This window comes from Chenopodium album, chromosome 12, assembly GCF_948465745.1.
Source record: "Chenopodium album chromosome 12, dcCheAlbu1.1, whole genome shotgun sequence".
Lineage (NCBI taxonomy): Eukaryota > Viridiplantae > Streptophyta > Magnoliopsida > Caryophyllales > Amaranthaceae > Chenopodium > Chenopodium album.
This window is the reverse complement of record NC_137845.1, coordinates 25345761-25417849: the sequence shown is the minus strand read 5'-3', so window position 1 is coordinate 25417849 and position 72089 is coordinate 25345761. Positions and strand designations below refer to the sequence as shown.

Sequence of the window (72089 nt, the reverse complement as noted above, 5' to 3'; positions counted from 1 at the left end):
CGCGTCGCGATAGGCCTATCGCATTGCGACAGCAGTTTTACTCCGATTAGAATTCGATATTTCTCAATCGTTTTCGGATGTTTTTCTTTATAAATAGGGTCGTATTTCCCCGTTTTCAATCATCAACAATTATCTATCCTATTCTCTCTCTCAAAGCTAGAAGCTTGTTCTTCCTACCTCTTTCTAAGCCTTGCCTTTTCAAATACAATATTCCTCCATCACGAGACTTAGACACACCTAGCCAAGCTTGAAGTTGCCTTTACCCTAGATGTGAAAGGTTGATAATTTCTGAGGGTTTGGTCCTAAATCCCTATTTTAATTATTTATTTTTATTGTTTGATTTAATACTTTATTGAAGTTACTAACTTGTGTATTGTTTTGATTGAACGAGGCAACAAAGTGAGTAATTTCATTGGTATATATCTTTAGAAAGCATGCTTGGATTATATTAATCCCTGGTATCATGTTAGGATGTCTTTATTGCTTTCTAGTATCATGTTTAGGTTGCTTTCTATTTCTATTGTGTTGGTGACATGCTAGGGCTAAAGCTTTAGCCCTAGCATGTCACTAACACAATAGGGTCGTATTGCTAGGGCTAAAGCTTTAATCTCTATTGTGTTAGTGACATGTTAGGATTTGTTATTAATCATGTTAGTATCATGCCTAGGATCTTGCTAACATTATCATGCATTGATGAGAATATCATTGATGATGATGATTGTTGTGTTAATAATTTTATGTTGTTTGATATTATTGCTATTACTTGATCACGCCATCTCTTGCAGGTTTAAAGGAAATTTGTACTTGGAATCACGCTTAATAAGATAATTAATAATTTTATTTAGGCTAATACGATTTTAATTCAAGTGATCGCCAATAATAGATTTATTTGTGCATTACTAATTAACCAACATAGATTAAACAGGTTTAGGATTAATATATTGATTGAATGTTAGTTAGAAAGTGCACATGAATATTAGAAGAACAAAGTAGAGGCCTATTTAGGGCAGGTTCAATCTCTTTTAGTTTGGATTTGTACCTTCGTCCCCAAATATCCAGTCATGGTTCAGGATCAATATGGAGTTAGCTATCTCATGGATCGTGATAGGGTGTAACCTTCACCCTGTGAACGGTTTACAAGTTCCTAAAACTTGTTGGCGACTCTTTTGCTCTAGTTTCCTTCCCTTTGGATGCCACCATACTTAAGTGTATGATCACAGTGGGGCTCAAATGTGGGATGCTTGAAATATTCCCTATAGTTTTTGGCAACTCTGCTGGGGAGGATTTCTATTTTAATTCCTAAAATTTATTTTGGAAATAATTTAGAATGAGTGGATGAGACTTAAAATGTTCTAAATGTTCATGTGCGTAATTTTGATTGACATTAATAGCATAAGCATAAAAAGGTCCGCATTAGAAAGACCATCCGTAATGCGTAAAAAACAAAGGCTTTTTACACGTAGGAAATTTGGGAAATATCTTTCACAACTAGAATAAAAAAAACGCTGCGAAAATTGGAAAATTTTAAGAACACAGAAAGCTTGTAAGGCATGTAGGAACTGTCGCTGAGAGAATAGAGCCCATCGCAGTGCGATGGCTCTGTCGTGACGCGATAGCAATATCGCGGCGTGACAGGGTCATCTCCTCTCGCAATGGTCCCTGTTTTCTCGCGCCAAATTCTTCTAATACTGAGCCAAAAATCTACCTTCTTGCTTTGACCGGTTCTAGTACTATTTGGCTGATTCTACATCCTGATTGAGTTTTTCCTTCTTTTTTGAAACCCATATGTGTTCTACATAAGGCTATAACCCTCTGGGAATTCACATTCCATCTACCCAATCGAACGCTCATTGCAACGTAGGGTACATCCGAGTTTGTGAATTCACCAAATCGTGGAAGCAAGTTTAACTTGAGGGGTCCCATCCATATGCGCCAACCCTTCCAAAGGTAAGGCTTCCGCGCGATGCATCCGAACTCATAACCATGGACCCAATTTTGACTACCCTTATCCTTGAACTTTAGATAATAGAGCCATGGTTAGGTTGCAAACTCATTGCATCATATTGTGCTTATTTGACTACTTGTGCATCTCTTGCTTGTGCATAGCTTGTATGTGTTTACACTAACCGTTTGTTTGACTTGTGTTTTAGTCTAAATAAACCGATTAATGATTAAAGGACTTTCCTTAATTAATTAATGAGCAACTAAAGTTTAATAAAATTGACTAAACATGACTTAGCACGACCATAGGCTTTTCCCTTTTAAAGTAGAGCACTGGAAGCAGGTTTAGATTGACATTTCAGTAATGACGTGAAGGTCTGGCCTATGACGCGACATGCAAGTTTCCATCGCGATGCGATAGTAATATCGCGCCACGATGGCTCTGGCGCGACGCGACAGTGCCATTGTTTGCGCGATGGTCTAGTGTTCTACTCGAGTCTTCATGTTAAGTCTGATTGGTCGATTTATTAATAACCGAAGTTATATTTAGTCCTTAATTGAGTCTATTCACATAGTCTAATGGTCTTACACAAGTGTCAAGTATGCCACTTCCATTCACTTTTTAAAAGCACACACTTTATGTATGTTTCACTATGACCATGTATAGAAAGTCTCGTGCGCGCGTGTTTTCCGTCATTTTTTTAGGGGGGTAAGTCGGATATTAATCCTCCCAACATAACCATGTTTTTTGAACATTAAACTTGATTCCCAAAAATGCACCCCATATTTTTGCTTTTTGCTTTTTAAAACTAGTAAAAGTCAAAGTTAATTTGAGTCAAGTCATTAAAATCAATGGTTTAATATTACAGCGCTTGGTCAAGAAGATAAGGGCGATTAATCAAGGAAAACACCTTCATTCAAGTTCTAATCTTCGACAAACTCATGAGACACCGGAAAAATTCCGTACTTATGGCTACCCAACAGGAAGTTGATGAGCTAAGGCAATACATGAATAACCTGACCGAGATGTTGATGACTATCGCTCTTCAAGTCAATGATCCTGTCAAGCAACAACAACTTGAGCGTATGAACGAAAGCCTCAGCAAAATTTCCAACAACTACAAGTGTCAGGGAATTAGTTTACAAGGGGTCTTAGTGGATAAGGAACTTCTTCCACAGAAGTTCAATGCCAATGACATCCCTAAGCTTAAGCCTACCGACAACCCTTATTTTCATTAAAGAGCTTTCGAGACTATAATGAGTATTAAGGCAATTGATAGGAAGGTCTTCCCTTCATTATTCTCACTATCTCTTGAAACTGTTTGTCAACAATGGTTTTCTCCCTAGAAAAGGAGAAGACCTCCTCTTGGGACTCTATCACAAACGCTTTCCTTGATAAATACAAGTGCAACATCCAAGTTGAAACTGACCATAGGGAGCTTGAGATGTTGAAGCAAAAAGAAAACGAAGGATTTACTTCCTTCTTCAACAAGTGGAGGGAAACTTCTTCTAAGATGGTAGAAGTTCCTACTAAAAAGGAATTTGTGAGGATGTTCATCAAGAACCTCCAAGAAAAGTATTCAAAACATTTGAAGTACCAAAGCAATTTGAATACTTTCAAGGCCGTCTATGACATAGGTATTGACATTGAAGACGACCTTACAAAACAAAAAGTTGCTAACAACAGCAACAGTGGCTGGAAAGGTAAGAAGAACGACAATCCTTCTTCTTCCAAAACCACCCACTCAAACAATGTTAGCACCTTTAACTTGAATGAGGTCCTTTCTATGAAAAATCAAGGACAAAAGAAGCCATTTAGGAGAAATTTCACACTTATTGGTATGAGTTATGACACAGCATTCAATCAACTTCACGCTAAGGGACTCATAACTTCTATCGGACCGTTTGGAGATCCACTAGTCGAAAGGAGGATGGCTAGTTGGAACCCCAACGTACATTGCAAGTACCACCAAGGAAGGGGCCATCTCACTGAGAATTGCTGGAAGTTGAAAGAAGCCATTCAAGATTTAATTGATAGCAATAAACTTCCATTGCTTCCTGCTAGTAAGAAGCCAAGTAATAATAGTGCTCCACTTTTGGACGCCTTGGCAATTTCTAATGAGGAAAATCACGTTGACCCATCACTCCTCATCAAATCGGTTGAAGAAACTCATGCCAGGGAAGAAAAGGAGGAAACCTTTTTCGATGCCATGAGTGATTTTCCTCCAACTGAAGTACCTACCTCCAAAGAAGATGTATGGGTTCTCATAAACACAATGAGGGCGGCAATGACCCAACTTGATTATTCCATCCAGGAAGCAAGGATGATGGAAAAAAGATGCATCGCTGAAAAGATGATGCCCACTAAAGCTACTGAAAGAAAACCATTTTTCTCAAAGTAGTCGAACCACCTAAAAGGAGTAATAAAGCATATACATCTATTGGGACTTCCTATGCAAACATGTTCAAAATTCTCTTCGAGAATGGAAAGATCAAACCTCTCGATCCAAGACCATTTGAATCATTGAAAAGGACAGATAGGTTCTACTGTCTATACCATCAATCTAGAGGACGTACCATAGAACACTGTTTCAAATTCAACGATTGATTGACAGTAAAAAGTTGGTTCAAATTCGGCCAGAAAAGGATGTTAGTATCAATGGAGTTTGGGAAAGTGATGATGAGGATGTCCACCTCAAAGATGTAGAAGAAACCCTACTCTCCACGATCTATCCGGTTGACGACATTTGGGATGAAGAAGATTCCTCTATAGACGTCCTCACAAGATCAGGAAGAATGCAACCTCCCATCACAAATCAACCTATTCCTACCACTCAACAAATCCCAATTCCAATTATAGAAGACAAAGATGTTGTTAAACAATTGAATAAGACTAAGGTTGAGATGAACGTATGGAAACTACTAGCCACGTCTCACGAGCATAGACTCGCAGTAATGGATGCCTTGGCCAAAGTAGGGATAGATTCAGAAACCTCACCAGAAGGTTTAGCTAACTTCCTCACTAGTGATCTTCCCAGTCCCATCAACTTGATCAACTCTTCCGACAAGGATTTAGCTCCTGAAGGTAATAAGCACAACAAAGCCTTGAACCTCACGGTTGTTTGTAAAAGGATGAACGTTCTAATGACCCTCGTAGATAATGGGTTGGCAATTAATGTTTGTCCACTCCAAGTTGCAAGAATGTTTGGGTTAAAAGATGAGGATTTGTCTCCATCAACACAAGGCATAAGATCTTACGATAACACTCGTCGTCAAGCTCTTGGGACCATCACCATGAATGTCATGACATGAGTCATTGAGCATGCTACTACTTTTCAAGCAATGGATATTAAAGCCTCGTTCAACCTATTGTTGGGACGCACTTAGCTTGGCTTCATGACCTTAAGGCCGTCCCTTCATTCCTCCACCAACAAGTCAAGGCTATAGTTGGAGGAATTCCAATCACCATCGGCGCTTCCCCTATGAGAATCAAAGAGATTGATAAACCAATCATAAATGTGGAGCACGATGAAAACGATGAAGCCTTATGGGGCTTTGATGCCAAAGAGGTCTCTTTAATCGAGGAAGATGAAAAGACCCCTCTTCGTTACGACCTCCGTTCAAACATGATAGTCAACGCTATTCTTAGAAGACAAGGGCACTTTCCTAGAATGACTCTAGTAAAGAAAAAAGGAACAACAAAACAAATAGGACTGCCTGGCCTCCTTAAGTTAGATACTTTTGGACTTGGTTTCGAACCGACTCCAAAAGACTATAAGTGAGCCCGGGAAAATTTCAACGCACGGAGAAATGTGCGTACCTAGAAAAGAGCCATCCCGATGGATCGCTATCCCCTCACTCTAAATGGAAAATTTATAAAAGAGGGTGAGGATTACCCATGCCATGAATTCCCTAAAACTTTTGTCAAGGATGGGATAAGACAACTAGGGTTTGAAATATTCTTGCATTGTAATTTCTTGGATGAGATTCCAACTCCCATCTACAAGGAGCAAGCACCTCCATGCTTTGACTTCAATGTCATGGGTCTCCTCTTTGGGTACGAGAAAAATGAGCCTAAGCATGTCGATGACAATTCCGTGCTTATCCAAACGGTTTTGCAAAGTGAAAACTTTGATCCTACAAAGCTCATTACTCCGGTGGAAGGATTAGTTCAGGGATGGCGAAAGACTGTGAAGGTGACCACGCCAAGTGGAAGAAGAATCTCTATCACCATAGGACAAGGACCAATGTTCAATGAGTCTAAGTCTGAGTCTGAGTCTGAATTCAAGTCTTCTGTAGTCAAGTCCTCTAAATCTTCTATAGTTGTGTCTCCTTCTATCCCTTCTAGTTTAGAACTTACTCCTAGGATAGCCAGTAGTCAAGTCCCAATAGACGTATCACTTTTTGATGTAATGGTTTCGGAATTTAATAATATGTCTTCTTCCGCTTACTTCTTGTGTCATTCTCTCACCCAAGATGATGAGCATTGCTTTGCTAATAATGAAAATGATAAAGAAATAATTAAAGTAGTGGAAACACTTGAAATAGAACACCAGTTTTTGAAGATACCAAAACGGTTAATATCTCAAAAGATCCAACTATTAAAAGAGAAGTTAAAATTGGTTTAACCCTTAATCAAGAGGAAAGAACCGATTTAATAAATCTACTAAAAGAATTCATCAATGTTTTCGCTTGGTCATATGAAGATATACCAGGAATAAATAGAGAAATTGCTCAACACACTATACCCTTAATTCCAGGAATGAAACCTATAAAACAAAAGTTACGTTGAATGAAACCCAACATAGCTTTTAAGATAAAAGAAGAAGTTCAAAAACAAATAACTGCAGGTTTTATCAAGGTATCCAAATACGCCGAATGGGTCACAAATGTGGTACCAGTTCCTAAGAAAGATGGTAGGGTAAGAATGTATGTCGACTACAAAGATTTGAATAAGGCAAGTCCAAAGGACGACTTCCCTTTACCACACATCGATATTCTAGTAGATAAATACAGCGAATCACACACTTCTCTCGTTTATGGATGGATACGCAGGATATAACCAGAACATCATGGCTGAAGAAGACATGGAAAAGACTACCTTTATATCACCTTGGGGCACTTACTGTTACACGGTGATGCCATACGGGTTGAAAAACGCAGGTACCACTTACCAAAGTGCAACGACTGCTTTACTCCATGACATGATGCATAAAGAGGTTGAAGTATATGAGGACAATATGATTATAAAATCAAAGGACCGTCCAGGACACCAAATAGACTTAAGGAAATTCTTTTAGAGGTTAAGAAAATATAACATGAGGCTAAACCCAGCCAAGTGTGCATTTGGAGTCACTTTAGGAAAACTCTTAGGCTATGTCATTAGCTCTAGAGGAATAGAGATAGATCCAACCAAAATCAAAGCAATCATGTCAATGTCGTCGCCCAACACCGAGAAACAGATTCGAGGATTTATTGGCCAGTTGCAATACATAAGTAGGTTCATATTTAAACTCACTACGATATGTGAACCAATATTCAAGAAGCTCAAAAAGAATGTACCAGTGATATGGGACAACGAGTGTCAAAAAGTCTTTGATAAGATCAAAGATTATCTCGCTAATCCTCCTGTATTAGCACCTGTGCTTCCAAGAATCCCTTTTCGGTTATACCTAACGGTTACCAAAGAAACAATGGGAGCTATGCTTGCACAAGAAGTAGAAAATAAAGAAAACACCATCTACTAATTAAGTAAAAAGATGCTCGAGTATGAAGTACTCTACACATCGCTTGAAAAATTGTGCCTTACATTAGTGTGGGCCACAACCAAGCTAAGACACTACATGCTCTTCCATACAGTGTATGTAGTATCTCGAATGGATCCTCTTAAGTACCTCTTTGAGAAATCTACACTCAACGGGCGAATATCTAAATGGATAGTCAACTTAGCCCAATTTGATTTAAGATTTATGCCTCAAAAAGCAATCAAAGGATCAGCAGTTTCGGACTTCTTAGCGAATTTCCCAATCGAAGATTCGACACTAATGCATGAAAACGACTTTCCGGATGAAGACTTAATGGTCAAAGAAGATGATACTTGGACATTATACTTCGATGGAGCCTCAAACCAGAAAGGATGTGGTGTAGGAGTATAATAAATATCACCTAAAGAGGAACACGTCCCAATCTCAATAAAGTTAGATTTCGACGTTACTAACAATGCCGCGGAATACGAAGCATGCATGGTAGGCCTTGAAACTTCTTTGGCATTGGGAGTGAAGAAGCTTTTAATATTTGGAGACTCTTCCCTCATCATCAATAAGATCTCCAAAAGATGGAAAATAAGAAGTGAAAGCTTAACTCCTTACCAAACATACTTAGAAACCCTTATTGACCAACTCGAGAAGGTAGACTACACATATCTACCAAGATAAGAAAATCACTTTGCTGATGCCTTGGCAAGACTAGCCTCGATGGTTAGAATTCATGAGGAAATTAAGCAAATGCCTTTAACGATAGAAAAAAGGCATAAGCAGCTTATATCCAAGCCATAGAAGATGATGAAATAGTTCAAGAAGAAGAAGAGGAAGAGGAACTTTGGTGCACTGACATCCTTAATTATGTCACCAAAGGGGAATATCCACTTCATGCTGACAAGAGAGGAAAACGATCTCTAAGACTTTTGGTTGCCCAATTCGTGCTCATAAACAATGAGCTACATAAAAGGGTACCTAAAGGCAGAGCCCTCCTATGTGTAGGCAAAAAGGAAACCGATGAGTGCAATTTATGGCACTCGTTTGATGAGTATTTAGGTTATTTTTACCTTAGGCCCAATTCATAGTTTTTTTTTCTTAATAAATGCTTAGTTTTATGCATTTTCTCTTTATTTCCCTTTTCTCTCTTGTTTTGTGTTTTTATGGTTTTTCTTATGTTTCCTCCTTTATTTCTCCTTTTCTCATGGTCGTAGGTATTGTACGAGGTTTAAGTCTTGATATTGGTGGTTTTCTAAGTTGGAAGATGCTTTTGGAGTAAGCTCATAGCATTGGGAAAACTCAAGATGCAAGGAAGTGGATGCTCCAAGTTCTAGCTCTTGTGCTCAAAAGCCGTGCTCTCATGAAAGATGGTGTTGAACCCACCGTGGAGGCCCTTGGAAACTGCCACCCGCAACATGTATCAAGTGGAGCGCAAGAAGACCCATTTGCGAGCGCACGAGGCATTAAAGAAGTCAAAGAAACCTAGAAGAGCACGGGCGCCCAACCCTGCCTGCGCGGGCGCTCCTCCCTGTTTCTGGCTTCGCTCAATTTGGTTTTCGTGCCTTTTATAAATACCTTTCATAACCCGATTTTTGTAAGAAGTTTTAGACATAATTTTGATCATAATTTTAGCTTAGTTGAGAGTTTCTCTCTCTAGTTTTAGGGTTAATTTAGGAGTAGATTTACAAAGAGAAAGTGAGAGATTTCAATGGTGATTTGAGAGATTGATGATACAAGGGTGACAATTGTGTTGAAGATCTTCTCTATTATCAATGAGCATTTCTAACTCTATCTCATCTTATTGTTTTGTTTAATTTCATGTTTGTTTGATTTAATTTTGATGTTTGATCTTGATTAGTGTAATCGTTCTTCATATTTTGTTGATTCTTGATTTCATTAGTTACTTGTTGATTAGATGATGATCTTTGAGTAGTTGTTTTGCTAGGGATTGGGTGAAACTTGTATGATTGATTGATTGTGATTAATTTGGGAATTATGTTGATTGATTGTTGAGATTAAAGTGATTAATGTAAGTTTGCATGTGTGTAATTTGATTAAGCCTTGAGAATTATGCTAGATTGCATTGTGATTTCTATTGATACGACCCATTGATTTAGGAATTTCAATTATCGATTTCCTTGGATTGTGATTCTCCTAGTTTTTTATTCGTAGAGACCACTTGCTTAACGATTATGAGATAGCTATTTGATTCCAATTGATAGCTCTTATCATTAGTCTTCACAACCATTGATTAACATGTTCTTCCCAAGTTATTCCAATTGTCATGATTACTTGTTGATCACCATTCCCAAGTGTTTTATTTGTTTAGTTCTTTGCTTTAGTATTTGATTAGTGTTACCTTTTTTACCTTCGACTTCGACCTAGCTTAGGCGCACAATTGGGAGCTCTTGAACATAACCGTTTCTTTGGGTTCGACCCTTGACTTACCTCTATACTTGTATTTAGGTTTGTTAAGTGTTTATAATTTTTGTTTAGCTTAGGGAGGATTAGTCAACGACCTAGTTTTCCCTATGTCAAAATGGCGCCGTTGTCAGGGAACGGTGTCCAAGTTTGAGTGTTTTTTATTGCTTGAGTCTAGGTCTTTGTATATACTCTTCTTTTATTTGATTTTCGCTCGTTTTGAAAAAAAAATGACATGTCTCTCATTTCCTCAATATAAGAATGAGCTTTTTGTGAATATTTTAATAGACTTGAGGGATTTCTTGATTATTATTGTTGTAATCTTTGGGAAGCTTGTGAGATTTGTTATTTTGGTTTGAATGAGCAAACTGGGGATGAAGTTGAATGCGTGCATAATGGTGAATTTAGAGCATTGTCAATTGATGATGCTTGGGATTTTTATGTTTGGTTTTCTTGGGATGTCTATAATAGGGGTAATCATATTTCTAATATTGATATGCAATGTCTTGGTTCTTCTTATGTTAGCATGAATTCCCATGAATTGTCACATGATCCCATAACTGAACCTAGAACAAATGATTTCGACTCTATTTCCCCTTTTGTTCATGATGATGAGGTACATGCTCAAGTTGATGCTAATGGTGTATTTCAATTTTCTTCATTATTTACCATGCCTTCTTGTGACGTGCTTCGTTCCCTTAATAGCGAATCTAATGTGCTTGATTATGCCCCCACTCCCTAATGAGATGAATATGCTCGTGATTTTAATGTTGGTTCTTCCAATCTTTGTCGTACTTCTTCTTCTTTTGTTGAACCTCAACCTTCTACAGCTTTTGAATCTCTTATTGCTATTTTTGAAACTCAAATTAGGCATATTGAGCTTAGTAATGAGTTTGGGCCTAGTAAGGAGCCGATTCTTAGTTTTATGAGAAGTTAATTGGAGATGATTGACAAGAGGAAAATGTAGGTCGTTATCTACCTCTCCCTAGAGCCAAACTTAATTTGTAAACACTCGACCAACCCTAATACAAGTATATGGTAAGTCAAGGGTCGAACCCAAAGGAATGAGTAGGAACGATGCTATAGCCTATGTCAAGCTAATTCGAATAATATAAATGGTTGTGGTTGGTAACTAAGATGTCAAAAAGCTAAACAAATCGAAGAATTCAATATGCTAAACACTAGGGATATTGGTTCCACATGCAAGCTTAATGATTATGCTAATTTATAGATAACTCAATCGATTCAACATCACAAGGGACAAACAATAGTTGCAATCAAAGGAATCCAAAAGCTATCTCCTATAAGCTAAGCTAGGGTTCACTATGAATGGCTAACAAAGAAAATCACAATCAAATTCAATCAATTAAAGCAATTCTCAAATCAAGGATTCATGTCATTGAAATTTGCAATGCAATCTAGATTAATCTTATAGGTTGATCACTCCTAGTTTAATTAATCACATGCACAACTATGTCAACCAATTTAATTGCAACATTCAAATCAATTTAGCATCATCAACTAGAAAAAATCATCAATCAAGAATGCTTCCCCTTCTCCCTAGCAACTAATCTACTCACTAATCATGGTGAAATTAAGGAACAAAACAAATTCAATCAAATTCATATTCATTTAAAGCTTAATCAAAAGAAAATCAATCAATCAACAAATTCTAGAGCAAGGAAAGTAATCTCAATCAAAATTCAAGAAACAAGAAAGAATTGCATTAAAAGTAAATCAAAGGAAAGAAATCTTACAAACTTTCATTGAATTGAAGAAGGAATTTCAAGATCAAATTGAAATCTAAGATCAAATTCAAGTACAAACAAGTAAATCTTAAGCTTCTCTCTCTAGTTTCTCTCCCTAATATTTCTGGAAAATTATCTCTCTAGTACAAAAGTGAAGTCAAAAGCTATAAATAGAAAAATCGAGCGAAGGGAGCTGCACAGGGCCGTGCGCATGCACTGACTAGCCACGCGTGCGCATTGCTGGGTCTGCGCGCACATACCCCTATGCTACGAGTGCGCACCCGTGTGTGGTGCACGAGGCCTTGGCTCCATCACTTGCTTGATTAAACTCTACGCTCCCAAGCATCCCCATCATCAGTGCACTCGAGATGATGCCCGCGAGTAAGGAAGTCCCAAAATGAGCAAATTGACTTGATTATTCACCTACAAAACATAAATAAAACAAAGAGAGAAAGCATAACAAAATAAAACTAAAACTAAAACTATGAATTATTAACTAAAAATATGAAAAACTCGTAAAAACTAATCGAGAACTAAAGTGAATTATAAAAATGGAAAATCAAATAAAACTAAGAGAATTATATGAAAATGATGAAAGAAAATAAAGAAAATAAATCTAAATCTTATTCTTTTGAGCGCCATAAACGACGCTCATCAAATTCCCCCAAGCCCAACTTTTGCTCGTCCTCGAGCAAAAAAAAATCAAACCCAAGGGAAAATGATGACACTATTCAAGCAAAGAAAGAAACAAGAAAACTAGAGAAGATGAGAATATACACTAACTCACTTTCGTAGGAATCACGGTCAATTTTAGCTAAAGACAAGCCATTTAAACCCCTAGATCGCTCTAGCGGACGAGTGATGCTCTCGTAAAGGTTTCCAAAGAGTTTAAACTATAACTCTTTTTTATTAAAAAGGAGGCAAAGAAAAAATAAAAGTGAAAGTTTAAAACCTTGAAAAGAAAAGAAATGCTTATACAATGGACTTTTGCACATGATCAAGGCACGAAGGATATCAAACTTTCTAAAACAACAATGGTAAGCACGTTCTAAGATATCGAGGGTTGATTGAAACATAGGGCATGCTAAGCGTAGAGAACTAATGAGGCGCAATCCACTTTCATCCCAACCAATCTAACCGCGTTCTCCCTAATGGCTTCAAATCTTCCCTTAGTAAGCGTCTCTATGGTTCCTCGAAGGAACCGAAAAAGAATAGAATTTGAGGGTTCTCGACATCTTGACCTTGCATCCCTTTACCTTAGGCTTTAACTCATAATGAACTCCCTCGGTATATGACTCAACCACTAGGTCGAAAGGACTTTCCCAAAGGTTGTAACGTAAGGGCAAAAGGTTAGGGGTAGGCTTAAAATTTAGAATTTGGTGGTACACCTAGGTTATGAAGCAAAGATTGGCCACACCTCGACACCAAAACCAAGAAGTCACCAAACAAAAACAAACTAATACCCCCAAGCTTATTCAAAGCTATATCCACAAGCATATATACAAAAAGCGTAAACGCTTCTCCCCCAAACTAAAAGGAAGCATTGTCCTCAATGCTTGAAAAGGGAAAAGAATCACATCAAGCTGTATTTTGAAATTTCTCATTTTCACTCCCTTTTTTTTTTTTTTAATTTTCATTTTATCAAAACAATTGCCCTCGGGTCTTTTAACTTTGGACGGCTTTTTCGATTTTGCATTTATTATGTCCTTGCCTTTTTCCAACTTTGGACGGCTTTTTCAATTTATTCATTTGCCATTTTTCACAATATATACAAAAGACGAGCTTGCTTACAAATAAAACCAATATCTAACCTTTTAGACCACAAACTCCAAAAACTTGACCATTTGCTTCACAAAAACCAAGAATGAAACAAAAAGAAACAAAAGGCTAAAAGTTCTAAAGATGTGTCTTGAAAAGAAGGGGAAAGGCTCAAATGGTTAGCAAGATGGCAAATGTAAACCCAAAGAACTAAAAAGAAATAAGAAATTCCTAGAAATGAAAAATGGCCTTTGTTCTTCCTAGTTGGTTCGGTCTCGTGTTTGAGAATTATGAGTCAAGATTCAAGATTAGGAATACAAAGGTGAAGGATCCACGCCGCACAATCAAAAATGATGAAGGCTTGAAAAAGAAAAATCCTTACACGGTTGTAGCAAAAACTTACTAAAGTTGTCAAATCAACCAAAGGAAGCAACTCCGTCTTACCACAAACCCAAAAGAATCCGGCTTCAAGGACCCAAAAGGTCTAAACCTCTACCTTAGCATACCCTATCCTAGAGTCAACCAAAGATACTCTCAAACCGTGCAAACCATTGTATTTAGGAAGAAAAATAGCCAATGTGCAAGTTCAAGTGGTTCTAAGTCCAAAGTAAAAGCAAAAAGATGAAGAAAGAAAAGCAATGCCTCAAAAACATTTTATTTATATTTACAAAAACAAGTTTTTTTTTTTTTGAAGAAAAGAAAAGGACTAAAAACAAAATAAAGAGAACAAGGGATAAAAAGAAAACAAAAGAATAAAAAAAAGAGAAAAGGAAAACAAGAAGGAAGAAGAAAACCAAAAGAAAAAGGAAAAGAAGAAAAGGGAAATTAAATGAAAAATAGAAAAGTAAAGGAGAAGTAGAAAGCAATAAGGAAGTAATGCTAACACACATAAATCCCAATCAAAAAACAAGTGAACATTCGGCCATAGCGCCAATGTTCCCAATCACACTAGGGTGTTAAAAAACAAACAACCTTGAACCATTCAACTCTTCCTAGAACTAATCCTAGACTAAGCAACCAAGAAAAGAAAAAGAAGAGAAAAAGAAAGATCTCACCGGGCGCCAAAGCTATTGCACATTAAACAAGGCGAAAGAGCACCTTTATGAATCGTCGAAATCCAAAGCATAAGCAATAGAGCAAGGTGAGAAATAAAAAACTATATACAAAGAAAATTGTTAGTAACTTCAATACAAAAGAAAAGAAGAAAAGAGAAAATAAAATTCATGAAAATAAACAAAAAGCAAGTAATAATAGCAGCAAGAATCAGAATCATCAGATTAAAGCAGTATCAGGAGACAAGAAATCAGACAGTCATCATCAGGAATCATCATAACAGAGACACAAAGAAACTCAGCGGACAATGATCAACGAAACAAGCAACAATACCAATAACCGGGCAGAGAAATCAGCAGAAATACAACATCACCATCATAAAACCAAAAGACACAAATATCAACACCAGAAGCATAGGAGACCAGGAATGAACTACAAAAGCAAGGGGGGAAACGGTGAAGCATAGAAACAAATGACATAAAGCACCCCCAAAGCATAAACTGGACTACCCCCCTAACTCTAAACCTAAAGACATACCGGCAACAGAGAAACATCATATAAATCACATAAGAAGTAGGGTAGCCATGGTAGTATCACTCCGCACTATGGTAGGGGGTAGAATGAGAACTCCCCTCACCGGTCTCCATCATATGACTAGAGCTAGCCATCTCGCTCACGTCCATGGGAGCCTTACTCCTTAACCTACCTTCCCTCCTAGCTCTATCAACCTCAAAAAAATGGGACCAATCATCGAAGACCGACTCACCCGACCTACCCCACCTTCCAAAAGTCTCAGGGTCCGGAAAGGGCGAAGGATTAGCAGGATCATATGTATAATCACAACAACCGGGCCGCCGATAGTCGTAAGTGGCCAGGGTGGTGCTTATGATAGAACTAGGGTGAACATGAGGGCCCTCCCAATAAGGGTAGCAAGGCCGAGGACCAACGGTAGGATCAAAAGGCTCCCATTCAGGGATAGGTCCTTGTTGGACCGGGAGATACGAGTAATTCACATAGGGCTCGATCTCCCCCTCCGAACATGTAAATCGTACAATTGATTTGTATGATAGTCATAACCAAGATTAGGGGTTTGCATAGAATTCATAGAATATAACACATAAGAAATAGAATCAAGCCTAGCATGAATGGTTGACAAATCAAAAGTAGAAGGAGTAGGAGAGGGGGAAGGAATAGGCATACCCTCCGGTTGAGGAGTAGGAGTAGGAGTGTGAACATTCGATGAGAAGGCATTGGTTGAGCGGCCTATTGTATGGTTCGTCCTTCGTCGAATAGAAGGATCAATATCTCTCACCGGAGGCCTCCAAGACAAGGAATCTTTCTCTTTCGGTCGGGTAGTTGCCTCTTTGCATGGGATTAAGAACCATTCTTTAATCCGGGAAACTTTACAAATGAAAACATCATCCTTTTATGTATGATCGAGAAACTTTTGGTTCACAAGGGCAGAGATGTTGAGGAAATGAGAAGAAGATTTCTCTCGAGGATTGATAATTGGGGGAAGCTCATTTAGCAAAGTCTTATAGTCGTCATTGATGCAAAGAGCTAGATAGAAATCATCCCTCGTAATTGGATGCTCCCCGATAGGCTAACTCCATCACGAATATCCAAAAATCGATTGATCAAATGCTCCGTGAAATCCACTAGCTCAATCTCGAAGTCGTTTTGGTCGGCTATCCACAACAAACAAAGCTCCTCTCGGGAGATAGCTCCCAAAGAGTCCTTGGAGAAAAGAGTGTAAGTAAGGAGACGGTTGAAATACCGCATAGCCAGATGAATCATGGAAGCGGTCTTGGAATTTTGAGGCTCATACTTTCCTTCCTCCGAGATACTTTCCACCAACTTTGTTAATTATATCCAAGGTCATTTGCCATTCTACTATGCGCCGGATAGATACAATGATCCGCGTCCTCGACCCATGGAAACTTGAAGTATGAACATAGTTGAGAATCCGTCAATGAGTGATCATGATTGAAAAGTTGGAAAGTCAAAATCCATGAAGAATCGCCACTCGGTTCTCGGACTACTTCAAGAGAAGAAAGAAATTCATAGGTCACCCTAGCATAAGTAGGGGCGCTCAAATCCAAGAACTCTAAAAGATCAAGGCCCTTTGCAAGAAGACTAACGTCCTCATCTATGCCGAGAAACTAACGGAGTTGTGTCTTCGATAAGTGCAATTACTAGATATATCAAGGATAACTATTATGGAGATAATAAGTTCATTCTCTTGGGGCGTCATCATCTGTTGCTAGACTATGAGAGATGATCTTTGGGCTAGTAAAATATTCCAAAGCCCGGTAGAATGGATCCTACGAGGTCACACACAAAGGTATTGGGTTAAGCAAGTAAGAAGCCCATTAGTGGGCCTTATGAGCATTTAGTTAATCATGAATAGGATTGGGCTAGTGTAGTTTGATTGGGATTAGGAATTGGGCTTTTTCATGGACTCTTATTTAGAGATGTGATTTATAAATAAGATCCATGCCTAGGGTTGAAAACTTAAGTCACAATTAACTTTTAGTGAATTGTGAATCAAGGCAACCAAAATCCCAAAAACCCTAACCTCCATCTCTCTCTCTCACGGCACCCCTCTCCCCCCTCTTGGACTTGTAGCCGGCCACCCCTAGTGGCGTTCGTGGTGGTTCGTGACTAGTTCGTTGTTCATACTTTTTCCGTAGAAAGTCGATTGAAGGTTCGATCGCGACTTACTAGCATTAGTGGAGGTCTTAATCCGTGCCTGTGGACCAAGTAGAGGAATCACGCTTGGGGTTCTTTATCTCCCTTTGTTCTTGCTCGATCACTTGTGGAATCACGCTTCAAAGGTATTAATTCTAATTCTTTATGTGTTATGCTGGATCTTGGAATGAGGTGCTATATGAATATGATTCATGTTTTCCGCATTCGTACCTATAAACTCCTATAGTGGTATCAGTTAGCCTATGCCGGTACATATATTGAACATTAATTCTTTGATAATCCACAATTTTAATTCAATTAGGAGGGAGAATAATTTAATTATAGGTCAATTATTATATTAAATGTGATTTAACAATATAGAATCATTAAAAATTGTTTAATTTTCTCTAATATTGATCCAAAAATCGCCCTATATTATTCGAAAAAAATTCGAACCCCCCACCCTAATATTTCGAAAATTTCGAAATCATAAACCCTAATTTGTGAAATTTGTGTCTTTGGTTTTGATTTAATTTGAAAGTTTTATGTTTAGAGAATTTAATCTATTTGATTTCATGTTAAATTATGAATTTTTCATGATCAAATTATTTAATTCAAAAGTTAAATCAAATTGGGGTTAAATTTATGAAAAACTCTAATTTTGAAATTAAATATGATTTGATTTAAAATTAGAAGGACCACACTAATTTAATTTTAATGAAATTGTTTTTATTTAAATTAAAATAAAAAAAACACAAAAAAAGGGTTTTGGGTGCGGCAGCCGCGGCTGGGTGGCGCTGCCATGGCGATTGCTGCACCGGTGGTGGTCCAGGAGGGTGGGGGGGCTGGGCAGAAGCCGAACAAGAGCAGCACAGCAGTGCACCACCAGCTGCGTGTGCTGCTACTGCTGTTCTGTGTTGCTGTGCTTCGGCTGGCCACACCACGGTGGCTGGCGCAACTATTTAAATTTTTTTTTTTTTTAAATAAAAATTAGATTTCAAAAAAAAATAAAATTAAAAGATAATTTTTGATTTTGAAAAGATAATTAACAAAATTAAAGTTGTTATTTTTGTTAAGTTTGGATAATTGTGGAGCAAAAGATTCTATTTGGATAATGATTGATTTAATGAGATTATCCCATAATTAATTTTGGATAATAATTGATTTAAAATATGTGATTGGCTAGCAATTAGGATAGAATCTCCTAAATTAGTTAGGATAATTATGGAAAATAAATATGATTTATCTTCCATAATTAAAATATGATTTGATTATATCTCTTACCTAAAATAAAATATATGATATTTTATGATTGGTTAGAAATAATATATGATATTATCTAATTGCAGTAATTAATTAATTAAAAATATGAGATATTTTGTGCCATGTTTCCTTAATTATGATCATTCGATGTTGTAGTTTAGGAAAGCATGATGAGTGATTTATTATGTGGCACTTTATAATATATGATATTATTTATTGCTATATATAAACTAGTATGGCCCATAGATTCTAAATACGATCTGCGCATCGTTTTGTATTTTTGTAATCTAAATACGGTCTGCGTACCGTTATGTATTTTTGTAATTTTATTTTATTTTATTTAAGTAGCAGTTGATAGAATAGAGTAATATTACAGGTTGCAGTTGATCCAAGAAGCCAATGGAGTGGAGGCCCAAAGGAATAAGGTGGATGAGATCCATGAAGATTCAAGTGGGAACATCTTTCTGCTTTATTAGTTTTCTTAGGATTAAGGGGCCATACTATGTCATGTTTTATTTATGCATTAGTAGATTATGCATGTTAGATTTATTGTATGTTGATTGATGATGCGTTAGAGTTCACTAAATAATCACAAATAATTGAATCTAGGTCCCAGTAATATTGAGGTTGCTTTTCCAATTGAATACCCAACAATCTTTAAATCATGAGTGATGGGTCGGCCTCAGCAGAGTTTCACTTGTTATCGTAGGTAATTTGGGGTAGATCACGTTCTACACATTTAATTGGTTATACTCAACAAGGTTATCTAAAGCGTTTAGAACCTTGAAGCTAAGTGTAATAATTATACATGTGATGGTTAATTATTCAACCAAGAGTTACAAAGAGTTGTAATCAGTAAAGAGTTTACTCACCTTGAAAATGTAATGCTTGATGGTAGGGCCTCAGTCCGGTAAATTATTACACAAATAAAGGGTCTTGGAATCATTTAATTCAATAGGGATCATTTTAATATTGAATAAATGCTTTAAAGTTACCAATTTAAATCGTTTATGGTACTTTAAAATTATTAAACATAATTAATGAACTTTGCCTCGTTTTGTTTTGTTTGTAGATGAATAACTATAATGACAACACTATTTTGCCAACGAAACTAAATTTAAGGCTGAATCTCAGAAACTTCAGGGAATGGGAGAACGAGTTGAGAAATGTTCTCATAAGCCATAAGCTTGAATCTTGTTTATACATACTGACAAGGGAATAATCGCGTCGTCAAACGACTACACCTAGATCAAATACAATTTATACAACCTAAACAAACCTAATACGAGTATAAGGCAAGCATAGGGGTCGAACCACAGAGAACGGATAAACACCACCAAATGTTATCGACAATTAAGCTAGTCCGGAATAGGAGAAAAATAACTAAAGTCTAAATGTGCTAAAACAAGAAATAAAACATTAAGGGAAATGGTCTAGGAGTAGCATTCACTTGAACATAAACAAAGGCATAGGAGTTGAATTAATTATGAACTAAACATGCTCGAATATCGAAGTAAGGTCCAATCTAACCGCCTTCCGGGGCTAATCAGCTTCTCCTAACATAGCCTCTATGTTTCCACATTAGAACCATATACTAGGAGGTACTATCAAATAACAATCGAAATAAATGAACTTAGCTAAGTCAACTTCCGTTTCATGTTAGCAAAGATTCACTCCCAATCAACTAACAACATGCATTTTGCAAGTAGATTGAAGAACATCAAGCATATAAAGACTTTAATCACAATAAATCAATTCCAAACCCTTGAACATTCTCAAGATCCAACTACACCACAACCATCCCCTTAATGGGGAAATTACTCACTAATCATGATAACAACAAGATTAATCAACAAATAATCAAGAATCAACATGATTAACAAGCAATACCAACAACAAAAACAATAATCAAAATAAAACAATAAAAATAGAGGAGAGAGAGTTAGAGATTCCCATTGATTGAAGATGAAAGTCTACAAACAAGATGATCAATCTTCTTCTTCAAAATCCAAGCTCAACAATGGTGAAACCCTCACTTTCTCTCTCTAAACTACTCTAATCCTAAGCTAAACCTAGAGAGAGAAGCTCTCCTAAAACTAGGGAAAAAGATCTAAAAGAATGAAGTTCTCCTTTTACAAAACAAGCCCCGCAATATATAAAGAATCGCGCAAAAACGCTGAACAGGACCCGCTGTGCGCCCGCGCAAGGATCTGTGCGCCCGCGCGTGCGCCCTCGCAGCGGTCTGTGCGCCCTCGCAGCGGCCTGCGCTCCCTCGCAGCAGCCTGCGCGCCCGCGCAAAGTAGCTGCGCGCCCGCGCATTTGTGGGTTGCGCGGCTAGTGCTTAGGTGTGCGCGCCCGCACGGTGTGGGTGTGCGCCCGTGCACATGTCGCGCACAGGCCGCGCAAAACTTTCTGCCTCGATTCTGCAATTTCGCCAATTTTGCGCGGGTTCTCACAGGGCTGCGCGCCCGCTCATTATTTGCGCCCTTGCACCTTGCTTTCTTCGATTCTTCTCTCATGCTTCCTTGGCTTCTTCTTTGCAATCCAAGACTTCAAATACCTAAGCACAAACACCAAGGGAAGCAATAAGGTATAGGGAACGGTGCAAACAGACAATGAAGGCAAGCATACAACAATATACGCGATTTCATTAAAATCACATCGAGACATGTATGCACGCATTATTTGAACAAAACAACTACAAAACACCCTAAGACAAGCTAAAACAAGGCATAAACACTATCCTAGGAGTGACATAAATGTCACTCATCAAATTCCCCCAAGCTAAACCTTTGCTCGTCCTCGAGCAAAGCTAGAGCAAAAGAGAACAAGAGGAAATTATTGAAAGCAAAAGAAACAAAATAGAAACAAGGAGAAAGAATGTACACTAACTCACTGTCGTAGGAATCACGGTTGTTTTTAGCTACAACAAGCCCTTAAAACCCCAAAGTCGCCTATGAGGACGAGTGAGGTCTCGTGAGGGTTTCCCAAGAGCTTAACCCACAACTCTTGACAAAAACCAAGGCAAGGCAACAAAAACCAAAGGTAAAGAAAAAGAAACACGAAAAGAAAAAGCAAAACACAAGCTCATATACGGACAAGAGATAAGGACAAGTACTAATGAATGCAAACCTTTCTAAATGGACAAATGTATGCACGTTCCAAGATGTCAATGGTTGATTGAAACATAACACATGCTAAGCATAGAGAACTACTTAGGACTCAATCCACCCTAGCCCCAACCAATCGGGCCACGTTCTCTCTACTAGCTTCAAATCAACCCTTAAGCTAGCTTCTCAAGATTCCACGAAGGAACCGGAAAAAGATAAAGAAATGAAAAACTTTGAGAAGGTAATCCCGACGTCTCAACTATGCATACTCTTTCCATAGGTTTGAGGTCTATCTCCCTCCACCGTTCTTTTGACCTAACCCACTAGAGTCTAAGGGTCTTTTTATTGGTTGTAACGTAAGGCTAAGGGTTAAGGCGAGGTAAAAATTTAAAATTTGGTGAAATTTCCTAAGTGAAGCAAAAAGTGCGGCCGACACTGAAAAATAACTCAAGAATTCACTAAATATCAAGCAAAAATACCACTAATGCCATTCCCCAAAGCTTATTCAACACAAACACACAAAATTCCCCCCAAGCTTGAACAAAGCATTGTCCTCAATGCTTAAACTAAGGAAGAAAATGAAACCAACTAAAATATTTTTGTTGTTTTTGTTTTTTTTTCACTTTTTTTTCTTTTTTTTTTTAACTTTATTCAATGTCCTTGCCTTTTTAACTTTGGACGGCTTTTTCTTGAAACTTCATTTGATTTCCATAAATTTGCATATTACTTTACAAGCTCAACTCTAACCAAATCTCAAAATGCATCTTGTCTATGATCAACAACTCAAAACTCAAACCTCACATGCCAATGCTTCACTAACTAAAAGGTTGGTAAACATAGGCCATTAGGTTTGTAATGTGGTTTAAACAAGAGCGGGAAACATAAGGCTCAAATTGGTTAGCAAGTAGGTTTATGCAAAATAGAAAATCAAATTTGTAACAAAATAAAAAGAAGATAAAGAAAAATGAGAAAGAAATGCCCTTTTCCTCCCCTAGAGTGCTTCGGTCACGATCTTGGGAACTATAAGTCAAAACAAGGATCAAGACATGCATAGCTAAGGATCCAAATGCGCCACACAACAAAGTGATGAAGGCTAGAACAATGTTACCTCACACGGGATTATAACTAAGCAAATACCAACCAAGGGTGCCAAATCCACTATAGAGAGCAACACCATCTTACCACATACCCGCGAACTAGGGCTTCATGGCGCCCTAAAAGTTCTTAACCCGGCTACCTTAGCATGTAATATCCTAGAGTCAACCAATGACACTCTCAAACCGTGCACACATTAACCACTTAGGAATAAAGGCATTCAAGAGTAAACAAATCCAAAAGATATAATGTCCAAAATAAGTACAAACAAAACACATTTTGCTAAACTTGCCTTGAAGTAAACAAAAATCTTTTTGGATTTTCCAAAAGCATGAAAAACATGGAAATGCATATACTCAAGTGCATGACATGTATGAATCAACATCCCACCAAACATGATAGAATACCCTCCCCCAAGCTTGAATGAAACCAAGCTCTCAAATCATAAACGATGAAACCAAGGAGGGGAAAACAAGGAAAAATTAATCCAACATTACCAACACATGATCTTCAAGTCACAATAAGTAAGAGAGAGAGGGGGAAAAGAAGGATATTACCGGATATGGGATAAATGCAAAATCACACAAAAAACCCGAAATAACCTCATATGAGCCACAATCTCTACAAATAAGGCTTGAATTCCACATGATAGGTAAGTTGAGGCACATTTCCTTGATTCTTGATCATCACCAATGCGCAAGAGTATATCAAGTTGTGTACCTAGCAAGGAACACAAACACGTCCATGAGAGAAAATCTAATCTAAAAACAAAAGAAAATGAAAGCAATAAAACACGGGTTACTTCCCGCAAAGGCTTGTTTAACGTCTAAGCGAGACCGCTCTAGGAAATAATAATTCAACGCACGCAAGAGCTTGTCAAATGCACTACTACACATTTCATGGGGGTGTAAATAGGCAAATGACGGAATAAGGACGTGCAACAAAATTATTGCACGTAAGTGAAGAGGGAGATGCCAAAAGAAAGAAGAAGAAGGATCGAAAGGAAACTCAAGAAAGTAAGAAGTAGAAGAAGGAAAAGAAGAATGGAAAGAAAAGGAAAAAGGCAAATCCTCATCACAAAATTTTTTGTTGGCAAAATTCCTCTTATCCTCAACAATGATGGAAGGAGGGACATGAAAATCATCCATAGAGGGCGGCTCCTCAATAGGCTCTTTGAGATAGGAAGGGAGAGAAATAGGGTAAGAAAGGATGTGGTCAAACCTTAGAGAAAAAGGGGTATGAGAAACGGGAAAAGGGGTAGCTACTCCCTCACCACAAGGCCTCACATCGCCAATGAGGGCATGAAAATCAATCATAGAGTCCTCAAACGAAGGGCACTCACGATCTACACCTCCCTCAAGCTCAAAAACTCCAAGGGAATCAACCTTATCCTCCTTTTCACCACAATAGACAACTTTTCCTTCAACTATCTCAAAACCCAAGGTCCCAAAATCATGCATGAATGGAGGTAGATTCATCTCAAACTCATCTAAGTCCCAAGAAGCGTTCTCGATGAAATCATCCAATAATCTATAAGTCCTCATATGACTCTCGAAAAATATGTGGGACATTACCTCAAAAGAGTCTATATACTCGTAGATTGAAGGGTCACAAACATACACTTGAGACTTATCAAGATGGGAAAGAGAATTAGGATTTTCAAAATCAACACTCTCTTCATTCTCTACTCCTTCACCATCACTCGAATGCTCTCTAATGGGATCCTCACTCATATGGGGAAGAGAAGAAGAAGGAAGGGCATTTTCTTGAGAGTTGGCTAATTGGAGAATTTGGCTCTCAAGCATCTTCATTCTAGCTTCCACCTCCCTATTCTCAACTTCCCTCTCCTTATTCTCAACTTCCCTCATCTCGTTATACCTCTCCATCATCTCCATTATCTTCATTATCTTCTCTTCCTTCAAATTTTCCATAGAATTACCCTCATAAAAGGATTCATTAGGAGCATAAGGGAAATCATTTGGAGCCATGTAAGAACAAGAAGATGAGGAGGGAGGATCATTCACATTATAAACATGAGCATCATCATATTGGGGAAAGGGGGCATAATCAAGCAAATGAGATTCATCATCAACAATAGGAGAAAAAGAGTTGAAATCACTTGTACTAGGTTCACATATAGGATCACAAGACAAATCATGGGGTATCATGCCACCAATAAAACTATTATCACATTGAGAATCAAAATTAGCAACATTACATGCCCTATTGCGTACATCCTTAGCGAACCGTACAAAAAAGCTCCAAGCATTATGAACCGTTAATGCTTGAAATTCACCATTAAACCTACTTTCAACTTCATATCTCGTTTGTTCATTCATGCCACAATAACAAATCTCACAAGCTTCACAAGGATTACAACCATTATAGTTCAAAAACTCTACAAGTCTATGGAAATAGACATAAAAAGGCTCACCATCATATTGAGGAAAAGAAAAACGTGCCATTTTTCATCAACAAAAACAAAACAAAGAGAACAAAAATAAATCAAAGGAAAAATATATACAATGGACTAGTCTCAATAAGATAACACAACGGTAATGGAACCCATTCCCCGGCAACGGCGCCAATTTGACAAGGGAATAATCGCGTCGTCAAACGACTACACCTAGATCAAATACAATTTATACAACCTAAACAAACCTAATACGAGTATAAGGCAAGCATAGGGGTCGAACCACAGAGAACGGATAAACACCACCAAATGTTATCGACAATTAAGCTAGTCCGGAATAGGAGAAAAATAACTAAAGTCTAAATGTGCTAAAACAAGAAATAAAACATTAAGGGAAATGGTCTAGGAGTAGCATTCACTTGAACATAAACAAAGGCATAGGAGTTGAATTAATTATGAACTAAACATGCTCGAATATCGAAGTAAGGTCCAATCTAACCGCCTTCCGGGGCTAATCAGCTTCTCCTAACATAGCCTCTATGTTTCCACATTAGAACCATATACTAGGAGGTACTATCAAATAACAATCGAAATAAATGAACTTAGCTAAGTCAACTTCCGTTTCATGTTAGCAAAGATTCACTCCCAATCAACTAACAACATGCATTTTGCAAGTAGATTGAAGAACATCAAACATATAAAGACTTTAATCACAATAAATCAATTCCAAACCCTTGAACATTCTCAAGATCCAACTACACCACAACCATCCCCTTAATGGGGAAATTACTCACTAATCATGATAACAACAAGATTAATCAACAAATAATCAAGAATCAACATGATTAACAAGCAATACCAACAACAAAAACAATAATCAAAATAAAACAATAAAAATAGAGGAGAGAGAGTTAGAGATTCCCATTGATTGAAGATGAAAGTCTACAAACAAGATGATCAATCTTCTTCTTCAAAATCCAAGCTCAATAATGGTGAAACCCTCACTTTCTCTCTCTAAACTACTCTAATCCTAAGCTAAACCTAGAGAGAGAAGCTCTCCTAAAACTAGGGAAAAAGATCTAAAAGAATGAAGTTCTCCTTTTACAAAACAAGCCCCGCAATATATAAAGAATCGCGCAAAAACGCTGAACAAGACCCGCTGTGCGCCCGCGCGTGCGCCCTCGCAGCGGTCTGTGCGCCCTCGCAGCGGCCTGCGCTCCCTCGCAGCAGCCTGCGCGCCCGCGCAAAGTAGCTGCGCGCCCGCGCATTTGTGGGTTGCGCGGCTAGTGCTTAGGTGTGCGCGCCCGCACGGTGTGGGTGTGCGCCCGCGCACATGTCGCGCACAGGCCGCGCAAAACTTTCTGCCTCGATTATGTAATTTCGCCAATTTTGCGCGGGTTCTCACAGGGCTGCGCGCCCGCACATTATTTGCGCCCTTGCACCTTGCTTTCTTCGATTCTTCTCTCATGCTTCCTTGGCTTCTTCTTTGCAATCCAAGACTTCAAATACCTAAGCACAAACACCAAGGGAAGCAATAAGGTATAGGGAACGGTGCAAACAGACAATGAAGGCAAGCATACAACAATATACGCGATTTCATTAAAATCACATCGAGACATGTATGCACGCATTATTTGAACAAAAAAACTACAAAACACCCTAAGACAAGCTAAAACAAGGCATAAACACTATCCTAGGAGTGACATAAATGTCACTCATCACATACCTGTTGAGGGCAAGTATACTGAAGGTTATGATCCTAAAAGGCATGCGAAAATTGTTTCGGATGCAGAGAAAATCAGGAATCTCATTTTAGAATCTATTCCAAATTGTTGGAAAAGAAGGTTAAGGCAATATGAGTTAAGCAACTTGTGTGAATGTCTTCGTGCCATCTGTTGAGGTGGCATTGGGGCATTAGGAAGTGAAGGAGGAAACTTCAACGACTACAATGTAAGAGAGGTCGTTAATTCGATCCCTCAGATTTACTATTCCTGGACTGGCAGCATAAGGTATGAGGCTTACAATGTTCATTGTAAGATAATGGCTAAGAAACTCATGCCTGGTCAGTCAGTAAGGACCCATGTCAATGATTGATTTATTCAATCAGATGGACGTCCTTGGGAAACCGTTTGATGATGACTCCGCACATGATATAATCTTGTTCTCACTCCATGATGGTTTTGATATAGTCAGGCTTACTCATAATGATGAGGGCTCGACGATGACATTAGTCAACCTTTTACTTAACCATGCTGAGGAGTACTTGAAAAGGAGACAAAGCGAATGCTTCTATTGCGGTGATTGGCTTCGCCATACACCAGGGTTTTCCCATTATACACTAGTGAAAACAGAAGGTAAGGAGCTACTTGATGTTTTTGTTTTAGAAATTAATCTTCCCTCATCTTCAACTTAGGTATTCGACACCGGTTGTGGTGCTCACATTGTTAATAACATGCAGGGTCTAGAAGGGAGTAGGGCATTAGCAAAAGGGGAAGTCACACTCCGAGTAGGAAATGGAGCAACAGTTGCTGCACTTGCTATTGGTGATAATCATTTGAGACTTTCGTCTGGTTTAATTTTGGTTCTTAATAAATGTTATTATGTTCGAACTATTACCAAAAACATTATTTCAGTTCCTATTTTAGATACTGAAGGATTTTCTTTTGAAGACAAATGTTGTTTTATTTCCAAAGAAAATATTTTATATGCTGAAGAGAAATTATTTAATGGCTTGTATGTCTTAGATTATACAACTCATATCTACAACATAGATCATAAAAAGAAAAGAACAGATGGATCAACCTGACTTACCTATGGCATTGTAGGCTTGGACATATTAACCAAAAGCGAATCTAGAAATTACATAAGGATGGACTCCTTTCAAAATTTGATTGTGAATCATTTGAAAATTGTGAGTCATGCTTGCTTGGTAAAATGACTAAGTCACCCAATACGGGTGTAGGTGAAAGAGCTAGTGACCTTTTGGGACTCATACATACGGATGTGTGTGGACCAATGAGTTCAAAAGTCAGGGGTCGATATAGATACTTCATTACTTTTACTGAAGATTTAAGTAGATTTGGTTATGTTTACTTAATGTAGTAGAAGTTGGAAGCCTTTGAAAAGTTTAAAGAATTCCAGAATGAGGTACAAAACCAACTTGGGAAAATAATTAAAGCATTACGATCCGATCGTGGTGGTGAATATTTAACCCAAGAATTTGATGACCATCTGATTAACTGTGGAATACTTTCACAGTTAACCCCTCCAGGGACGCCACAGTTAAATGGGGTGTTAGAAAGGAGAAATAAGACCTTACTGGATATGGTTCGGTCCATGATGAGCTTTACTGATCTTCACATATCATTCTGGGGATATGCACTAGGAGCAACTGCCAGAGTACTGAACAGAAGCTCGTTCAAAGCAGTTGAAAAGACACCATATGAGATATGGAATGGAAGAGTTCTAAAATTTTCTTTTCTCAAGATTTAGGGATGTGAAGCCTATGTAAAACGTTTACAAGGCGACAAACTACACCCTAAATTAGACAAGTGTATCTTTGTGGGTTACCCCAAAGAGACAAGAGGGTATTACTTCTACAATCGCGAAGATGACAAAGTGTTTGTTGCTCGCGATGGTGTCTTTCTAGAAAAGGAATTCCTCTCTAGAAAGCCAAGTGGGAGTAAAGTAGTTCTCGAAGAAATTCGAGACGAGCAACAAATGGATGTGGATAACTCCACATCAGAGGCGAGGGCGCATAACCATGCGTCGGAGCAAGCTAATTCAACTAGCAAGACTCCTATCGTCCCACTTGAATCTAATTCTTGCGAAAATCTTCAAAGAGTTGAAGAGAACATTTCTATTGTTGCTCTTACCCCACGTAGGTCTGCCAGAATCAGAAACAAACAGTTTGTTGAAGTTCTATTAACTGAGGATTCTGAAATCTTCTTATTGGAGAATGAGGAACCTACAACCTACAAGAAAGCTTTGGCGAGCTCCAACTTAAATGAATGGCTTGAGGCCATGAAATCCGAAATGGAAACGATGTCTAAAAATGCTGTGTGGACCCTGGTGGACTTGCCTAATGGGGTAAAGCCTATTGGATGCAAGTGGGTTTACAAAATTAAAACAAACAAGGATGGAAATGCCTACATCTATAAAGCAAGACTGGTTGCGAAAGGGTATAGACAGATTCATGGTATTGACTATGATGAAAACTTTTCTCCAAAAGCAATGCTTAAGTCCATTCGGATTCTTCTAGCGATTGCTGCATTTTTCGATTACGAAATTTGGCAGATGGATGTCAAAACCGCCTTCTTGAATCGGTTCTTGATGGAGGAAGTGTATATGACACAACCTGAGGGTTTTGAAGATCCAAAAAATCCTGGAAAGGTATGCAAGCTTCAGAAATCCATTTATGGATTGAAGCAAGCATCAAGGAGTTGGAACCTTCGTTTTGATGAAGCAATCAAACAATTTGGTTTTGTCAAAAGCGAAGAGGAACCTTGTGTATACAAGAAGTCTAGTGGGAGCAGCATAGTTTTCCTAGTTGATGAGCGTCGTTTTTGGCGCTAAAAAGAATAAGATTTAGGTTCATTTTCTTTATCATTTTCATATAATTCTTTTAGTTTTATTTGATTTTCCATTTTTTATAATTCACTTTAATTCTCGATTGATTTTTACGAGTTTTTCATATTTTTAGTTGATAATTCATAATTTTAGTTTTAGTTTTACCTAGGTACGCTTCCTCTCTTTGTTTTATTTGGGTTTTGTAGGTGAAAAATCAAGTCAATTTGCTCATTTTGGGACTGCCGTGTTCGCGGGCATCATCTCGAGTGCACTGACGATGGGGATGCTCGGGGGTGCGGAGTTTGATCAAGCAAGCGAAGGAGCCAAAGCCTGTGCATCGTACAGGGGTGCGCGCGCGCGGCACAGGGGTGCGAGCGCGCAGACCCAGCTGTGCGCGCGCGCGGCTGGGCTGTGCGTGCGCATGGCCTGTGCGTCCCTCTTCGCTCGATTTTTCTTATTTATAGCTTTTGACTTTCTTTTTGAGGGACGACTTAACTTTTTACTAGAGAGAGAATTTTTCCAGAAATAGTAGAGAGAGAGAAAGTAGAGAGAGAAGTTTAAGATTTACTTGTTAGTACTTGAATTTGATCTTAGATTTCAATTTAATTTTGAAATTCCTTCTTTAATTCAATGAATATTTGTAAGATTTCTTTCCCTTGATTTACTTTTGATTCAATTCCTTCTAGTTTTTTTGGATTTTGATTGAGATTATATTCCTTGCTTTAGAAATTGTTGATTGATTGATTTTCTTTTGATTTAGCTTTAAATGAATATGAATTTGATTGAATTTGTTTTGTTTCTTAATTCCACCATGTTTAGTGAGTAGATTAGTTGCTAGGGAGAAGGGGAAGCATGCTTGATTGATGATTTTTGCTAGTTGATGATGCTAAATTGATTTGAATGGTGCAATTAAATTGGTTGACATAGTTGTGCATGTGATTGATTAGGTTAGGAGTGATCAACCTATAAGATTAATCTAGATTGCATTGCAAATTTCAATGACATGAACCCTTGATTTGAGAATTGCTTTAATTGATTGAATTTGATTTTGATTTTCCTAGCTAGCCATTCATAGTGATCCCTAGCTTGGCTAATAGGGGATAGCCCTTGAATTCCTTTGATTGCAACTATTGTTTGTCCTTTGCAATGTTTGAATTGATTGAGTGATTTTTCAATTGGCATAATCATTGAGCTTGCATGTGGAACCCATATCCCTAGTGTTTAGTATATTGAATTTCTCGATTCATCTAGATTTCTTGATACCTTAGTTACCAACCTCATCTTCCGCAACTTCGAAGTACCTTGACTTACCCTATACTCGTATTAGGTTGGTCGAGTGTTTATAAATTTTCTTGTACTCTAGGAAAGGGTAGAGGACGACCTACATTTTTCTCGTGTCAAAAATGACGCCGTTGCCGGGGAATGATATTGGTGCTTTGTTATTGTTGTTGAGTCTATTTCACTATTGATTGAAAATACAAAAAAAATTTCTTTTAGGCTACATTCGTAGTCGTGCTACTAACCATTTCTTTTGAGATTTTATGCATAGAGCACGAGGTCGTTCACTAGTTCCGTTTGATCCGAAAATTGAGAGAACTATTGCAAGGTTAAGGAGTGCTAGACGATCTTTGAGCCCTAGCATTGCTAGTGAAGAAGAGTCACAACAAGAAGAACAAGCAAGAATGGGAGAAAATCCGAGAGTGGCATTGAAAGAATTGGGGATTCCCGGTGCATATAGATTTGAGAGTGGGATTGCTCCACCTACAACACCGGCAAATGATTTTGAAATAAGACCGGCAATGATCACTTTGATAGAGAGGCGACAATTTAGTGGGGCCAAGCATGAAAGCCCACTAAACCATCTCAAGGAGTTCAAGAAGTATTGCAATACTATCAAGGTGAACGGAATTTCCCAAGAATTCATTCGCCTCAAGCTCTTTCCTTTTTCTCTCATAGGTCGTGCTTTTGAATGGCTAGACAAGGAGGTAAAGCCGAATTCACTAAGGACATGGGACGAGTTCACCAAGGAATTTCTATCCCATTTCTATCTTGAAAAGAAAACGGCGGAAGCTAGAGCTTTGATTCAAGGTTTCAAGAAAAAGCCAAATGAGAGCCTCTATGAAGCATGGGAGAGATACAAGGAGTATCAAAGAGAATTTCCTCATCATGGAATTCCAACCTATCAAATCATTCAAATTTTGTATGGAGGTCTTAGCCCTCAAGGAAAATCATGTTTAGATGGAGGAGCCGGAGGTCCTATCATGAACAAAACGGAAGAGGAAGTGGTGGACATAATTTAGGACGTAGTGAGGTATTATAGAGATTGGCAAGATGGAGAAAGAGAGTCAACTAGCAAGAGTAGCTATTTGGTATACTCGGTTGATCATCTAAATGCAATCAACAATCTATCCTCTCAAATAACAAACTTGGGGAAGGAGATGTCTGCTATCAAGGCAAAGTTGGAAAGTGCCACCTACCAAGTTTCAAGTCTTCACTCCCAAACTAAGGGGAGAGGTACGTCTTCTAATTCTCAACCCTTCTTTCTTCTAGTAACATGCCTAGTGGATGCTTGTTTTGTAATGATTGTGGGTCGTATAAGCATGATGTTTCTAGTTTCCCTCATGCATGTGTGGATGTTTGTGATGATCAAGATGGAAATGTGAATGAGCATGTGACTATGTGTCAAATAATCATTATTCTAGGTTTGAGAATCAAAGAGGTCAATGGAATAGGAATTACAACAATCATGGAAATTTTGACAATTATAACCAAGGTGGTGGTTATAGGAACCAAGGGAACCAAGGTCTCGAGGTAACTATAACAATCAAGGTTATAGTAGCCAAAATCAAAACCAAAATTATGGTAATCAAAACCAAGGTTATGGGAACCATAATCAAGGTAGTGGTAACCATAATCAAGGTTATGGTCAAAATCAAAGTAGGGGTAATTGGAACAATCAAGGTAGAGGCAATTTTCAAAATAGTGCTCAAAGAGGCCCTCCACCAGGATTTGCTCCAAAGGCCCAAAATGATAATTCCTATGTTCAATCCTCTTCTTCTTCACATAGAACAAATTTGGAAGAAATCAATGAAAACCAAACAAAGTTGTTGAACACTTATATGACCGTAAGTGATAAGAAATTTAATGAAATGATGGCTCATAATAAGATGCTTGAAAACCAAATTTCTCAACTTGCTAATGCTTTGAAAGACCATGCTAGTCCTTCTTCTTTACCTTCCCAAGGCCTAGATCCTAAGAGACCGGTTAATGCTATTGTCACAAGGAGTGGTAAGATCCTTGAGGAGAGTTTGCCTAGGATGAGTGAGACTAAAGAGGGCACAAAAGGGGCGTTGGTTGAAGATGAGAGAAATGGTGTATCTTTGAGTGAGGTTGAGATTGAGAAACCTAGTGAGGTGAGAGTGGAGAAAGAGATTGTGAAACCTAAGCTTCCTTATCCACAAAAATTCATGAGACACAAGTTAGATGAACAATTTGGAAGATTCATAGACATGCTTAAGCAACTTCATCTCTCTTTACCATTTACCGAAGTTGTCACCCAAATGCCCAACTACGCAAAATTCCTCAAAGACATTTTGAGTGGTAGGAGAACATGTGATGGTGTAGAGACGGTGAACTTGACCGAGAATTGTAGTGTTATCATAATGAACAAGATGCCACCTAAGCTAAAAGACCCCGAAAACTTTTCTATCCCTTGTGCCATTTATAAAATGCAAATTGAGAATGCCTTGTGTGACCTAGGAGCTAGTGTTAGCCTTATGCCATACTCGGTATACCAAAGACTTGAGCTAGGAAAACTCTTACTTACTAACATCACTTTGCAATTGGCCGATAGGTCAATTAAGTTTCCTAAGGGTAAGGTAGAGGATGTTCCTTTAAGGGTCGGGAAATTTGTTATTCCGGTGGACTTTGTTGTGCTTGAGATGGATGAAGATGCTAATATCCCCATCATTCTAGGGAGACCATTCCTTGCTACTTCAGGTGCTTTGATAGATGTAAAAAGTGATAGAATTTGATTTGAATGATACTACCATGGCCCCCCTTCTTCTATGCTTTTTATGTTTCTCGATTGCCTATATGCCTTTAGGATTCGGGGGGTGGTCTAGTCTAAGCTTGGGGGTGCTTTCTGCATCTTTTTTTCTGTTCTTTCCCATATTTTCCCCCCTGCTTTTGTAGTTCATCCCTGGTCTCCTATGCTTCAGGTTTTGATCTTTCTGTTGTTCGGTTTTATGATGATGCTTCTGTATTTCTGCTGATTCCTCTGCCCGGTTATCGGTTTGTTGTTTGTTTTGCTGATTGTTGTCCGCTGAGTTTCTCTATGTCTTTCTTATGATGATTCCTGATGATGACTGTCTGATTTCTTATCTTCTGATACTATTTTCGTTTGTTGATTCTGACCCTTGCTGCTGCTATTACTGGCTTTTCTTTATTTTTCTACATTTTATTTTCTACTTTCTTCTTTTCTTTTGTATTGAAGTTACTAACAATTTTCTTTGTATATAGTTTTTTTTGTTATTCCTCACCTTGCTCTATTGCTTATGCTTTGGATTTCGACGATTCATCAAGGTCCTCTTTCACCTTTTTTATGTGCAATAGCTTTGGCGCCTGGTGAGATCTTTCTATTTCTTTTCTTTTTCTTTCCTTGGTTGCTTAGTCTAGGTTTAGTTCTAGGAGAAGTTGAATGATTCGAGGTGGTTTGCTTTCTAACACCCAAGTGTGTTTGGGAACATTGGCGTTGAGGCCGAATGTTCACTTGTTTGTTGATTGGGATTTATGTGTGTTAGCATTATTTCCTTTTTGCATTCTGCTTCTCCTATATCTTTCTATTTTTCATTTCATTTTCCTTTTCTTATTTTTCTTTCTCCTTTGTTTTCATCTTCCTTCTTGTTTTTCTCTTTTTTTTTCTTTTTCTTTTCTTTTCCTTTTATCTCTTTTCTCTTGTAACTCAAAAAAAATAAAACAAAAAAAATAAAAACTAAAAACTAAAAAAAATATAAAAAAAACTTAAAAAATATATTTAAAAAAATACCCTTGTTTTTTGTAAATATGAATAAATGTTTTTGCTTTTACTTTGGCTTTAATACCTCTTGAACTTGCACATTGGCTATTTTTCTTCCTAAATACAATGGTTTGCACGGTTTGAGAGTATCTTTGGTTGATTCAAGGATAGAGTATGCTAAGGTAGCGGTTTAGACCTTTTGGGGCCTTGAAGCCGGATTCTTTTGGTTTGTGGTAAGACGGAGTTGCTTCCTTTGGTGGATTTGGCACCTTTAGTAAGTTTTTGCTACAACCGTGTGAGGTTTCTCTTTTTCAAGCCTTCATTACTCTTGATTGTGCAGCGTGGATCCTCCACCTTTGCATCCCTAATCTTGAATCTTGACTCATAATTCTCAAACACGAGACCGAACCAACTAGGAAGGACAAAGGCCATTTTTCGGGGTGGTAAATTTTCATTTCTAGGATTTTCTTCTTTCTTTTTAGTTCATTGGGTTTACATTTGCCATCTTGCTAACCATTTGAGCCATTCCCCTTCTTTTCAAGCCACATCTTTAGAACTTTGAACCTTTTGTTTCTTTTCGTTCCATTATTGGTTTTTGTGAAGCAAATGGTCATGCCTTTGGAGTTTGTGATCTATAAAGTTGGAAATTAGTTTTATTTGTATGCGAACTCGTCTTTTGTACATATTGTGAATAATGGCAAATGAATATGATCGGAAAAGCCGTCCATAGTTAAAAAGGCAAGGACATAATAAATGCAATATCGAAAAAGCCGTCCAAAGTTAAAAGAGGTGAGGACAATTGCTTTGATATAATGAAAATTACATAAAAAAAGAGAATGAAAAATTCAAAAAATAGTTTGATGTGATTCTTTTCCTTTTTCTCGCATTGAGGACAATGCTTCCTTTTAGCTTGGGGGAGAAGCGTTTACGCTTTTTGTATATATGCTTTGAATAAGCTTGGGGGTATTAGTTTGTTTTTGTTTGGTGACTTCTTGGTTTTGGTGTTGAGGTGTGGCCAACCTTTGCTTCATAATCTAGGTGTACCACCAAATTCTAAATTTTAAGCCTACCCCTAACCTTTTTCCCTTACGTTACAACCATTGGGAAAGTCCTTTCGACCTAGTGGTTGAGTCATACACCACTTGAGTTAAAGCCTAAAGAAAAAGGATGCAAGGTCGAGATGTCGAGAACCCTCAAATTCTAATCTTTTCCGGTTCCTTCGTGGAACCATAGAGATGCTTACTAAGGGAAGATTTGAGGCCATTAGGGAGAACGCGGTTAGATTGGTTGGGATGAAAATGGATTGCGCCTCATTAGTTCTCTACGCTTAGCATACCCTATGTTTCAATCAACCCTCGATATCTTAGAACGTGCTTACCATTGTTGTTTTAGAAAGCTTGATATCCTTTGTGCCTTGATCATGTTCAAAAAGCCTTTGTATAAGCATTTCTTTTTAAGGTTTTAAACTTTTTCTTTTCTTTTCTTTTTACTTTGCCTCCTTTTTAATAAAAAGAGTTATAGGTTAACCTCTTTGGAAACCTTTACGAGAGCATCACTCGTCCTCCAGAGCGATCTAGGGGTTTAAATGGCTTGTCTTTAGTTGCTAAAATTGACCGTGATTCCTACGAAAGTGAGTTAGTGTATATTCTCATCTTCCATAGTTTTCTTGTTTCTTTCTTTGCTTGAGTAATGTCATCATTTTCCCTTGGGTTTGATTTTGTTTTGCTCGAGGATGAGCAAAAGTTTAGCTTGGGGGAATTTGATGAGCGTCGTTTTTGGCGCTCAAAAGAATAAGATTTAGGTTCATTTTCTTTATTTTCTTTCATCATTTTCATATAATTCTTTTAGTTTTATTTGATTTTCCATTTTTTATAATTCACTTTAGTTCTTGATTGATTTTTACGATTTTTTCATATTTTTAGTTGATAATTCATAATTTTAGTTTTAGTTTTACCTTGGTACGCTTCCTCTCTTTGTTTTATTTGTGTTTTGTAGGTGAAAAATCTAGTCAATTTGCTCATTTTGGGACTGCCATGTTCGCGGGCATCATCTCGAGTGCACTGATGATGGGGATGCTCGGGAGCGCGGATTTTAATCAAGCAAGCGAAGGAGCCAAAGCCTATGCATCGCACAGGGGTGCGCGCGCGGCACAGAGGTGCGTGCGCGCAGACCCAGCTGTGTGCGCGCGCGGCTGGGCTTTGCGTGCGCACGGCCTTTGCGGCCCTCTTCGCTCGATTTTTCTTATTTATAACTTTTGACTTTCTTTTTGAGGGACCACTTAACTTTGTACTAGAGAGAGAATTTTTCCAGAAATAGTAGAGAGAGAGAAGTTTAAGATTTACTTGTTAGTATTTGAATTTGATCTTAGATTTCAATTTAATTTTGAAATTCTTTCTTCAATTCAATGAATATTTGTAAGATTTCTTTCCCTTGATTTACTTTTAATGCAATTCCTTCTAGTTTTTTTGGATTTTGATTGAGATTATATTCCTTGATTTAGAAATTGTTGATTGATTGATTTTCTTTTGATTTAGCTTTAAATGAATATGAATTTGATTGAATTTGTTTTTTTTTCTTAATTCCACCATGTTTAGTGAGTAGATTAGTTGCTAGGGAGAAGGGAAGCATGCTTGATTGATGATTTTTGCTAGTTGATGATGTTAAATTGATTTGAATGGTGCAATTAAATTGGTTGACATAGTTGTGCATGTGATTGATTAGATTAGGAGTGATCAACCTATAAGATTAATCTAGATTGCATTGCAAATTTCAATGACATAAACCCTTGATTTGAGAATTGCTTTAATTGATTGAATTTGATTGTGATTTTCCTAGCTAGCCATTCATAGTGATCCCCAGCTTGGCTAATAGGGGATAGCCCTTGAATTCCTTTTATTGCAACTATTGTTTGTCCTTTGCAATGTTTGAATTAATTGAGTGATTTTTCAATTGGCATAATCATTGAGCTTGCATGTGGAACCCATATCCCTAGTGTTTAGTATATTGAATTTCTCGATTCATCTAGATTTCTTGATACCTTAGTTACCAACCGCATCTTCTGCAACTTCGAAGTAGCTTGACCTAGGCTATAGCTTACACCTATTCATTCCCTTGGGTTCGACCCTTGACTTACCTTATACTCGTATTAGGTTGGTCGAGTGTTTATAAATTTTCTTTGACTCTAGGAAAGGGTAGAGGACGACCTACATTTTTCTCGTGTCACTAGTCCTGTATGTGGATGACATACTACTCATGGGAAATGACATACCAATGCTTGAGTCAGTCAAGGAATGGTTGAAGAGTTGTTTTTCTATGAAGGACTTGGGTAGCGACAAGTACATTTTGGGAATCAAGATACATCGAGATAGGTCTCGAAGGATGATTGGACTAAGTCAAGAGACTTATATTGATAAGGTTCTTGACAGGTTCGAGATGACAAACTCCAAGAGTGGATTTCTCCCCATGTCCCATGGCATTACGCTAAGTAAATCTCGATGTCCGGTTATGCCAGATGAGATGAGACGTATGGCTATCACTCCTTATGCTTCTGTAACAGGATCGATAATGTATGCCATGATTTGTACAAGGCCGGATGTTGCATTTGCTCTAAGCATGTGTAGCAGGTTTTAGGCAGATCCAGGTGATGCACACTAGACAACTGCCAAGAACATCCTTAAGTACTTGAGAAGAACGAAAGGAATGTTTCTAGTTTATGGTGGCGAAGATGAGTTGGTTGTCAAAGGTTATACGGATGTGAGTTTCCAAACAGACACATGAGTTTAAATCCCAGTCTTGATACATCTTCTGTTTGAATGGAGGAGCAGTGAGCTGGAAGAGTTCGAAGCAAAGCACTGTCGCAGACTCTACTACAGAATCAGAATATTTAGCTGCTGTTGAAGCAGCTAAGGAAGCAGTTTGGATTAAGAAATTCCTTATTGAGATGGACATTCGAGAAATCTTTGGCAGAGGAGATGTCAAGATGTGCAAAGTTCATACGGATGAGAATATCGCTGATGCCCTTACTAAACCCCTTCCATTGCCTAAGCATGAGAAACATGTTGATGCAACTAGATTGAGGCTAATGATTTAATTTAAGTTGTATTTGTTTTAAGAGAAAAACTTATTACATATGTAATACATTCATTGGCAGAATTATGTTTAATCAGATGTTTATCATTTCTCTTATTTAATTGTGGTTTCAATATTAAATAAAATGTCCAAACTAATTATGGATTGATGGGTTCATCAGGTTAATTATTTAATGACCTGGTGAATGAAACCCCACAGGTGAACAAAATCCATATATTATTCCAGCTCCTATTTCGGAATCATTAAACTAGACATAAATGATTTCAATTAATGGACTAGCATGTAAGATTGATTGGATAGCTCTGTTTCATGGGCTATAGGAGCGTAGTGAAGCTCGGTCAATCACATGGATATGCATGAATGATGCATGATCGAACTATAGACCTACTTTGAAGTTCAAGTATACAGCTTCCGAATATATTAGTGGATTCCTTTGACATGAGTGGAACATTGATTTCATTCAATGGATGTTATGGCTGTGGTACACTCAAACGTCTGCCCATAACTGGAGATTATAAAGGGTGTTTCCCGGTTATTTCAGAAGTTGAGTGGGAGCTTTGGTTGCCAAAAGATTGGATTGAGTCTGCCTATTACTTAGGAATGTGTCTTGGCCCCTAGGAGAGGGAGAATTCAGAAAAATGCATGGCCGTGCTCAAATGCATTACATTGTATTCATTTGTTCTGTGAATCTCACTCAGTTTGTCAAGAAAAGATTTGTTGACTAATATGAACACGACATGAGATGCAATCATATTATCAAATCGACACACATTGACTTAAGGAATTTGAATGTTGCGCACTTGTCTCAGACAAGTGGGAGATTGAAGGAGTTGTGTCTTCGATAAGTGCAATTACTAGATATACCAAGGATAACTATTATGGAGATAATAAGTTCATTCTCTTGGGGCGTCATCATCTGTTGCTAGACTATGAAAGATGATCTTTGGGCTAGTAAAAAAGTCCAAAGCCCGCTAGAATAGATCCTATGAGGTCACACACAAAGGTACTTGGTTAAGCAAGTAAGAAGCCCATTAATGGGCCTTATGAGCATTTAACTCCCTTTGTTCTTGCTCGATCACTTGTGGAATCACGCTTCAAAGGTATTAATTCTAATTCTTTATGTGTTATGCATGATCTTGTTGGCCTTAGCTTCCTCTTAGATATACGCTTGAAATGATCCCAATGTGATTCTTTAGAAAATTCAATGCTGTATGTCTCTTCTACCTCGGGTGGAGGTGGAACAACATGTCTAGGTTTGCTTGAACTTGATCTTGCCCGCTTTTTGTGACGCATTGGAGCCATCTACAAGAAGGAAAACAACTCATGAGCATATCTTTACATTTGTCATATTTCAATAATAAGCATAAGTAATTGCTCAAGAATCATGCACAAATGCAATTATCTCAAAATAGAAACAAGATATGGCTACATATGAACAATGCCATTAATATAGAATCATGTATATGAAGCAAGTAGGCATGGATTTAAAGGCAAAATTGAACATAAGAGACCAAATCGTGAATCACATTGAATTATCAAAGCAATAAAACCATCATAAAGAATACCCATGAGAGAGAAAATGACCAACAATGGTGAATTAAGGAATCAAGCAAGGTATAATAATTCATCATTAAAAAGCTTCAAGTTATCATCCAATAACATCATTCAACACAAATTACAAGGTAAAAGAACCAACAATGGAGTTCTACCATGAAAGCAAAAACAAGGGTTTCAAGCTTGAACAATGAGGAAGAAGATGACTAGAAAATAAGAAATTATACCTCAATGAAGCCTTGAATTACTTGCAAATTCCCAAAATGAAGATCTAACAACAAATAGAACACCTAAAGACAAGTTCCAAACCTCAACACAAAGCTTTCAAATTCGGAAAATAACCTAAAAATTTCGAAATTGGGTTCGAAAATCTGGAAATTTTTTGGTTTAAATTCGAAAATGTGATGTGGTTAATGTAATTTGTAATGAATTGAAATGAAAAAGGATTAATTTGCTTGATTTTCAAAGATATTGAAGGGGTTGAAAAGAGAAAAAGGGGTATAGGGGTGAAGGAGTAGTAGGGGAGAGAGAATGAAGAAATAAGGGGGTGCGTTTTTGGGGCTAAAAGGGGGCGCTGAACGCACCTGGCTGCTGGCAACGGTGCGTGCGCGCAGGCGACAGTGCGTGCGCACCAGCGACAGCAGGGGGGGTTTGTCGTGAGGCTCGGGACTGCAAAATTGGCCAAAAACGCTGCCTACCTGGTGCGTGCGCACAACCAGGAGGTGCGTGCGGCACCAGGTAGGGGCTGGGGGGGCTGCTTCTCGGTTGAGACGCACCAAAAGCAGGCCAAAATTCTGACCCACGTGGTGCGCGCGCACAGGGATGGGGTGCGTGCGGACCAAGGGGGTACGGGGATGGTTCAAAAACCGTCAAATTTTGTCAAAGTTAGTGAAAATTTCTAACCCCTTTGGTGCGCGCGCACAAAAAAAAGGGTGTGCGTGCACCAAGCAAGAATATCTCGGCCATGTATATACTCTCGTGTTTGCATAATGAGATAGTTGAAAGCGCATTCAAAAAAGAGTAGAAAATCAATAAAAATGCAAACATGAGAGCATAAAACCCTAACAAGCTTTTCCACCTAAACTTAACCAAACCTCGTGAAATATTGAAGTAACACCAAAATTGTTGGAAATTTTCTTCGATCCAATCTCATGGTACCTAAAATCAAGAGAACAAACAAAAATAAAGAGAAATAAGAAAAATTCTCAAGGGTAAAAGAAATACAGAAAATTGAAAAATCAAAAGAAAAAGGTTAGAAAATCGGGTTGCCTCCTGGGTAGTGCTTGTTTAACGTCATAGCTCGACGTCCTCCACCAATTAAGGTGGTTATCGGAAAAGCAATGAGTGAACAAGGCCAACTAAAGCACCATCAAAATACTTCTTGAGACGATGGCCATTGACCTTAAACGGAGGAGAAGAATCCATCATTGAGACCTCTACAACACCACTTGGAAAAACATTCTTGACCAAATAGGGACCGCTCCATCTTGACATGAGCTTTCCGGGAAACAACTTCATTTTTGAATTGTAGAGAAGAACCTTATGGCCAACACAAAAATCTTTCTTCTCAATAAGCTTGTCGTGTGTTTCCTTAGAGTGAGCTTTGTACACACTAGCACAATCATAAGCATCAAACCGAAGCTCCTCTAGCTCATGAAGATCTAACCACCTTTTCTTCCCCCCACTTGCCAAGTCAAAATTTATCTTCTTAATTGCACACAAAGCACAGTGTTCAATTTCAACCAGGAGATTGCATGACTTGCCACAGACTAGGCGGTATCGAGTGGTACCTATGGGGGTCTTGAAAGCCGTTCAATAAGCCCAAAGAGCATCATCCAACTTTTCCGACCAATCCTTTCGATTCCTCGAAACCGTCTTTTCAAGGATGAGCTTGATTTGACGATTAGAGACTTCCAATTGACCGCTCGATTGGGGATGATATGGGAGGCTGAATCGTTGATGGACTCCATGCTTCCTTAACATTTTTTGAAAGGCATGATGAATAAAATGAGAACCGTTATCGCTTATCACCGCCTTTGGTACCCCAAATCTTGGAAAGATTATCTTCTTAAACAACTTCATAACCACCTTGTGGTCGTTAGTTGGGGAGGCAATGGCATCGACCCACCTAGACACGTAATTGAACGCCACAACAATATATTGATTTCCGAAAGATGAGTGAAATGGCCCCATAAAATCAATACCCCACACATCAAACACCTCCAACTCGAGTATGGGTTGTTGAGGTATTTCATTTCTCTTGGAGATGTTCCCAACTCTTTGACATCGGTCACATGTCTTTACAAAGTCCCATGAGTCCTTAAAGAGATGTGGCCACCATAGACCGCAATGAAGGACCTTAGTGGCGGTCTTAGAGACACCCATACGACCCCCGCTTGGATCCGAATGGCACATTTTCAAAACACTAGGCACCTCTTCGTTTGGCACACAACGTCTAAGTAAACCATCGACCCCTCGCTTGTTTAAGATGGGATCATCCCACACATAATGCCTTGCCTCTCTCTTGAGCTTCTTTCTTTGGTTCTTAGAAAAGGAAGGAGGAAACTCCCCACATCTAAGAAAGTTCACTAAATCGGCAAACCATGGGAGCTCCTTTGCTTCAATAGCATAAAATAAGTCATCAAGCATCCTATCCTCAATTGGAGAACCATCATCATGAGTTTGAGAATCTTCTAAACGAGAAAGATGATCCGCCACAACATTTTCCGCTCCTCTTTTATCCCTAATCTCAATGTCAAAGGTTTGGAGCTCAAGAACCCACCGGATCAACCTTGGCTTGGACTCTTTCTTGGTAACAATATACTTGAGAGCCGCATGATCCGTGAAGACAATGGTTTTGGAACCAAATAGATAACAACGGAACTTCTCAAAAGCGTAAACTATAGCCAAGAATTCCTTCTCCGTTGTAGTGTAATTCCGTTGAGCTCCATTTAGAGTCTTGGACATATAATAGATCACATGAAGTTTCTTGTCCACTCTTTGACCCAAGACACCTCCTATTGCCAAATCACTTGCATCACACATCAACTCAAATGGTAAATCCCATCTTGGAGCTTAAAAAATAGGAGTAGAGATTAGAGCTTTGTTCAACTTATTGAATGCCTCCAAACACTTATCATCAAATACAAACTCGGCATCTTTTTTAAGAAGATCATTGAGGGGCTTTGCAATGAGCGAGAAATCCTTGATGAATCTTCTATAAAACCCGGCATGCCCTAAGAAAGATCTCACTCCCTTTACATTCACTGGAGGTGGAAGCTTTTCAATGACTTCATCTTTAGCTTTATCCACATCTATCCCCTTGTGAGAGATCTTGTGGCCAAGGACTATGCCTTCCTCCACCATGAAGTGACATTTCTCCCAATTCAAGACCAAGTTCACCTTCTCACACCTTGCAAGACATTTTTCAAGGTTTTCAAGGCATGCCTCAAATGAAACACCACCTACGGAGAAGTCGTCCATAAAAACCTCCATCTCCTCTTCCAACATATCTCCAAATATACTCATCATGCATCTTTAAAATGTCGCGGGAGCATTGCAAAGGCCGAACGGCATTCTCCTATAAGCAAATGTACCGTATGGACAAGTGAAGGTTATTTTCTCATGGTCATCTGGGTGGATAGGGATTTGGAAAAATCCCGAATAACCATCAAGAAAACAATATAACTTGTGCCTTGTTAGTCTCTCAAGCATTTGATCAATAAAAGGAAGGGGGAAATGATTTTTCTTTGTAGATGTGTTTAGACGTCTATAGTTTATACACATCCTCCATCCCGTGACCGTCCTCGTCGGAATGAGCTCACCTTTCTCATTCTCAACGACGGTCATACCTCCCTTCTTTGGGACAACGTGAACGGGAGAGACCCACCTAGAACTAGAAATGGGGAATATGATTCCCGCATCCAAAAGTTTGGTGATATCCTTCTTCACTACCTCTCCCATTTGGGGGTGTAGCTTTCGTTGTCTCTCAATAGAAGGTAAAGAACCCTCCTCAAGAGTTACGTGATGTGTTCATAAAGCGAGGCTTATACCTTTGAGGTCATCAATGGTATAACCCAAAGCACTTCAGTGCTTTCTCAAAACACCACACAACTTTTGATCTTGATGCTAACTCAAAGAAGAGCTAACAATCACGGGATAAGTGGAGTTGGGTCCCAAAAATTCATAACTAAGGTGTGATGGAAGAGGTTTGAGCTCAACTATTGGAACACCTTTACCTTCCTTCGATGTTGCCTCTTGCAACACTTCTTGGCTAGAAATGCTCAAACACATTTGCTCTTCAACATCCTCAAAGCTTCCATTGAGCACATCTTCATACAAAGCCATCTCCTTGCTAGGAGTACTTATCTTTTCCTTATTCAACAAAACATTCTCAAGAGCATTGTTAGAAGTGAGAAATTTCTCATGCATAGAAGACACAACATGATCGAGAGAATCAATCAACATGCAATTTTCTAAAGAAGAACTTGGATACTTCATACTATCATTCAAATCAAATTCTATCATCTCATCCCCTACTTTGAGTGAAATTTTAGCACTTTTCACATCTATCAAGGCACCCGAAGTAGAAAGGAATGGTCTCCCTAAAATTATAGGAATGTTAGCATCTTCGTCCATCTCAAGCACCACAAAATTCACCGGAATAACAAATTTCCCAACCCTCAAAGGAACATCCTCTACCTTACCCTAAGGAAACTTAATTAACCTATCGGGCACATGCAAATTGATGTTAGTAGGTAAGAGAACCCCTAGCTCAAGTCTTTGGTAAACCGAATATGGCATAAGGCTAACACTAGCTCCTAGGTCACACAAGGCATTCTCAATTTGCATTTTATAAATAGCACAAGGGATGGAAAAGTTTCCGGGGTCTTTTAGCTTAGGTGGCATCTTGTTCATTATGATTGCACTACAATTCTCGATCAAGTTCACCGTCTCTACACCATCACAAGTCCTCCTACCACTCAAAATGTCTTTGAGGAATTTTGCGTAGTTGGGCATTTGTGTACAACTTCGGTAAATGGTAGAGAAAGGTGAAGTTGCTTAAGCATGTCAATGAATCTTTCAAATTGTTCATCTAACTTATGTCTCATGAATTTTTGTGGATAAGGAAGCTTGGGTTTCACAATTTCTTTCTCCATTCTCACCTCACTAGGCTTCTCAATCTCAACCTCACTCAAAGATGCACCATCTCTCTCATCTTCTACCAAAACCTCTTTTGTGCCCTCTTTGGTCTCACTCTTCCTAGGCAAACTCTCCTCAAGAACCTTACCACTCCTTGTGACAATAGCATTGACCGGTATCTTGGGATCTAAGCCTTGGGAAGGTAAAGAAGAAGGACTAGCATGGTCTTTCAATGCATTAGAAAGTTGAGAAATTTGGTTTTCAAGCATCTTATTATGAGTCATCATTTCATTAAATTTCTTATCACTTATGGTCATGTAAGTGTTCAACAACTTTGTTTGATTTTCAATGATTTCTTCCAAATTTGGTCTATGTGAAGAAGAAGAGGATTAAACATAGGAATTGTCATTTTGAGCCTTTGGAGCAAATCCGGGTGGAGGTCCTCTTTGAGCATTGTTTTGAAAATTGCCTCTACCTTGATTGTTCCAATTACCCCTATTTTGATTTTGACCATAACCTTGATTATGGTTACCACTACCTTGATTATGATTCCCATAACCTTGGTTTTGATTACCATAATTTTGGTTTTGATTTTGGCTACTATAACCTTGATTGTTATAGTTACCTCGAGATCCTTGGTTCCCTTGGTTTCTATAACCACCACCTTGGTTATAGTTGTCAAAATTGCCATGATTGTTGTAATTCCTATTCCATTGACCTCTTTGAATCTCAAACCTAAAATCATGATTATTTGACACATAGTTCAAATGCTCATTCACATTTCTATCTTGATTATTACAAACATCCATACATGCATGAGGGCAACTAGAAACATCATGATCATATAACCCACAATCATCACAAAACAAGCATCCACTAGGCATGTTATTATAAGAAGGAGGAGGTTGAGAATTAGAAGACACCCCACTTCCCTTAGATTGGGAGGGAAGATTTGAAACTTGGTAGGTAGCACTTTCCAACTTTACCTTGATAGCGGACATCTCCTTCCCCAAGTTTGTCATTTGTGAGGATAGATTGTTGATTGCATTTAGATGATCAACCGAGTACACCGAAGAGCTACTCTTGCTAGTTGACTCTCTTTCTTCATCTTGCCAATCTCTATAATACCTCACTACGTCTTCAATTATGTCCACCACATCCTCTTCCGTTTTGTTCATGATAGGACCTCCGGCTCCTCCATCTAAACATGATTTTCCTTGAGGGCTAAGGCCTCCATAGAAGATTTGAATGATTTGATAGGTTGGAATTCTATGATGAGGACACTCTCTTTGATACTCTTCGTATCTCTCCCATGCTTCATAGAGGCTCTCACTTGGCTTTTGCTTGAAACCTTGAATCAAAGCTCTAGCCTCCGCTGTTTTCTTTTGTGGATACAAACGGGATAAAAATTCCTTGGTAACCTTGTCCCATTTCCTTAGAGAATTCGGCTTAACCTCCTTGTTTGCCATTCCAAAGCACGCCCTATGAGAGAAAAGGGAAAGAGCTTGAGGCGGATGAATTCTTGAGAAATTCGGTTCACCTTGATAGTATTGCAATATTTTTCAAACTCCTTGAGATGATTTAGCGGGCTTTCATGCTTGGTCCCACTAAATTGTCGCCTCTCTATCAAAGTGATCATTGTCGGCTTTATTTCAAAGTCATTTTCCGGTGTTGTAGGTGGAGCAATCCCGCTCTCAAATCTATATGCACAGGGAATTCCCAATTCTTTCAATGCCACTCTTGGATTTTCTCCCATTCTTGCTTGTTCTTCTTGTTGTGGTTCTTCTTCACTTGAAATTCTAGGGCTCAAAGATCGTCTAAGCATTCCTCAACCTTGTAACAGTTCCCTCAATTTCCGGATCAAATGGCACTAGTGAATGACCACGTGCTCTATGCATAAAATCTCAAAAGAAATGGTTAGTAGCACGGCTACAAATGTAGCCTAAAAGAAAATCTTTTTGTATTTTCAATTAAAGGTGAAATACCAACAAAGCACCAATATCAGTCCCCGGCAACGGCGCCAATTTTGACAAGAGGAAAATGTAGGTCGTTATCTACCTCTCCCTAGAGCCAAACGTAATTTGTAAACACTTGACCAGCCCTAATACAAGTATATGGTAAGTCAAGGGTCGAACCCAAATGAATGAGTAGGAACGATGCTATAGCCTATGTCAAGCTAATTCAATGAATATAAATGGTTGTGGTTGGTAACTAAGATGTCAAAAATCTAAACTAATTGAAGAATTCAATATGCTAAACACTAGGGATATTGGTTCCATATGCAAGCTTAATGATTATACTAATTTATAGATCACTTAATCGATTCAACATCACAAGGGACAAACAATAGTTGCAATCAAAGGAATCCAAAAGCTATCTCCTATAAGCCAAGCTAGGGTTCACTATGAATGGCTAACAAGGAAAATCACAATCAAATTCAATTAATTAAAGCAATTCTCAAATCAAGGGTTCATGTCATTGAAATTTGCAATGCAATCTAGATTATCTTATAGGTTGATCACTCCTAATTTAATTAATCACATGAACAACTATGTCAACCAATTTAATTGCAACATTGAAATCAATTTAGCATTATCAACTAGCAAAATTCATCAATCAAGCATGCTTCCCCTTCTCCCTAGCAACTAATATACTCACTAATCATGGTGAAATTAAGGAACAAAACAAATTCAATCAAATTCATATTCATTTAAAGCTTAATCAAAAGAAAATCAATCAATCAACAAATTCTAGAGCAAGGAAAGTAATCTCAATCAAAATCAAGAAACAAGAAAGAATTGCATTAAAAGTAAATCAAAGGAAAGAAATCTTACAAACTTTCATTGAATTGAAGAAGGAATTTCAAGATCAAATTGAAATCTAAGATCAAATTCAAGTACAAACAAGTAAATCTTATGCTTCTCTCTCTACTATTTCTGGAAAATTATCTCTCTAGTACAAAAGTTAAGTCCTCATAAAAAAGAAAGTCAAAAGCTATAAATAGAAAAATCGAGCGAAGGGAGCTGCACAGGGCCGTGCGCGCGCACCGACCAGCCGCGCGCGCGCACAGCTGGGTTTGCGCGCATGTACCCCTGTGCTGCGTGCATGCACCCTTGTGTGGTGCACGAGGCCTTGGCTCCATCGCTTGCTTGATTAAACTCCGCGCTTTCAAGCATCTCCATCATCAGTGCACTCGAGATGATGCCCGCAAGCAAGGCAGTCCCAAAATGAGCAAATTGACTTGATTATTCACCTACAAAACACAAATAAAACAAAGAGAGAAAGCATAACAAAATAAAACTAAAACTAAAACTATGAATTATCAACTAAAAATATGAAAAACTCATATAAACTGATCGAGAACCAAAGTGAATTATAAAAATGGAAAATCAAATAAAACTAAGAGAATTATATGGAAATGATGAAAGAAAATAAAGAAAATGAATCTAAATCTTATTCTTTTGAGCGCCATAAACGACGCTCATCAATGATGAAAAAGAGTGAGGAGCATCATGAGGAGGAAAGAAGGAGATGTGAAGAGCTAGAAAGCCAATTGTCATCTTTGATGCTTGTTCGTGAAAAATTCCGATTTAATATGTGTGTTGAGGATAATGATGATGATTTTGAGCAACCAAGAGAGTGTGAGGATCCCATGGGTGAGCATTTGAGTGATGGTGAAGGAGTTGAGAGTGAAGAGAGTGTTGATTTCGAAAACCCCAACCCTCCTTCCCATATTGATGAGTCTCTTATGCATGATTGTGATTCTTCTATCCATCAGTATTTGGACTCGTTTGAGGTTATGGCCAATATGTTCTTTGAGAGTCAACAGAAAACCTATAGCCTTTTGAATGAGTTCATGAGGATGCTTCATGGGAGAGAGATGAGTTTGAAATGAATTTGCATCCATTTATGCATGGTTTTAAGACTTTGGGCTTTAAGGATGTTGAGGGAGTTGTTGTTCATTGTTGTGATGGAGGGGATTATGTAGTTCCTCTTGGAATTTGGATGTTTTAGGGAGATGGAGATTATGAGTGTTCTCCTTTTGAGGATTTTATGATTGATTTCCATGCTCTTATTAGTGATTTGAGGCATGGTGGTGAAAAAGAGTTCATTTGTGAGACCATTGCCCCTATTCCCTCCTCTTATGTCCCTTTTTCAAGGAAATTTAACCATGTCCCTTACACTCTTATATCCCTCCCTTCTTTTGTCAAAGAGCTTACTGGGGACCCTCCTTCTATTTGTGATATTCATGTTCCGCACTCATCGATTATTGAGGAAAAGGGTGATTTTGCCACCTAAAAACATTTTGAGGAGAGTTTGCTTTATTTTACATTTTCTTCTTCTTCTTTTTCTTTTTCTTCCTTTTCTTATTTTGTTGAATTTGCTTTTAATTCTTCTTCCTTTTCTTAGCATCTTTCTCCTCATTTGTGTGCACTATCCTCGTTGCACGTCCTTTTCCCCTCATTTTCCTACTTGATAGCTTATGAAATGTGTAGTAGTGCATTTGACAAGCTCTTGTGTTTGTTGCAATATTATTTACTAGAACGGTCAAGCTTGGACCTTAAGCAAGCCTTTCTCGGGAAGTAACCCGTGTTTTATTACTTTCATTTTTTTCTTTTTAGAATATATTTTCTCTCACGGAAATTTTTGTGTACCTTTTGGTAGGTACATGACTTAATATACTTTGGTGCTTTAGTTTGGATCAAGAATCAACGAAGTTTGGCACCACAATTTCTAGTATATGGAAAGCAATTCAATTCTAGAGGAAATTAGCTTTAAAAAGTTGAATTGGGTCATTTGCGGGTATTTACACCCACCTAACATCCGGTAATATCTTTCTTTGCTATTTCCCTAATGGTTGGTGACTTGTTGGACGTGTGTTGGTTTGTTGGATTGAATTCTTCCGTTTCCCCTCCCATGGATTATTTGATTTATGTTTGAGCATGTTTTCTCATTCAAGCTTGGGGGAGGGTATTTTATCATGTTTGGTGGGATGTTGATTCATATATTCCATGCACGATTGAATATGCATTTCCATGTTCTTTATTTTTAAAAACTCCAAAAAGATTTTTGTTTCCATCAAGACAAATTTGCAATGTGTTTTGTTTTGTTCTTGCGTTGGACATAATACTTTTGGACTTGCATAGTTGAATGCTTTTCTTCTTAAATGGTAACAATGTGCACGGTTTGAGAGTATGTTTGGTTGATTCTAGGATAGAGTATGCTAAGGTAGTGTCTTTAGAACTTTTGACCTTGAAGCCGGATTCTAATTGTTTGTGGAAAGTTGGAGTTTCTCCCTTTGGTGAATTTGAAACTAATAGTGAGTTATTGCTACAACCATGTGAGGTTTCATTCTTTTCAAGCCTTCTATATATTTTGCATGAGCAACACATGGATCCTTGACTATTGTATGCTTTATCTAGAACTTGACTCTTGTCTCCCGAGATCGCAACTGAGCCACTTAACAAGGACAAAGGCATCTTTTCGAGGTGGTGATTTTTACATTTCTAGGATAGTTTCCTTTTCTTTATTTTGGGTACCCATTTGCCTACTTGCTAACTATTTGAGCCATAAACTTTATTTCCCAGCCATATCTTTAGATTTTGAGCCTTTTGTTTCATTCTAATTTCCATTATTGGTTTTTGTGAAACAATTGATCATTATTGTTGGAATTGTGGTGGATTAGTTGAATATTGGTTCTTATAATGTAAGAAAGTTTGTGTTGTAAATATTTTGTGAATAAAGGAAAATGCCAAGTTGAAAAAGCCCTCCATAGTTAAAAAGGCGAGGACATTGCAATAAAGTGAAAAAAATAGAAAAATGAAAAAAATTGAGAAAAAGCAAAGCACATTCAAATGCTTTGGCAAAAGTGAAAAAAAATGTGAAAAAATGAAAGAGTTCAAAAACATTTTGATGTAAGTGTATTTTTCCCTATTTAGAGCATTGAGGACAATGCTCCATTTAAGCTTGGGGGAAGCGTTCTTAACCTTTTTGTATATATGTTTGTGATTTTGGTTTTGAATAAGCTTGGGGATGTTGGTGTTTTTGTTTGGTGATTTCTTGATTATGATGTTAAGGTTTGATCACCCTTTTGCTTCATAATTTAGGTATACCACTAAATTTTAAATTTTAGCCTACCTTCACCCTTTTCGCCCTTCCATTACAACCCTTTCCAAGACCTTTTGACCTTTTTGGTTGAGTCACAAGTCGGTGGAAGGAGATGTGAGTCAAGCCTATAGAGCGGTGTGCATAGTCAAGATGTCGAGTAGCCCTATAATCTCTTCTTTTCCGGTTCCTTCGAGGAATCATTGAGATGCTAACTAAAGGTGGATAGCGGTGTGCATCGCGATAGATCAATCGCATCGCGACAGAGCCATTGCGTCGCGATAGCGCTGTCGCGTTGCTATGGGAGCAGTTTTACTCCGATTAGAATTCGATCTTTTCTGATCGTTTGCAAATGTTTTTCTATATAAATAGGGTCGTATTTCCCCGTTTTCAGTCATTAACAATCATATATTCTACTCTCTCTCTCAAAGCTAGAAGCTTGTTCTTTCTCCCCCTTTCTAAGCGTTGCCTTATCAAATACAATATTCCTCCATCACGTGACTTAGACACACCTAGCCAAGCTCGAAGTTGCCTTCGCCCTAGACATGAAAGGTTGATAATTTTTGAGAGTTTGGTCTAAAATCCCTATTTCAATTATTTATTTTTTATTGTTTGATTTAATACTAACGTGTGTATTGTTTTGATAGAAAGAGATACGAGGCAACAAAGTGAGTAACTTCATTGGTATATATCTTTAGAAAGCATGCTTGGATTATATTGATCCCTAGTATCATGTTATGATGTCTTTATTGATTTCTAGTATCAGGTTTAGGTTGCTTCCTATTTCTTCTATCATTTTAGTATCATGCTAGGGCTAAAGATTTAATCTTTATTGTTTAGTGACATGCTAGGATTTGTTATTAATCATGTTAGTATCATGCCTAGGATCTTGCTAACATTATTATGCTTTGATGAGAATACCGTTGATGATGATGATTGTTGTGTCAATAATTTAATGTTGCTTGATATTATTGTTATTGCTTGATCACGCCCTCTCTTACAGGTTTAAAGAGAAATTGTACTTGAAATCACGCTTAATAAGATAATTAATAATTTTATTTGGGCTAATATGATTTTATTCCAGTGAGCACCAATAATAGATTTATTTGTGCATTAATAATCAACCAACATAGATTAAACAGGTTTAGGATTAATATATTGATTGTGTTAGAAAGCGCACATGAATATGAGAAGAACAAAGTAGAGGCCTATTTAGGGCAGGTTTAATCTCTTTTAGGTTGGATTTATACCTTCATCCCCGAATATCCAGTCATGGTTCAGGACCACTATGGAGTTAGCGATCTCATAGATCATGAAGGGGTGTAACCTTCACCCTGTGAATGGTTTACAAGTTCCTAAAACTTGTTGGCGACTCTTTTTCTCTAGCTTCCTTCCCATTGGATGCCATTATACTTAAATGTATGATCACAGTGGGGCTCAAGTGTGCGATGCTTGAAATATTCCCTACAGTGGGTTTTCTTGATTTTATCCTAGGAGACAAACTAAAACTTAAATCCAATTCTTCGTAAATTATATATCAACGTAATAATACACAACATGTTATGATTGAATTTATTGCGGAGGTAATAGTAGGAATTTGACTCCTAAATCCTTATGGTTGAAATGTGTTCTAAATTTCTAAATATTGGCTGATATATTCAATATATAAATACGGAGTAATTTATTAATCATTGTATAAGTAAAGAACGAACTATGTTTATTTCTTACAATATTTTACACTAGTAGTCGAACTATAATTATGTAGTCATAATCTAATAATTATTCATAACTATATTTATTCCAATATGATAGTCCCATATGGAACCAACCACATAAAATAAGAAAAGAAGAATATTAGGATTCTAACATTAAAGTAAAAAACAATTCATAAATAGTTTTGCCTTAGATTTTTTCGATTTTTTTTAAGAAACCGTCAACCATAATTGCATAATTCAAGGAAATAATTTCTTTACTTAGTGTCATGTCATCAATTCACAAATCAATTAATTTATCCAATCAGAATTTAATATGTATAAAATAGGAAATAAATACTAAGTTAAAAGTGGAATACATTAAATATGGGTAGATCTTTTTGAAACACCCAAAATAATATATGGGACTAACAAATTGAAACGGAGGGAATAATAATAGATTTATTAGTGCATTAATAATCAACCACCATAGATTAAACAGGTTTAGGATTAATATATTGATTGCATGTTAGTCAGAAAGCGCACATGAATATGAGAAGAACAAAATAGAGGCCTTTTTAGGGCAGGTTGAATCTCTTTTAGGTTGGACTTATACCTTCATCCCCGAATATCCAGTCATGGTTCAGGACCACTATGGAGTTAGCAATCTTATGGATTGTGAAGGGGTGTAACCTTCACCCTGTGAATGGTTTACAAGTTCCTAAAATTTGTTGGCGACTCTTTTGCTCTAGCTTCCTTCCCTTTGGACGCCACCATACTTAAGTGTATGATCACAGTGGGGCTCAAGTGTGGGATGCTTGAAATATTCCCTATAGTGGGTTTTCTAGATTTTATCATAAGAAACAAACTAAAACTTAAATCCAATTCTTCGTAAATTATATATCAACGCAATAATATACAACATGTTATCATTGAATTTATTGCGGAGGTAATATTAGGAATTTTACTCCTAAATCCTTATGGTTGAAAATGTGTTCTAAATTTCTAAATATTGACTGATATATTAATTATATAAATAAAGAGTTTTATTAATCATTGTATAAGTAAAGAACGAACTATGTTTTTTTCTTTAAATATTTTATGCTTGTTGTCGAACTATAATTATTTAGTCATAATCTAATAATTATTCATAACTATATTTATTCCAATATGATAGTCCCATATGGAATCAATCACATAAAATAACAAAAAAAGAATATTACAGGAATCTAACATTAAAGTGAAAAACAATTCATAAATAGTTTTGCCTTACTTAAATTTTTTCGACTTTTTTTAAGAAACCATCAACCATAATTGTATAATTAAAGGGAATAATTTCTTTACTTAGAGTCATGTCATCAATTCACAATCAATTAATTTAGCCAATAAGAATTTAATATGTATAAAATAGGAAATAAAAACTAAGTTAAAAGTGGAATACATTCAATATGGGTAGATCTTTTTGAAACACCCAAAATAGTATATGGGACTAACAAATTGAAACGGAGGGGATATTATTTTAAAACTATAATTATGACTATATATTGTAGTCGGACTATAATTATGTAGTCATAATCTAACAAATATTACAATAAATATAGTAAAGAACGAACTATAATTATGACTACAAGCTGGGTAATATTAGAGGAATTGATTTTGTAAGTATATATTTTATAAAATAGTCTAATATTTATTTTTACATATTTTTTATATGAATATATTATATTAGATTATTTTGTAAAGTTATTTTGTAAATATAATGAATAAATTACACTATATTTTGCCTTGCAAGTATTATTTTTTTTATAGTTATATGAATATACATATTTATATTATATTGCGATATCACAATTTTAGTTGATATATTTAGAGGTGGAAAAATGAGCGGGAAAGTTTTTAAGCATAGAGTGACACGTGTAAAGGTGTAGCTTGAGTGCCCTCTGTTTTAGAATAGTTATAGATTTGATTTTTTTTGAATTTATTTAATTTTGTTCATTTTTAAAATATAAAAAATAATAAATATTACTTTTCTTATTATAATCAATATAAAAATAATAAAAATTAAACAAAAAAAAAACCACCACCCCTACCACCACCTTCCCCACCATCCATCATCCTGCCACCATTCCCTCTCCCCCTCCCCTTATGCAGCTCCCCTCTCCCCCAGCCCAAAAACCGATCGGCCGACCACCGCAGCCATGATCCACCTCTTTCCGACCACCGCAGCCCCCCATCTCCCTTCTCCTCATCCAAACGAAACCGCAATCAACCTTCACCTTCCTGACCACCGCAACCTAGAAACGACCCCCTCTCCTATTTTCCGGTCCCCATAAACTCTATTCCCTACCCAAAACCACCAAAAATCCGTTTAACCAGAAAATCCAAAACCTTAGAAAACGGGCTTTGGGTTAATCGGGTATTCTAGGTTAAACAAGTTTACGGTGGGGATTTGGTTTATGAGGTGCGGGTATGGGAGTGATTTATAGGGTCAGCCAACGATGGGGAAGGTTGATCGCCGGCGGTCGGCCGCCAGGGTGGGGAAGGGGGGCCGTCGATGGTTGATTTTTGAAAAAAATATTTTATTTGTTAAAAATAAGATAATTTAAAACTTAATTAGAATTTAATTAAAAGTTAAATAACTTTGACGATAAAAAAAATCAAAAATATTTAGACCAATTACATGACACGCGTGTCATGGGTAACTTGTTTAACAAGTTACAAGTTTTTATGCTTGTTAAAAATGGACACCCCCCAAAGGTTGAAATAGTAATTATTAAGGTAAAATCCAAATGTTGTATTATTAAAAAAGAACCGGCCAATGGTTGTATTATTATTTGCAATTTTTCCCTAAAGATGATCATGTTTGTAATAAATCTATAACATTCTAAAAAGAAAATTCATGGTTTGGGTGAAAAGGGTAGTTCTATAGTAACATCTTTTCACTTAATTCCATTTGTGTCTTTTTTTTTCTTTTTCTTTTTTTTGTTTTTTTGTTTTTGTGTTTTTTTTTCTGGAAGTATATGTGGAAGTATTTTCATTTGATTTGTAGATAAGTATCACTTTCTTTGTTCTTTTTCATTTAACATGGTACATATATTACTTTTGTTAACACAATACATCAATTTAATCACCTAAATTATAAATTCGTAATAAGTAAAAATCATAAAATAATTAATATTATAATAGAATTTATTGAGACGGTTCAAACAAGATCTCATATAATTATGTTTTTCCATTAAGTATGAATTGCAGAAGATTATCAAATGTAAGTATGTGAATAATGCAAAAGTCAAACTAGGTCAAGTATGTGAAAAATAACAAAGAAAGTGTCTGTTTATAGCTAGTTATAGGTATAGCATAGACTGGAAATTCAATGCGTTGGATTTTTTGGTTTTTAATTGGATATATAAACATACTATATCCTTCATTCTTTTTAAATTACAACGTTTGAGAATATTTTTTAAAACAAACTTTTGAGAATTTATGTTCCGAATTATTTACACACATTCCTTTGATTGTAATTTTTATTTATACATACGTTGTAAAAAATATACTCATGTGAGGTTCGCCTAGAATTCTACACTAAAGTACAAAAAGAAAATTAATGGTTGGAATTGAATGTTATAATTACTTCCTCATCCTTTCCTTATGATTTTAATCTCTTTGACACTTTGTTACATAAATTAAGTTGATTTCCATTACGTATATCCCAATCACTCTCAAAATTATACCAATTAGATTATTAAAAATAAATAGATAAATAAAATTAAAAAGAAAATCATTTTGTACATAATAGTGTTGCACAAATTTTAGGAAATTTTAGAGGGTAGGAACCTAATTAAGGGAGAATATTATGTGCTACGGAGTACACAGTAATATAAAGTAGTTAGGGTTGATATATTTAATTGTTAGTAGGAAAAAATAAATAACGAAAAAAGTAGTATAAGTTAGAACTAACAATTCTGACCCAGACCCGATGACCCGACTCGAATGACCTGACCCATGATCCGAAATCGACCCGAAAATAGTGACCCGAAATTGACCCAAAACCCGAATCAACCCGACTCGGCCCATACCCGACCCGAAGTGGAATTGACCCGACCTTAACCCGAAACCCAAAATGACCTGACCCAAAACGACCGGACCCAAGATGACCCGACCCGAAGTTGACCCGAGACCCGAAATGACTCGACCTGAAGTGACCTGAGACCCGAAGTTGACCCGATACCCAAAGTGACCCGTCCTTTAACTTGAATTAATTGACCCAAATAGACTCGAAACCCAAAGTGACCCGAACCAAAATTATCTTATACCTTAAATGACCAGAATCTATTTAAGCTAAAGATTTGAACTGTGCAAACCGAAATAGAAAAAAACCGTAATCAAACTGACTTAAGTTTTTTATTAATTTGTAATGTGTAACAATGTAAGTAATTTACATATTTTGAGCATTACTTTTCTCGATTTCTTTAGCCTTTTATCACTATAAGTTATTAAAAAATCGTAATAATATTTAAATTTAATGACTATTCTACGGAGTTTGTCCATAAGATTAAAAAAATTAACAAAGCTCGAAATAAAAGTCACAATTTTCACAAGTCTAGAAAAAAAAATAGTACAATAATAATGCGTACATAACATAATGTTCAATACCAAATGAAATTACAAAATAATCCAAAGTCAGACAATTACTGTATTCCATGAAAAAAGTAGCCTTAATAAATATAGTGAGTTTCTCGTCAAAAAATATATAATTATATACTACCTTCGTTTCATATTATTTTCAACGATTAGACATTTTTCTTCTTTACGTTATGTCAAATCGTTGCAAATAATATGAAATGGAGGTAGTATATAGAGTTGAATTTAACCCAATGCATCGACCCGAAGTTGACCCGACCCAAAAATTGGACTCGAAGATTGACTCGACCCGAACCGACCCGACTTGAACTCGACCCAAAATGTTGACCCGAAACCCGACCCGATTATTAGTTGACCCGAAATCAACCCGAAACCCGAAATGACTCGACCCGACCCGACCCGATAACTTTTTGACCTGAACTTGACCCGACCTATACCCGACCTGAATGACCCATTTGCGAGGTCTAGTATAAGTAGGGTTGGTTTTTTTTTTTTTTTTTTTTTGACCAGTAAACTACGGGGAGGGGGCCCCATCCTATCACAGGAATGGGGCTGTGAAGAGTCGAACCCCCATCACATGGGGGGGAGATGGAGGGACTAACCATCCCTCCATCCCCTCACTCCTCGTATAAGTAGGGTTGGTTGGAGAGAGAATTAATAAAATAGTATTGAGTTCTTACAAAAAAAAATGAATTATTGCAATTATTATGAAACGAACGTATTAAAAAAGTAATATGATTATTCCAAAACGGAGGGAGTATAAATTTAGACGAATCTAACAAATCCTACATATACACCTATATATTTTTTTTCTTTCCGTACGTATAAAGCACTATATAATGTCATAAGAAAGAGTATGTATAATGTCAAAACCTTAATGTTGTAAGTAAAAGTGGAGGAATAGGTCGGTATTACAGAGTAACTAAATATCTTTGTGTTATAATATAAATTAGGTAGTAAAATAAATTTGAATTTAGCCTTGTACATGTTTTGTTAATTTTTTTTAATTACTTTCTCTGTTGGTGTTTTGTGAGTGTCACACTCTAAACTACACATAGTTTTAGGAAATTGTATTGACTTAAATAAATTTAAAGGTAAGTGGGGTAGTTGGAGTATTAAAAAATTGAAAAATGTGGACTTAATAGTTTACTGAAAAGTATGTAATGAATGTGAGAAGAACGAAATGATAAAAAAAAAAGTTGTAGTTTGTGTGGGTGAGGACCATGAGAGGAGAGGGGTATTATATCAAAATGTAGTTTTTGTCATAAAAGGAAATCTAACACTTAAAACAAACATGATCACATTAGGTAAGTATAACCACTTAATTAACAAAACATGGAGAGAGTAGACATCTTTTAAAACCTTATACTCCTACCGTCATCATTTAATTGCAATATTAGATGTTTCACACTCGCTTGTCACTATAACTTTATTTATAATTGTAAAAAAAAAAACAACCATACTTACATATCTTAAAACGCTAATTGATATTTTGAAACTAAGCATTGAAATGGTATTCACAAAATTAACTTGAATATGATTTTCTTAACATCACATACGAATATAAATGTGTATGAATAGTGGAAATGTCTAACATGACATAAAATGGATTTTTTTATTACAAAAATTCAAACAATAACTTTAATGAATATACTTCTTCCGTTTTATTCCCATGTGTTGTCTTATTTAGAATTTAACACAATTTTCAATGTTATTCTAATAATGATATTTCTATGTACGATCCCAAAAAATTGTTAAAATTTTGATATTTGAAATTTTAAAATCGAAACAAATCTAAAAAATCCCAAAAGATTATGTTCCATTGACAACTATATTTACTGTATTTCGTATGTGTATATAATAATCTATATTATATACTTTATACTTCCTTAATATGTTTTCTTCTAAATGCAACATACCTTTTTTTTTTAACAAAAATTGATTCATAAATAAAAAGTCAAACGAAATTTACAAAGAAATTTATATAAAACAAATACATGGCAATTGAATCAAGTAAAACAATCCTTTCAAGAAAGCTACGATCCTTGTTGCAAATCGTACATTCTTTATACCCTCTTTTACATCGATGTGATTTACAACCTTCTTTGACGAGGGGGTTTATCGATCTTTTTAGCCGTGAAGCTAAAAATTTTTTTGCCTAATTTGTCTAATTGTAATAGAAAGATTCACTTCTTTTTCAATCATGCACAAATCTTAACTCATGCAACAACTCTACTACAATTCATCAAACAAAAAAGCAAATCCTCCCTCAAAAGAAAGAAGAAAAACCTTTTTTTCGAAGGAGAAAAGACCTCTTATAGAAAAAGAAAAGCCCTTTCTTTCGAGGGAGAATCGTTCTTCCTAAAAGAGGGAGAGTTATTATAAACCGAAAACAAACAAAAACAATGTAAAGGCATACAAAACAGAGATTGGGGCTTTTCCACAAGTGAAAACCGATGGAAGCCCCTCCAAATTCAATAATGGGGGCTAGGGTTTTTATAAAGAACAAAGGGGAGAGAGGAGAGAGGAAAAACAGAATACAAGTATGACGTTGACTGTTTAAATGAAACATACCTTCTTTGCACATACTTCAAGGAATAGATTAACCAAGGTAAACGGACAAATTATTCACAATAATTTATACACGTAATATGTAAATTTGTAGATGCATTTACTAAAGTGATTTTTTTACACCAAATTACGAATACATACACTTAATAATAAAATGAAGAGAGTAAGTATTATTTGTTTGTAAAGTTGGTTGACGCTACGCACGCGGCGATACAACTAGTTAGTACATAAATTAACATATGTGATTAATTTGTAGTTTGGTACTCCCTCCATTTTAAGTAATTGTCCAATTTGAGTTTGGCATTATTTACATGTCGCTTTTACCAATGTTTATACTTTATACATAAGATAAAATATAATCAATGATTGCTTGTTAGAATTGTCTCAAAGCATAATTTCCAAATATCAACTTTTTATAATTTATACGTATGGATAATTAATGATATCATTAGTTAAAGTTGTGAATTGGCAAGTGTGTCGATCAAAATGGGGCACTGAATTAAAACATAGGGAGTATAAAAGTTCCCTTGTGATACATTGATACTAGAGCGGCTAATGCACGCGTTATAGCTAGCTATGTCTTGGGAGCCCTTTTTGTTTGGCTTCATGTCACAACTATACTTGTTGGTAGCATTAATGAGAGAAAATGTGTAAACCAATATTTTTAAGGGTATAAATGTTCGCATATTATTCTTAAAAACTTAAAAAATAAATAATGGTTTTTTTTAAAAAAAAAAAAGAGGAGACATCAACTTTAATGAGGGAATATAAGTAAACAAACATTCTAAAGGGTATAATTGTCAAAATGCTATTCATAAAAGTTATCTCAAACTTTTTAAAAGGTAACACATATTTTTAGGGGTATAAATGTCCACACACTATTCTTAAAACCTGAAAAAAAAAATTATACATTAACATTAATGAAGGCAAATAAGTAGATAAACATTTTGTTGGGTTTTAATATTCTAAACATAATTCATAAAAGTTATCTCAAACTTTTTAAAAGGTATGTAGGAATTAAAATCTAATGAAATCAATTGACACATAAGTATATCTCCCATGTTTGAATCTATAATTTTTTACTTAGTAACATGTGTAACTTTACTATAACTATATAGGAAAAATTGCCAAGAATAATACAACATTTGACCCCCCCTTTTTTGTTATAATAATATAAACTTTGGATTATACCGGACTATTACAACCTTTAGGGGGTCTAATTGTGAACAAAATAAAAAACTTGTAACCTGTTAAACTGGTTTCCCACGACATATGTCGTCATGCAATTGTCTAAATATTAATTTTTTTTAAAAAAAATAAAAATAATTAATTTAGAATTTTAATTTTTGATAAAAATTGTTTTTCTTATATCATTTGACTAACTTCTAATTAAGTCATGTGATTTAATTTTTAAGAAATTTTTTAAAAAAAAGAAACCCACCAAGCCACCACTTCCCCACCATATAGCCACTTCCTCTCCCCCTTCCCCATACGCAACCCTCCCCGACGATGGTACGACCGGCGTTCAACTCGCCCACCACCTCATCGCCATCAATCAATACCAACATCAACAAGCATCTAGAAATTGCGGCCATTGGATTAATTGAATCAATCGAATTGGAGCATTTGGCACGGCTGCTGTTTGATTTGGACCGTTTGATGTGTGTGGCTGTTCAAATTGGAGCGTTTAATGAGTGTGGTTGGGTGGTGATGTGTGTGGATGTTTGAAGTGGAGTAGTGTTTGATATGGGCGGTGATATGTATGGTTTAATGTGTGCCACTAGGCAGTGATGGTAGGGGAAAAAGCAAGGGGGTTGGTTGGTGTGGTGGCGACTTGTCGCTGCAATAGGTGAAGTGGGGTAGGGAAATTATGTTGTTGTGTGAAGGAAGCAGGGGAAGAAGGCGTGATAGGGGAAGGGGGAGGCGAAGAACAACGACAACCTGCTTTAACATCACCTGGGGCCACCGTGTCCGTTGCGCCCAGGAAGATAACGCCGTCAATCATCAAAATGACGTCGTCATTGACTGCGGTGCTGTAGACATCTACTTTTGGCCTCCTGTCTCGATTGGAAATGCTATGACGATAAATAAAACCATCTTTGTGTTGGATCAACGTGGAGAATACTTTTGGACTACTAATTAAGTCACAAGAATACAAAACAACTAGCCTGACCCAAAACAAAATGAACTGAAGTCCAATTAACTAAGCCCGATCAATAATTAGGCTTAAACCCAAAGTTAAAACCTAATTTTGATGGTATTAGGGGCTCCTAGGTTAAAAATTGAAGCTGCCGCAGGAAAATCCACGTGCATCTCAACGAGTCGCGTTGGTCTGGCGCGCGCAACTCACAAGGTTGCGCATGACAACTAGCGCAACCTCCAGTGATGCGCTCACAGAAGATTAAGAATTTCGTGGAAATAGTGAATCGAATCTTACCATAATACCGCGCGCATGAAAATTAGTTGCGCTGCCCCTGGCAGCACATCTCAGTCACTTGTGCGCAGTAGGCGCGGCGACCCTTCAAGTTGTGCGCGCTACCTGCTATGGCAGAATGCTCAAAACCCTAAATGCACTAATTCCCTATAAATAGGGGCTTAATCCAAAGCTTAAACATATAGAAATTAACCCGAAACACTGACAGAAACTTTGTGAACTTGTATACTATCAACCCTCTTCCCCTAAAGACTCACCTCTCTTATTACTTGTCCCTACGGTGGAGGTTCCCGAACAAGAAGGAGTTTATAACTGTTTAAAACGAAGAACTAGCAAAGAATAGTGGTTAGTTTCACGAGCACTTAGATAAATAACCTTCTTTTTATTGTTTAAAACAACTTTAATTAATTAATTAGTGTTGTTTGATCACTTTAAATAAACTTTTAATTAATCGATTTCACATAGTATTGTTGCGTTAATTAAAGAATAGAATTGGAATAATTAATTGTTGTTTTATCACCTAAGCCAAGGCGAATCTTGTTTATTATTCCTTTTCACGAATTTGAATTAAAAAGAATAACGACTTTTGTAATGTAATTTCTTTGTGATTAATGCTAGTAAATAAAATCAAATAATTTAGTTTTAGGTATCACGTTGCATATATTGTTTGGTGATGAAATTGTGAAAAAGGAAGAGTTAGTAGAGGCCGCACTACGGCTAAAATAGCAATTCTTCCCTAAAAGGAACGTTATTTTAGTACTCTCGCTCCCGAACTCATTTATGGTACAAGTATACCAATTTGGGCATGGGTAAACTTATGATTCGTACTAAGTATCCCTTGAACTCTACTTGGGAGAAAGGCATGAACGAGATTTATGAGTTTTCCTAAAACTCATTGGCGACTCCTTTCTAGTTTCTTACAAAAAAGCGTAATGATTGGATCAATTTTAATTAAAGGTCCCCCAAACAGTTAGGAATTCAAATCCTAATACAACATCAAAAGTGTAAAGTTCTAGGCTTTTAAAGGGCCATGGGCATAAAGGAGAAGGATCCCCTACGATGGGCACACTCTCCGTACATTGGCGACTCCATTGGGGACTTAGAGGTTACAAGATTAGTTTTTAGTTATGGTACTACTACAAAAAACCCCTAATAAGTTGGACTTGTAGAGTCACCTGTACATAAGGTGCGACTTATAAACCTATCGAGTCGCCTCATACTTATTAGGTGACTTGTTAGTTGGGGTTAAAATCAACAAAGTACCTAATGAGTCGCCTAATATATAAGAGCTGACTTGATAGGCTAACGAGTCGCCCATATATGGATGTGACTCTATAACCCGACTTATTTGGTGGTTTAAATTAGATTTTCAAAGTCATTTGTACGTAAGGTGCGATTCGAAAACCTGTCGAGTCGCCTTATACATATTAGGCGACTTAATAGGTGAGTTTTGATAGCTATAACTCTCACCTAATGAGTCTCCTAATATGTATAAGGTGACTTAATAAGTTAATGAGTCGCACCTTATATATACAGGTGACTTTAAAAATCTAATTTAAGTCACCGAATAAGTCAGGTTATAGAGTCACATGCATATATGATGCGACTTGTAAACCTATCAACTCAACTCATGTATATTAAGTGACTCGTTAGGTGCTTTGCTGATTTTAACTCCAACTTAACAAGTCGGATAATTAGTATGAGGCGACTCGATATGTTTACAAGTCGCACCTTATATACAGGTGACTCTAAAAGTCCGACTTGTTTAGTGCTTTATTATATGACCACTACCTAATAAGTCGCCTAATACGTGAGACACGACTCGATAGGTTGATTCTTACAATATATTAAAAATAGTTACAATATCATATATACATATAAAGTAACTTTGGCATAATGGCAAGAACTTCAACCTTCCAGGCAAAAAACCAGAGATCAAGCATGCTAAGCAGCATAAACATTGACATTATATGAACTAATAAAAGTAGTTGGAAAAAAATGTTGATTTCTGACAAGGGAATAATCGCGTCGTCAAACGACTATCCCTCGATCAAATACAATTTATACAACCTAAACAAACCTAATACGAGTATAAGGCAAGCATAGGGGTCGAACCACAGAGAACGATTAAACACTACCAAATGCTATCAACAATTAAGCTAGTCCGGAATAAGGGAAGGTAAACTAAAGGTCTAAACAAACTAAAACTAGAGATAAAACATTAAGGGAAATGGTTTAGGTATAGCATTCACTTGAACATAAACAAAAGCATAGAAGTTGAATTAATTATGAACTAAACATGCTCAAATATCGAAATAAAAGATCCAATCTAGCCGCCTTCCGGGGTCAATTGGCTTCTCCTAACATAGCCTCTATGTTTCCACATTAGAACCATATACTAGGAGGTACTATTAAATAACAATCGATACTAATGAACCTTAACTAAGTCAACTTCCGTTCCTTGTTAGCAAAGATTCACCTTTAATCAACTAACAACATGCATTTTGCAAGTAGATTAAAGAATATCAAGCATATAAAGACTTTAATCACAAATAAATCAACTCTAAACCTAGAACATGCTCAAGATCCAACTACACCACAACCATCCCCTCAATGGGGAAAATTACTCACTAATCATGATAATAACAAGATTAATCAACAAATAATCAAGAATCAACAAGATCAACAAGCAATGAAGGAAAATCAAAATAAGCAATTAAAACTAAATACAAAAACAAAGAAAGAGAGTAAGAGATTGCTCATTAATTAAAGATGAAGATTTGCAAAGATTCAATCAAGCTCCTTCTTCAATATCCAAGTTCATCAATGGAAAAACCCTTACTTTCTCTCTCTAAACTACTCTAATTCTAATCTAAACCTAGAGAGAGAAGCTCTCCTAAAACTAATTAGAGAGTAGAATAAAGGATAATAATTGTTCTTTTAATTACCCCAAAAATGGGTATTTATACTAACTTCATAAAACTAGGAAAAATAGAAAAATAAAAGAAGAAAATAAATAAAGAAAGAAAAGGAAATAAAAAGAAAATAAAAGGGAAAAGAAATAAAAGAGAAAAGAAAATAAGAAAAGGAAAAGAAATAAAAAAATAAAAATAAAAGAAAAAGAAAAATAAACCCACAAATTCCCCAAAAACACTCAGACCCCGAATTCCCCTTCTTCGAAATCTATGGCTGCTGCTATCATCATCATCGAACAACCATCATCAACGGCTCAAATCACATTATCAAAACACCATCATCACCGACATCTTCATCAACCAGCAATCAATCAAGGCCGTTCAATTTTCATTAAAACTCGCGTGAGAAGCTCGTGATTAACCCATAATTGCGCGCCCGCACAGACGTCGCACAGAGGTCGCGCGATAGCTTCTGCCTCGACTCTGGTTTTAAACTCCAATTTGTGCGCCTTCTGACAGAGATGCGCGACCGCGGAGGTCTGGGTAGCTTGGGGAATGCAATTGTTACGGATTTGGGTTTGATTGATGCGCTGATTGTTGTTGGTGCAGTGGGAGATGCGAATTGGTGGTGGTTGCGGAGTTGCGCTGCTGATTGGAGGTGGTTATTGTTGGCGGTTTGGTTGGAGGTGGTGCGTGGTGCGAGTGAGTTGTGTTCACTGCTGTTGGTGTTGTTGATGGTGGAGATTAAAGATGGTGGATGACGGTTGGAGTGCGTGTGGTGTTGCGGGGTGTTGCTGGTGATTTGTGAGTAGAAAGCAGGGAGCAGGGCAGTGTGGTGGAGCTGGTGATGTTGCGTGGTGTTGTTGGGATTGCGTGGGTGTTGGTGTTATTGGCGTTGGCTGATGGTGAGTGAGTGAGGGCTGCTGTTGGTGTGGTGGTTTGAGGAGCAGGGGAGAAGCAGGGGACAGTGAGTGGTGTGTGTGTGCGTGGCTTGTGGTGGAGGATAAGGTAGGGTGTGGTGATGGATAAGGGGCAGCAGCTTTGGGGCTTAGAAGCTTGTAAATCGTGCTTGGAACTCGAACACGAATATGACTTTGAAACTCGGAACACACTTGAGCTTTGAACCTTAATACGATTGCAAACCTACACACAAAGAAAACCGAGGAGAGGATCGGGACATGAAATAAAATAAAATAAAATGAAAATAAACAAAGGACGAAATAAAACAAAACCACGACAAATAAAATAAAATAAATAAAATAGAAATAAATAAAATAAAATAAAAATAAAATAGGAAAATAGACTAAAACTAATAAAATAAAGAAAATAAACTAAAACACTCCAAAATTACCGAAATAAACTAGAGACTTTATTAAAGAGAAAACAAGAGAATAAAAGGAAAAATAAGGGAAAATAAACACGAAAATAACCTAAATACTACCCCTACGAGTGACATAAATATCACTTATCAAATTCCCCTAAGCTAAACCTTTGCTCGTCCTCGAGCAAAGCTAAGGCAAATGAGAACAAGATGGAATTATTGAAACCAAAAGAAACAAAATAGAAACAAAGAGAAAGAATGTACACTAACTCACTGTCGTAGGAATCACGGTTGTTTTTAGCTACAACAAGCCCTTAAAACCCCAAAGTCGCCTATGAGGACGAGTGAGGTCTCGTGAGGGTTTCCTAAGAGCTTACCCCACAACTCTTGACAAAAACCAAGGCAAGGCAACAAAGGAAAAGGAAAAGAAACACGAAGAGAAAAAGTAAACACAAGCTCATATATGGACAAGAGATGAGGACAAGTACTAATGAATGCAAACCTTTCTAAATGGACAACTGTATGCACGTTCCAAGATGTCAATGGTTGATTGAAACATAACACATGCTAAGCATAGAGAACTACTTAGGACTCAATCCACCCTAGCCCCAATCAATCGGGCCACGTTCTCTCCACTAGCTTCAAATCAACCCTTAAGCTAGCTTCTCAAGATTCCACGAAGGAACCGGAAAAAGATAAAGAAATGAAAAACTTTGAGAAGGTAATCCCGACGTCTCAACTATGCATACTCTTTCCATAGGTTTGAAGTCTATCTCCCTCCACCGTTCTTTTGACCTAACCCACTAGAGTCTAAGGGTCTTTTTATTGGTTGTAACGTAAGGCTAAGGGTTAAGGCGAGGTAAAAATTTAAAATTTGGTGATAATTCCTAAGTTAAGCAAAAAGTGCGGCCGACACTCAAAAATAACTCAAGAATTCACTAAATATCAAGCAAAAATACCACTAATGCCATTCCCCAAAGCTTATTCAACACAAACACACAATATTCCCCCCCCAAGCTTGAACAAAGCATTGTCCTCAATGGTTAAACTAAGGAAGAAAATGAAACCAACTAAATATTTTTTTTTTTTTTTTTTTTTTTTTTACTTTATTCATTGTCCTTACCTTTTTAACTTTGGACGGCTTTTTCTTGAAACTTCATTTGATTTCCATAAATTTGCATATTTCTTTACAAGCTCAACTCTAACCAAATCTCAAAGTGCTTCTTGTTTATGATCAACAACTCTAAACTTCAAACCTCACATGCCAATGCTTCACTAACTAAAGGGTTGGTAAACATAGGTCATTAGGTTTGTAACTTGGTTTAAACAAGAGCGGGAAACATGAGGCTCAAATTGGTTAGCAAGTAGGTTTATGCAAAATAGAAAATCAAATTTGTAACAAAACAAAAAGAAAATAAAGGAAAAAGAGAAAGGGTGCCCTTTTCCTCCCTTAGAGTGCTTCGGTCACGATCTTGGGAGCTATAGGTCAAAACAAGGATCAAGATATGCATAGCTAAGGATCCAAATGCGCCACACAACAAAGTGATGAAGGCTAGAACAATGTTACCTCACACGGGATTATAACTAAGCAAATACCAACTAAGGGTGCCAAATCCACTATAGAGAGCAACACCATCTTACCACATACCCGTGAACTAAGGCTTCATGGCGCCCTAAAAGTTCTTAACCCGGCTACCTTAGCATGTAATATCCTAGAGTCAACCAATGACACTCTCAAACCGTGCACACATTAACCACTTAGGAAGAAAGGCATTCAAGAGTAAACAAATCCAAAAGATATAATGTCCAAAATAAGTACAAACAAAACACATTTTGCTAAACTTGCCTTGAAGTAAACAAAAATATTTTTGGATTTTCCAAAAGCATGAAAAACACGGAAATGCATATACTCAAGTGCATGACATGTATGAATCAACATCCCACCAAACATGATAGAATACCCTCCCCCAAGCTTGAATGAAACCAAGCTCTCAAATCATAAACGATGAAACCAAGGAGGGGAAAACAAGGAAAAATTAATCCAACATTACCAACACATGATCTTCAAGTCACAATAAGTAAGAGAGAGAGGGAAAAGAAGGATATTACCGGATATGGGATAAATGCAAAATCACACAAAAAAAACCGAAATAACCTCATATGAGCCACACTCTCTACAAATAAGGCTTGAATTCCACATGATAGGTAAGTTGAGGCACATTTCCTTGATTCTTGATCATCACCAATGCGCAAGAGTATATCAAGTTGTGTACCTAGCAAGGAACACAAACACGTCCATGAGACAAAATCTAATCTAAAAACAAAAGAAAATGAAAGCAATAAAACACGGGTTACTTCCCGCAAAGGCTTGTTTAACGTCCAAGCGAGACCAAACTAGTAAATAACCCGACAAAGAACGCAAAAGCTTGTCATATGCACCGGCAAACATATCAAGAAATAGAGCATACGCGATGCTCATATGACAAGCAAACATAAAGTACAAGGAGACTTTATGTTTGAGAGAAGGGGGAAAAGAAAAAGTAAAAGAATCAAAAGAAAAATCAATAAAATAAGAAGAAAAAGAAAGATAGGGAGGCAAACTATCCTCACAAAAATCTTTTTGGTTGGCATTATAACTCTTTTCCTCATCAACAATAAAAGAGTTGGGGGCTTCGGAAGCATGGATAGGAAGAGGATTCCTAAGCGGTTCTTTGAGAAAAGAAGGGAGGAACATAGGATAGTAGGGGATATGGTTAAACCTTTGGGAGAAAGGTGTATGAGAAAGGGGAAAAGGGGTAGCTATTCCCTCACCACAAGGTCTCACATCACTAATGAGGGCATGGAAATCAATCATGGAATCCTCAAATGAAGAAGTCTCACGATCTACATCTCCCTCAAGCTCAAAAACTCCAAACGGTTCAACCTCAACCTCCTCTTCATCATCTTGAACAACATCTCCCATACATTTCTCAAGTCCTACCATCTCAAATCCAAGAGTGAATGGGGGCAAATTCCTCTCAAACTCATCTCTTTCTAATGAAGCATTATCAATGAACTCACTCAAAAGGTTATGGGCTTTCGTTTGAAATGCAAGAAATATTTGGGCCATAATCTTAAATGAGTCCAAATCATCATGGATAGACGAGTCAAAAGCTTGCTCATTGGAATCATCTAGGGAACTATGGGACACACCTTTAGAATTCATGCAAAAATCGGATGCAATATGAGAAAGAACATGCACTTCATCATCATTAGAATGTACCCCATTACATTGAGCTATAGAGGGAGGGGAGTTGAAATCATGCATTACATGGTCACTATGGGGAGCATCAAGCACATCATGGGAATTTATATTAGACAAATCATGACAATTAGCATCAACATTAAAAGCATGAGAATCCCGAACATAAGTCTCATGATTGGCCCTCTCCCAATCATAATTATCCCTAGCTAGCCATGAATAGAAATCCCAAGCTTCATCCGAAGACATAGTTTTAAGATCACCATTTAACATATTATCAACCACTCCTCTAAAATGCTCATTTAATCCCAAATTAATGATTTCACAAAAATCACCCTTGGTAAAACCCTTAACACCATCCAAGAAATCCTCAAGTCTATTAAAATACACCCAAAACGGTTCATTATCAAATTGAGGAATAGAAATACAAGCCATTTTTCAACAACAAAAACAAAACAAAGAGAACAAAAATAAATCAAAGGAAAAATATATACAATGGACTAGTCTCAATAAGATAACACAACGGTAATGGAAGCCGTTCCCCGGCAACGGCGCCAATTTGACAAGGGAATAATCGCGTCGTCAAACGACTATCCCTCGATCAAATACAATTTATACAACCTAAACAAACCTAATACGAGTATAAGGCAAGCATAGGGGTCGAACCACAGAGAACGATTAAACACTACCAAATGCTATCAACAATTAAGCTAGTCCGGAATAAGGGAAGGTAAACTAAAGGTCTAAACAAACTAAAAATAGAGATAAAACATTAAGGGAAATGGTTTAGGTATAGCATTCACTTGAACATAAACAAAAGCATAGAAGTTGAATTAATTATGAACTAAACATGCTCAAATATCGAAATAAAAGATCCAATCTAGCCGCCTTCCGGGGTCAATTGGCTTCTCCTAACATAGCCTCTATGTTTCCACATTAGAACCATATACTAGGAGGTACTATTAAATAACAATCGATACTAATGAACCTTAACTAAGTCAACTTCCGTTCCTTGTTAGCAAAGATTCACCTTTAATCAACTAACAACATGCATTTTGCAAGTAGATTAAAGAATATCAAGCATATAAAGACTTTAATCACAAATAAATCAACTCTAAACCTAGAACATGCTCAAGATCCAACTACACCACAACCATCCCCTCAATGGGGAAAATTACTCACTAATCATGATAATAACAAGATTAATCAACAAATAATCAATAATCAACATGATCAACAAGCAATGAAGGAAAATCAAAATAAGCAATTAAAACTAAATACAAAAACAAAGAAAGAGAGTAAGAGATTGCTCATTAATTAAAGATGAAGATTTGCAAAGATTCAATCAAGCTCCTTCTTCAATATCCAAGTTCATCAATGGAAAAACCCTTACTTTCTCTCTCTAAACTACTCTAATTCTAATCTAAACCTAGAGAGAGAAGCTCTCCTAAAACTAATTAGAGAGTAGAATAAAGGATAATAATTGTTCTTTTAATTACCCCAAAAATGGGTATTTATACTAACTTCATAAAACTAGGAAAAATAGAAAAATA

General features: G+C 37.0%; 2 non-coding genes across 2 annotated transcripts; one reads left to right on the top strand and one right to left on the bottom strand.

Moving 5' to 3' along the window:
• Window positions 1–31882: 31882 nt before the first annotated feature.
• Window positions 31883–31988, bottom strand: LOC145573348 (small nucleolar RNA R71). The gene has a single exon (XR_014097395.1). It is a non-coding gene; the product is annotated as a small nucleolar RNA R71 (small nucleolar RNA).
• Window positions 31989–46883: 14895 nt separating this feature from the next.
• Window positions 46884–46989, top strand: LOC145573328 (small nucleolar RNA R71). The gene has a single exon (XR_014097376.1). It is a non-coding gene; the product is annotated as a small nucleolar RNA R71 (small nucleolar RNA).
• The last annotated feature ends 25100 nt before the right edge of the window (window positions 46990–72089 follow it).